Genomic DNA, 72,089 nt, shown 5'->3' on the forward strand with positions numbered 1-72,089 from the left:
TTTCACTATCAATATGATCATTTATATGTTTCAATTATAGCTAAACATTTTACCAAAGTGTACACTTTCATACACAACATATAACCATTCAATTTAAACACCATTTAGGGTCCAAAATCATCATTGTTCAAGATAAACACACACACACACACACACACACACACACACACATGTATATAAATAACAATGCCTATATACATGCCATATAATCGAGTCTAGAATGATTAAAAGACTATTGAATCGAAGGCTGGATAGTGTGAGCTCTTGGGTGATCCGATCGTCACGCTCTGCAAAAGATAACTACAAGATAGGAAAACATAACAGAGTAAGCATTACGAATTCTTAGTAAGTTCATAGGTTTTAAAATAGTAAACACACCTCAAATCACAATTAACATAATGAATTAGATAACTAAAACTTTCATGTTTTCACATTTAACAACAATAAGGTGAGATCATCAAATACAAGTCTTATAGCATTTAAATTCTATTTGTACAATACAATTCAATTCAATGCAATTCTATCAGGATTATCAAACACGTACATTATTTACATTATTCTATTTACATATAGCCATTTCCAATCGTAACACACACCATTATTCAGTTATTTCTTATTAACCGATTAGCCCGATGAACTATAATAAAAAAATAGGGATATGCGAGTAATTACACCACACTAAATAACTCATGGGAGCATTAACTACACCACACCAAGGCACCGAAGTGCAAAGCCCGTAGGTATCATATGTCATAAGACAATACATCCCTGCACCACACCAGGTCTATGTAGAGACATAACTCAATAATTCGCAACAAATGCAGGATTCCGGCATAATCAATGATTTTTCATACATCAGTATAGTTTGTATCATCTCTTTTACATATCTCATACAATGTACAAATAACCCTATTGGAATGCCAATTGTATCTTATCCTTTCTTATGTTCACCTAGGTACATTTAACACATCAGATCAATTCTTTACAATTCAATTCATTTCACCTTTTTGTACCAATTTGTATACATTTCAATATACATTCACATAATATAAATTCATAATTCAAACACACACACACACGCGCGCGCGCGCGCGCGCTTCATTTACATATATAACTATACCATATGAACTTACCAAACCAAAATGATAATAAGTGCAATGTTATGGACTAATCTACAATTTTCTCTTTTCCTAGATTAACTTCTAGTTTATTCAAATCTTGATCTATATGGTAAATCATTTTAATTTATCTCTTTCAAACACCTTATACCATCTTTGTAACACCCCAAATTTTGGGCCTAGAAGAAATAGGTTTTGAACAAGGGAACAGTTAGGAGACTGCACATAAATATTTAGTTGTGCAAGGAAGTGACATAAATGAATGCGTGCTTCAGTGGTTAAGTGATTTAGGAGTGTTGGGAAGTGTCTAAGAAGTCAAAAGTTGAAGCCTTGGCTTATGCAAAATTTTTATTTTAAATGAATAAAATCCTTAAATCTAGATAGTAGGTTCTTAAATTATTGTGGTTAAAATATGATGCAAATGAGTTGTTGGTCTAGTAGTAAGGGATGTGTGGGGTGTACATGGGGTCTAAGGTTCAAGTGGTGGCACATCAAAAAAGGGAGTACTTATTTTTCTACCTAATTCGTGTGGGTGGTAGAGTTGGATTGAAATACTGCTAAATGGAGTTTGAATTGGTCATAGAGAGATTTGAGGAGGGATATTTGGAGAGATTTAATGAGAGAATATTGGGATTTGAGGAGAGAATATTGGGATTTTGGAAGGTTATTGTTGTGGACAGATATATATCATCTCATTTGTTCTTTATTCTCGATGGGGAAATCGGCGAGGTTTTCAAGGTTTTCGTCGCTTTCGCCAACCTGCATTGCTTCCATTCCTAACTGGCGGTGGTTGAGGTTGAATGGCACATTGCATGGGAACCAAGGGTGTGGTGATCATTGATTTTCAGAATAAGAGTGTTCGAAACAAAGGGAATCTGTAAATTGCATCAGGTGTGTAAACATCCCATTGTAACTAATACAGTAAAAGCTAAAAAGCTGAAAACACAGCGTTTGAGACCACACGGGCATGCGATCGCTCATGTGGTAAGTCAAACCTGCGAATCATGGGCGATAGACTGTAGAGGCCTCCATGAGCATTTTCATGGGCTTAGGCCTCAATGGGCCACGTTAGGCCGTGTGAGCTCAATGGGCTCGTGGGCCTCATACGAATGAAATCCACGATTTGTGGCAAATACTGGACTGGGCTATATAGATCTCATAGCCGTGGCAAAATCTGGGCTGAATGGGTCGCACGAGTGTGTGGGCCCACTTGGGCCGAGTAATGATCCTTGGGCCTATTTACACTATTATGACCATCTAGGTTACCTGAGTTGCTTGAGGTGACTGCGGACCTTTCAAGAGGTCGATATTTGCACCGAGACCCTAAAATAGGTAAAATAACTGAAATACCCCCATAGAAGAAAATAATTGAAATACCTCATAGGGTAAAATAACCGAAATACCCCCATAGGATAAATTGACCGAAATACCACCATAGGGTAAAATGACCAAAATACCCCTTAGGGTAAAATAACTGAAATACCCCTATAGGGTAAAATGACTGAAATACCCCCATAGGGTAAAATAACTGAAATACCCCCATAGGGTAAAATGATTATTATACCCCTAGGAGATTAATGACTGTTATAGCCTTATGTTATGTATGACTGATTTGCTCTATGATATGTATGACTATGATTGAGCATGACATTTTGCATACACGTATTATATTATGTCACGATGTATTGCGTGGGGATGGATTGTTATATTTGGAGGAAGTGTATCGTACTAGTAAGGTTGCACTGGTCGCCCAAGACGACTGTGGACCTTCTGATGGCTTTATGTCGTTTATTTTACTAGCAGCTTTACTGCAATACTGTTTAGTGCTGCAACTGGTGCTAATATTGGTGTGTCTGGCTGGGTGGGTCGATTTTATCCTCACATGGTGTGTTTGGCGGGACGGAGTGGTGTGTAGAGGCTGGATTGGGTAGGATTTCTAACTACATATCTGCATTGATTAATGATTTTGTACTGTTACTGCATCGATTAATAATAGTACATACTGTTCACTGCATGACTGATATCTGTTACTGTTATAGGCCAACGCCCCACTGATACTATTACTGAAATTGGACAACGGCACTACTGATTACTGGCGTTGTGATAGGCTCAAGCCCAATCATTTACTGTTACGGGAAAAGGTTTAGGCCCACACTGAACTAGACTGTTACTGTAACGGGCTCAGGCCCAAACTGTATTTATCTACTATTTAATTGATTGTTTGCTTGTTAGGGGATTACACACTGGGTTTTCGTAAACTCACCCCTCTGTTTAACTGTACAGGTAATCCCCAGTTGTAGACGGGTCGGTGCTGCGAGAGACTCGGTGATGGCCACACAACCGCATCGACTTTCGTTTCTAGCCTTTGATTTATAAGTAACTGAATTAGGGTATTTTTATGTAAAAAGATCTCTTTAAAGTTATAAACTTTAAATTGGGGTTTTTATTTATTTAGTTTGATAAAAACTGCAAGTTGTAGAAAAGGACGAGTTTTCAAAAGGTAACTATTTTCAAAGACACCACGTTTTCGCAACATTTTTTAAATAAAAAAAACTTCCGCAATAAATGAGATTTTGGAAAATTTATAACGTTTTAAAAGTGATTAGCGTTTAATCATGCACGCTTGGAAATGAACAACCCGTTATGGAATCACTGTGTAATAAAAAAATGATTAATTGATTTTAAAGATTTCAACGACAACAAGTTTTACACTAAACACCTCAATGTGACACCACCAGATTCGGCCATAACTCCTAGGTCGGGTTTGGGGTGTTACAATCTTATTTCAAGCATATGACAATTTAATCTTTATTTTACAAAATTTCCCTAAATTTCATATTTTATTCAATTTAGTCCCTAAAACTGAAATTGATATAACTTTCAAATTAGAGCTTTGATTTTGAAATCGATATCAATTACATCCTTCTATTACCCTATATTAACAATAATTATAGTAATTTCATGCTAATTCCAAAATATTCACACTTTATTCTCTAAGTTCAAATTTAATAATTTTTACTTTACAAATTAGCCATTTTTCATTTCTAAGCTTAAAATATAACAATTTAGTACCAAAAGCTTCAAGATTCAACAATGAAAAGATTTAAAATCTTTAATATTTTCAAAAATTGACACACGGGTTAGCAAAACAAAGCTCTCGGGATCTTAAAAATACAAAATTTACGAAAACAGGCTCGAATTAGCTTACCATCCATAGCTTTTGGAAAAGTGGATAATTTCTATTTAAAACCTTAATAAATCATTAGATAAGCCTTTTAACTAATTAATAAGAACTAACCACCATTTCTGATACCACTAAAAAACGGGTTGTTACACTTGTGCTTTAAGAAGAGAAGCATCATTCGAGAAAAAATGACTAATAAGAATATCTTCTCTCTGTCTACTAAAGAAACCAAAAGGAAAATACTAGGTTGATTAAGAAATTGAAGTAAAAACATGTTTAACAACCAAACTTTGCGACAACTTTCTAAGGCATAATTGATCAACAACCACTCCACATTGTCTTTCTAGATGTAGAGACACCGTTTAAACTGAAATCAAACTTGATCCATCTACTACCCACTTTTCGTGGTTTGCAAAATGAGAATCCTCACAAGCATCTCAAGGAGTTTTACATCGTTTATTCAAGCATAAAATCGCAGAAAGTAATAGAGGATCAAATAAAACTTCACACTTCTCATTTCTCTTTAGCCAATTCAACTAAAAAAATGGTTATTTATTTACCTTTTGGATAAATTAATAGTTTTGTTGGAAAGACACATTTATTTCTTGACAGTTTTTTTTAGGGAGATATCTGGCATCCGACAGAAGGGAGAATGTTTTAATTACTAGAGTGTTGGGAAATGTATGTACCTATATTGTAGTAAACAAATAATTATTTTCTATGTATATGAACGATGGATAAATAAATAAAGTTAATTTCACATAGTGAAATTGTGACAAGAAAATATCAGTTCATTGATTGTCTAAGTTCAAGCTGATGATAAATGGCACCATAAGAACGTTTATATTGCGAGAAAGATAACTTACTTTAGTAGATAATCTAAACGAGTCTATAATCCCATAAAAGAATCAAAGTGAGCATTTGATTCAAATATGTAGAAAGATTGTTACCTTATCCACAATTCCAATTAGGGAGATGACTAGTCTTGGCTATCATCAACCATTCAGACTTGTGATACTACTCAATTACATCATCCACCTCAACCATTTCACTATCAATATGATCATTTATATGTTTCAATTATAGCTAAACATTTTACCAAAGTTTACACTTCCATACACAACATATAACCATTCAATTTAAACACCATTTAGGGTCCAAGATCATCATTGTTCAAGATAAACACACACACACACACACACACATATGTATAAATAACAATGCCTATATGCATGCCACATAACTGAGTCTAGAACGATTAAAAAACTATTGAATCGAAGGCTGGATAGTGTGAGCTCTAGGGTGATCTGATCGTCACTCTCTGCAAAAGACAACTACAAGACAGGAAAACATAACAGAGTAAACATTACGAATTCTTAGTAAGTTCGTAGGCTTTAAAATAGTAAACACACCTCAAATCATAATTAACATAATGAATTAGATAACTAAAACTTTCATGTTTTCACATTTAACAATAATAAGGTGAGATCATCAAATACAAATCTTATAGCAGTTCAATTCAATTTGTACAATATAATTTAATTCAATGCAATTCTATCAGGAAAAGTAACACCCCAAACCCAGCCTAAACGTTATGGCCGAATTTGACGATGTCACAGGGTAGTGCTTTTCAAAAAATATGTCTTCGCTAAATTCCCTTTTCTATTTAACCAATTTTTTCATTAGCTTATGTTAATTTCAAATCGTGTCATTCGCTTCCAAAACATTAATCATTTACAAATCGTTATTCAATTTCAAAACATTTTTTTATTGCGGAAGCTTTTAAACAGTTTAAGTATTCGTGGTATTTTTTATAAAACATTAAGTTTTTTTTGAAAACCCAAGTTTTACCTAACACTAGCAGATTTAAATCATAAAACCGTATAAAAACTAAATTTAAACCAAAATCTGTAAAGGTCATAATTACAGAAAAATACTCCCAAATAAAAGTAAAATCATAAATAGATAATAAACAATATAAATGAAGTCGTGTGGCCACCAATGAGTCCTCTGCCGCACTGATCTGCCTATATTTCAGGATTACTTGTACAGATTAAACAAAAGGGGTGAGTTTACGTAAACTCAGTGTGTAATCCCCGAAAAAATGAACAGACAGTAAATATATAATCACAGTCTTGGCTTAATCCCTTTTCAATATCAATATCAGTTCAATTTGGGCCTTAGCCCATCTCAGTACAAAAACAGTCATGCAGTAGGGCTTTAGCCCATCACAATATCAGTAGAAATAACAGATATGCAGTCACAAAAATCCTACCCATCCAGACTCTACACACAATCTCCGTCCAACCCTACACTCCATGTGGGGATATAATCAATCCACCCATCCCTACACTCCAAGGTAGTACCAGAATGCGACACTATATAGTATTTTGTAGCTGAGCTACTAGTAAATTAGGCTCAAGGCCCTTTAGTACACATCCTCCGAACATTATAATCCTCCAACCCAATGCAATGCAATATACAGATATGACATGCTATAACATAATATCTTGCATGTAAACAGGGCATACAATATCAAATCAGTGGGACATCATCAGGCTTAATCCTATTAGTCATATAGTCATTTCAGTCAATTAGGGGTCTAGGTAACCTTACCGACCCTACAGTAGGTTTACAGTCGACTTGGGCGACTTGGGCGACCCGTGTAACCTTACAGTCAAATAGTCAAAATGGGACTACAAGCCCATGATGTTCGCCCGTGTGGGCCAACACGCTCGTATGGCCCACATGACCCAAATCGGCCTTGGCCTTGTGATCCATTTTAATGTAACCTGTGCTAGTTAATTATTCATATGTGTTTCCACTATTTACTCATATGATCCTTCAAAGCTATCTACTTGAGTCACTGTTACTAATTTATTTTTATCTTAAGCTACAGAATTGTGAATTAAGATCTGCAAATTTTCCCTAAAACCAGACTCATATATCTACTTACCATAAAATTTTTAGAATTATTGGTTTAGCCAATAAATATAGTTTCTTCTTTAAAGTTTCCACTATTCTACTGCCTGACAGTTTCAACCTTTCTATACTAAAAATTAATTATCTTCTCGTAAAAAATTCGGATGATGTTCCCATTTGTTTCTCTTGAAATTAGACTCATTTAGGATTTTAAAAATATAAACTCTAACCCATAAATATTTTTATAAAATTTTTAATAATTTTCCAAAGTCAGGACAGGGGATTCCAAAATCATTTTGACCCTGTCTCACTTAAATTCAAATATATCATAATATGAAATTATTTTGCTTGCTTAGTTTCTTCTATAAGAAACTAGACTCAAATGTATTTAATCCCATTTTTTTTCATCCTCTAATTCGATTTCTATAATTTATAGTGATTTTTCAAAGTTAGCCTACTACTGTTGTCCAAACAGCAAGCAATTTTGGCTTTTTGTCGAATCCCTTATTTTTGTGTTTCGGGTACACACCTGGTTTTGTTTGATGCTAAAACAGTCCCTGAGCACTCCAAAGCCTATAATTGAACAAATAACACCATAATCAGTCTTACCTCGCAATTAATCAAAATCCTGAAACCAAAATACTTACTCATAAAACGATGAACACTTATCGCCAAAACTTCAAATTGGTACGTTTACGAAAATCATGAGGAGAGCCTTAATCCTCGTGAAATTCTACTGCCAACATCCCAAAATTAGACTATTGAACACAAAATAATCTCTTAAAATGACACCCAACAACTTACTGAATTTGCATAAGTGTTGCTTCACGCTATGAAATCAAGAGGAAAGAATGGTTTAGGGGGAACAAGGGAACTTCGACAGTAGAGGAAAGAAAAGAAAAGATAATCGAGTAAGAAGCAAAGAAGAAAAAATTCGGTGGAGATGGGGGTGAGTAAAATTCAGAAAGATGGAGTGAAAAACGACTCTCTTTTTTTCGAAAAAAAGGAAAAAGTAATCAAATTTTGGATATTCTCCCCCATAATCCCCTAATTCACTTCTAAAATCGCTCCCTCACTTCCCACTACACATCCACCACTCAGAAACCCAGTTTAGCACAACTATTGCTGAAATTAAGACAGCCTTTTCCATCCCAAATATTTGAACCCATGACCTCCCTCACACCAACACTCCACTTATCCACCAGACTACTAGGCCCATTCTGTTAATTATTTGCCAACTTTTACTTAAAAGCCTACTGATCAAAGATAGGGCTTATTCATAAAAATACCAAAATTTTCCCAATTCATGGCTTGAACTTGGGACCTCCCAAACACTCACAGAACACATAACCACTAAATCTGACAGATGTTTGTGTCACACATTCACAATACCCAAAATTAAAATTTTGGGGCGTTACAGTGATTCCTAAGCAACAAACATATAAATAGGAAGTCTAACTAACTACTCGCTAAGTATTATATTATAACAATTCATGATCAAGGGTAAATTACACTAATCGGCTACCTGATGCTAAAAAGGACCAAATTGTAAAAAATAAAAATTAGGAAATTAACAATTCAGTACACATACAACCAGTTGGTTGACTTTCATGTTGTTGATTGGTTTTTGGATTAGGGATCTAAAAGGCTTAAATTCTAATTGGCTTAATTTTACCTATTTGGTTACCACTTTACCAAATTAGATGATTTAGTCTAGTTTATCTCTCGACCTCGCCAAACTAAGCTGGGACAATTAAATTCGTGCTCAATAGAATCTTCTCTTGATCTCACCTATCTAAATGTTCACCTAGAGGCGTCAATTCTAATTTTTGAGGTTTATTTGATTTAGCTCAATTTTTACAATTTAGTCCCTTACCAAAAACTAACCAAACAACATTTTCATCAATCAATCACCATAAATTTAGTTAACAACCCAACACATACTCAAATCATACATAAAAATAAGCACAAGAGTAGGGTTAAGAAAAGCATATAAATTTCTTGGTGGAACCTTAAAGAAGATGATGACAGTAACAATGGAGGTGGCAAATACAAATAAAGTTCAATTTTTTTTAGAAGTTAGAGAGAAAATAAAATTGAAATATATTGAAGGATTTGGATGAAAATAAAAACACAAAGCAAAGTTAAAGTACCAAAGTGCGATTAATACTAGAGCTACAATCAAATCTAACTAAACTACCTACTAAAACTAACTAAACTTAGAAAAGCTATGAATTAAAACCCTAAAAACTGAAAAAGAAATAACTACTAAGCTTAAAATATGAAAACAAGGTGGCTCCTCTAAAGTTACCAGCCAAAAATGCCTTTTAACAACTGAATACAATTCCAAATTTTAGACAAAAATGCCTCTAAAAGTTGTATTTTGGCTTGGGCTGATGTTGGACAAAAGATTACCCCTACAACTATTTTCTCCTTGTTAGGCACCGATGTCACGACACCCTAGACAGAAGCAAACGCATGGTTGTGGGGGGTCTCGATGTCGTAACATCCTACTCACCGGCATCATACATGTGCGATAACAAATGAATTTATAAAAAAACTTTTTAAAGTCCGGTTTTACTACAAGTGTACAAGTCATGTAATATTTATAGTGTTACAATGAAACACTGAAATATTCTAGGGATCGAACCCAAGGGAGATGGCGGTTGAGAGATAACTAGCATACATGATAGAGTTTAAGCGGCTACTCATACAATTTTATAGTACAACAATTCATTAAAAATGTAAGGTTGCAAGAAAATTAAATATGTTATTTTAAGGACTAAATTGCAAAGAATGTAAAAATTAAAAGACTATCCATTAAATAATTAATGGGGGTTAGTTGACTTTGATGTGGTTCATCGATCCTCAAACAAGGGACTTAAATCACGTTAATTACTAAATGGCTCAATTTTATCTTTCGATCTCAATTTTACTAGCTTAGACGAATTAAGTCTGATTTATCTTCCGTTCTCACTGGTTAATCCAGGACTAATTAACGGGTGCACGACAAGATTACCTTCTAGTCTCACTTGCCTAGATATTATCTTAGGGGGTCACTTCATAAGTTCTTAACTCTATTCGATATAGTCATTTGTCCAAGAATTTTATTTTACCCACATCTCCATCAACCAACCTTCTTTCAGGTTTAGCTACTCATGCTCAAAGTGAAAGAAATAAACATGGAAATAGAAAACAAAGCAGCCCATGAAAATAAAGCTTAAGAAAAATATCAAAGTTAGGATTTTTATGCAAGAAAACTTAAATAACATGAAACGAAAAGTATTTAACAAGAAAATCTAAAGCAAGAAACATAAAAGGAACAAGCTTTAACAAATTTAAAGTAAAATAAACTGAAATACATTAAACTAAAGCTCAAAGAGTCTTGAAAGTAAGGTACATAGACTAAAAATGTAAATAAACCTTAGGCATAGTAATAACTAACTTACTAATTCTAAGAACATCAAGAACAAGAAGTAAATGTAGAAAAATAAACTCTAAGCAAGGTAGAAGGAGAGAAAATAACCCTAAAAAGTGCAGAGAAAACTAAGAGAAACCTAGAGAAAACTAAACCTAAAGCTAAGCTAATGTGTGTCTCTATCCTCCTTGCCAATTTTTGGTTGTTTTAAGGTGCCTTTTGATAACTTTTCATTACCAAAAATGCCCCTACATGGGCCTTGGGTGATTAGTGGACCGAGTAGACAAAGACTACCCTTTTTGTCTAAGTTTTTCCCCTTGACGAAGGTGATATTGTAATACCTAGAAGTGGATTTCGTGATACCTCAGGTAGTGTTGAGCCTTGCGGTCTTCCTTAGAAGGTGGATATCACGATACCCAAAAAGGATATCACGATACAACTAAAGGGAGCCTTCACTCTTTTATACTATTGGAGGTATTGCGATTCCAAGGTGTGGATATCGTAATACCCTTTGTTTTGGTGTCATTCTCACTTGTTTTTGACCTCCAACACATTCCTACATCACTCAATCACACGTTCGACCTCACAATGGCGCTATTTTCCAATTTTGGTCTCAAAATGGGTAAAAATGAGATATTTCTACTTATTAACTGAAAATATAAAAATAATGAAAAACTATGCTAAAGACGCTAATTTGCTTTAGCAAAATCTCCTTAAGTACGTCAGAAGAGCCTAATTTGCAGCATCAATTTATGGCAGATCACATACCCCTAATGTCACGACATCACTGGTGTTCGCTCTAATTTCTTCATTTGAACACCTCAAGGGATATCACGACTTTAGAGGTTCGGTAATGCAATGTTGGCTCAGTGTCGTGACATCCTACCTTCAGTGTTGCAACTCTCTTGACAATAGGCTCCATTTTAATTTTGTGTTGAAGTTTTGCATCCTCAAGGTGAAAGGGTTTGGTGTCACGACATCACTATTATTAGTGTCATGACACCCACTCTGAATGATGTTTTCCTTAAGATTGGGTCATTTTTGTCTTTCTACAACAACTTAAACACCTCGTTAGGTCCCTTATGGCACCATGTTGCCAATTTGGGTCATAAAAAGGAGCAAAACTCATCCAAAAACATTTATTAATTGTGAAAGCTAAATTTCAACAAAATCATATAAAAGACACTTAATTTGCTTGAGAATAAGCTCATCAAGTGTATTGCTAAGTCTAATTTAACATATCAAATTATGATAGTTCACCTAAATCAAAATGAAAAAAATGATAATTTTGCTAAGTCAAATGCCAATTTGGTTTAAGCAAATGACATAATTATTGCATTCATTTCTCAAGAAAATATTGTGACTAATATAAAATAGTGAGTGATAAACTCTGGTGCCATTAGATATATTTATGGTAATAGAAATGTCTTTGTATCCTACTCTTAAGTGGAAAAATAAAAAGAAACCATCCATCTTGAAGCCATTCATAAATATATATTTCAAAGTTAACCTACTATTTTGATAGTGTTGAAATATTAAAAAAATTTCTTATGGATTGTTTTAAGGCAATGTTTGTGTAACACCCAATACCCGACCCAATTATTGAGTCTAAACAAAATGCCACATTCATTGCCAGAGCAACTATAATCTCATTTGCGATTCAATTCAACAATTAATACATGCTATTAAGTTCAATATATTATTACATGTTATACAATCATGTTTGAGACTTAAACGACCTTACAAGAGCTCTTTCAATAAAACGAGGTTGATTGAAGACTAAAATCTAACATTTTCAAAACTATCGCATCAACGTCGCGACGTTAAGGGTACCACGTCGCGATTCGAAACAAATAGTGAGTGTCGACATGACGTCGGGGGTCTATGGTCGCGACGTCACCTACTATTTCCAAATTATCCTTATGGCAATGTTTCATATTAGCCTAACAAAATAAGCAATTACATATTTAATCCATTTAAGCATAATATATACTTCAAACACTTCATATACTACCATTGAAACAACATTACTATCCAAAATCACCTAATTGACAATTCAAACTTAAAACCCAATTAAACATAGGTTAACATTTGCACATTTTAGTCATTTCAACTACTTATACCAATCTCATGTATGCATTTAACAATTTATGTACAATAGACTCAAACTAACCTTACCAATTCAGGATTTTAAATGATCATTACATTACATAACCGACTCAATCCTTAGATGTATGCCATATATTTAAAACATAAAGAACTATACAAACATTGTTAAGTTGAGAGTTGCAATTTGGATTAGCTTCACTTCGTGGAACCTCAAAATCTATGAGAATCAAACTTTTTCGTCACTTGTCTATGATTCTTGTCTTTCCCTTCTCTCGAGATGGCTCGATGTCTTTTTTAGCTTGGTAATTTGGACCAAATTGGGAAAGAGAAAAACCTTCTCCTTTCTTCAACCATGCATGGCAATGCTTGGGGAAAATAAGATTCTTTCATCTTTTTCTACTAACAATTGTTTATATATACTTAATTAAGGTGTCATTAACTTTAATTCACTTAGTTTATTATTTATTAATCTTATTTACTTAACTAATTAAAATTACTAATCATAAGCAAGTAGATTACATTCAACATTCAACATTGTTTTCAATAATTATTATCTAGGTCCCCAAACATTTTCTAAATTAAAACTCAATAACGATTAGGCTTTTACAATTTAGTCCCTGAGCTTTAATTAATGATTTTATCGATTAAATTACTTAATCAATCTTCAATACATTTTCATACCAACTTTATACATTTCCCTATTTTATTCTTACGAAATTGATTTATAGAAATGAGTTTTTGAAATCGCATTTTCTGACGCTACCCAAAATTGGGTCATTACAGTTTGAGCTATTTTGATTCAAATTTTACTCATCGAGTCATGTTGCATAACAATTGTTTCTTGGTATTTTGTAAAGATGCTTTTGGCTTGTTTTAATGTGTTAAATTTGATGGTTTAAGTGTCATAGCATGTTACGTACGTTTGGTATAGGTAATTAAAGGTGTTGGAATGTGTTAAAAAATGCAAATTGCATTTCCAGGCATAGGTATTGGAACCTCAAGCCTAGGAATCAGTACCTCTTAGGTTGGTTTTTAATACATAGGCTCAAAGTATTGATACTTTCGAAGTTATTAGGCGAAGACTTCAAAAAAAAAAAAAGGGAGCCAAGTACTGGTACCTAACCTTGAGTATCGGTACTCGATGTTAAGCATCAATACATAGTTCCCCTAGCACCGATATGCGTGCTCAAGCATCAATAAAAGCCCTTGGAGTATCAATACTTCAAACCATCAAAGCTTATTTTTTTAAAATTTAGCCAAGGTTCGTAATTACTTACAAATGCTTGGTATTTTAAGGTTTTGTAAAGGATGAGAGGAAGGAATAAAAAAAACATTGATAATTGGCTCTATATATACAAGTAGAAAACTAATTAAGATAAGATTAGTTATTCAAATAACAACAAAAGATAATGAAATTAAAAAATAAATTCAAATTTTATAAAGAGATAAAAAAAATAATGAAAGACTTAGAAAGTTTGGGGTTTGTGGAACAACACCTAACTTGGAAAGTTGAATAACAAAGGAAAGTTCGGGTAAGGTCCTTGTGAGAGTATCATCTAACTGAATGGTTGCATGAATGTGATTGACATTGAATTTTTTTCCATTCAACGTGATCTTGGATAAAGTGAAGACCGATTACGAGGTGCTTCATATTTCTAGCATAACAGGATTTTGAAAACAATATGTGGCCCCAAGATTATCAGAAAAAAATTAAGGAATACGAGAAAGAGGGGATTAAAGTTCTTGCAAGAGATGAAACACCTAAAGTGTTTTAGTAGTAGTGGTAGCAACAACCCTATATTCAACTTCAATAGAGGACCTGACTATAGTTAGTTGTTTTTTCGATGATCACCTAATAAGAGTGTGCCCGAAGAATAGAATATATCCAATTGTAGAAGCACGATCTGTTGGGTCCCTAGCACAATCCACATCTGTATATATGCTAAGAATATTTTCAAACTGACAAATGATTCATAAGCCTTAATTTATAGTGTTTTTCAAGTATCGGAAGATTCATTTGACTGCTTTCCAGTGAGTTTTTGTAAGAGACTGCATAAACTGAGAAAACTTTAATTGTTGTAGTGAAGCAATTGGAGAGAGCACACATTTACTGCCTTGCATATTTGTTTCAATTAACAAATCAAGTACATACTTGGATTGGGTTAAGAACAAACTGTTAGTTTTCTTAAGCACTTTAATTCCCACAAAAAAAAAACTTGAGTGTACCAAGATCATTAAGAGGAAAATATTTTTAGAGGGAAGAGATAACTTGTTGAACGACTATAGGGTTGCTACCGCTGATTATGAAATCATCAACATATACCAGAATATATAGTATTGTTGTTGAAGCCGACAGAAAAAATAATGAGGCGCCACACTTGGATCTTTTGAATCCAAGAGATAGAAAAACAATTGGTCAGTTCCTTTTACCATTTTTGGGATGCCTACTTAACTCCATATATCATTTTTTAAACAAAAAAATGCGTTGTTCGTTCTAAATCCTTAAAGCCCAAAGGTTTCCTCATAAAAACTTGTTCATCCAAATGACCTTGCAAGAATGCATTATAAACGTCAAGTTGATGTAGAAAGCAATTATTTTGAACAAAAATAGAGAGGATCAAACATATCGTTGAGGGTTTGACTACCAAACTAAAGGTCGAATGATAATCTACACCAGTTGTTTGGGTAAACCCTTTTTTCTACAAGACGTGCTTTGTAACGATCAAAAGTACCAATCGATTTGTGCTTGATTTGAAAAGCCCATTTGCAATCAACAACATACAAGTGTTATTTCTGTGCAAAGCATCATATTCTTCCTTTTAGCAACTTCTTGATAAGGGTAATTAAAAGCCTATTTAAAGGTTGATGGAACAATTTATTGCGAAAGAGTGACAATATAATCACTATTTTTCTTTAGGCTTATAAATATTGTTTTATAATCATGTAACCATATGGTTGGGTGGTGAATAAGAGTGAACATGTTGATTTGGGAGCCTAGGGTGGTGGAAGTGTTTTGGGTTGGTGAAGGGATCAATGTTTTAAAGATTATTTGGTTTTTCAGTTGGATTGGAGGTATAGTAAGAGAAGGTAGCGTATGAGAATTAGGTTGAGATGAATTGGCATGTCTAGATCACCGACTATAAATGAGAAGAGGTTAAGTTAGGTTAGGTGGATGTGACTGGTTAGAGCAAGAAGGAGAAGATATACTTGAAGTCAATTGACTCGGTTGTCATTCTGTGAGTAAGAAGAATCTTGTGCAATGGGTGTTAAGGAAGCTGATGGTTTGGGGTTGTCAACGATAATTGGCATTGGATATGTAAAGACTCTAGCGAGATATGAGGATGATTTGGTGTGCTTTCAGTATCTAAAGTGTGCACCAGTCAATGCTTGAAACAATTTCTTTAAAGTTGAAGAAAATGGTTGCAAAAGGAAACATAAATTCAAAAATTTGACATCACAAGAGAAATTTTTTGGAGGTTACTAGGTCAAAGCGTTGATGGCAATGGTGGGTTAAGGAGAAACTTAAGCATATGCAAGGATTTGAGCGTGATTGTAATTTATTTTGTGCGTATGGTTTTAACCATGGATAATAGAGACACCAAAAAATGTTGTTGAAGAACTAATATGTATTAGAAAAAAAATTATCATTCAATAAAATTCAATAACAAACTAAAAACAAAACAAAACAAAAAAAAATGTTAAATCATTATACGCTTCCTCAATGTTTCTTGAAACCAAATTAGTAATATCTTTAAGTCAAGTTCTATGCCTCTGAAGATCATCCTAAACTAATATTATAAAGGCTTGTGAAATCGACTCTAATGCCATTTTTTTTTAGAAAAAAACATAACATATATAACAAAATATTGTTTTTTTAAAATCAATTAAAATTTTCAATTCATTTAATTTTTTTTCAAAACCCAAATTGCAAAAACCAATTATATTATGTTCTTTCTTTTCTTTTCTTTAAGGAAAAAGCCATGTTAAGAAACAAAAGAGGGAAAAAAACAAAAAAAACCAATAATTTTGCTTAATGTTTTTCTTTATTATGTTTTTTTAAAGTATGGGTATTGGATATTTTTATACAAATAATGCAGAGAGAAAAATTAGAGGGTTTAGAAACAATTTTCCCTCATTTTCTCTCACTTTATATATTTTTGAAATTTTTATTCCCTTTTATTTTTTATAATTTTCTAAAATTGTTGAAAAAATCTCAATTATTATCAATTTTATCATTTTACTTATAAGTCTTACGTTTATGTTTCAGGTAATTTGGTGAGAGAGCAGGCCAGGAGGGACAATACCAGGATTACACCAAGACAGCAGCGAACCGGGTTTACAGAAATGATGTTTCAAAACCGCTTTTTTTGACAGTTCCCAAAACTAGTTCATTACAGTTTGAGCTATTTTGATTCAAATTTTACTTAAGGAGTCATTTTGCATAACAATTATTTCTTGGTATTTTGTAAAGGTGCTTTTGGCTTGTTTTAATATGTTAAATTTGATGGTTTAAGTGTTATAGCATGTTATGTAAGTTTGGTATAGGTAACTAAAGGTGTTGGAATGTGTTAACAATTGAAAATTGCATTTTCGAACATAGGTATTGAAACCTCAAGCCTAGGAATCAATACCTCTTAGGTTGGGTATTAATACATAGACTCAAAGTACTGATACTTTCGAAGTTATTAGCGAAGCTTTTAAAAGAAGGGGAGGCAAGTATGGTACCTAACCCCGAGTATCGGTACTCGATGTCAAGCATCAATACCTGGCTCCCCTAGCACCGATATGTGTGCTCAAGTATCAATACAAGCCCTTGGAGTATCAATACTTCAAACCATCAAAGCTTATTTTTTTGAAATATAACCAATGTATCGATACCCACAACCTGTGCATTGATACTTGGGCTGCATGTTACGTAATTGAGCCTCAAATGATATTTTAAAACCTTTTTTAACCTCATTTTCATTCGTAATTACTTACGAATACTTGGAATTATAAGGTTTTGTAAAGGATGATAGGAAGGAATAAATAATTCATTAATAATAGGCCCTATTTATGCAAGTAAAAAACTAACTAAATATAATATCAGTTATTCAAATAAAAACAAAAGATAAAAAAATTAAAAAAATTCAAATTTTAAAAAGAGATAAAAACAACAAAGGAAGGCCTGGTCAAGCTCTATCATTAATAGGCCTCCTCAAGTTTGGGGTTGTAGAACAACACCTAACTTGGAAAGTTGATGAACAAAAGCAAGTTCGGATAAAGTTGATTGACATTGAAAGTTTTCCAGTCGATGTGATCTTGGATAAAGTGGAGATCGATTGTGAGGTGCTTCATATTTTTATGCATAATAAGACGTTGACAACAATATGTGGCCCTAAGATTATCAGAAAAAAATTGAGCAGTACGAAAAAAAGGGACTTGAAGTTCTTGCAAAAGATGAAACACCCAAAGTGTTTTTGTAGTAGTGGTAGCCACAACCCTATATTGAACTTCAATAGAAGATCTGGCTATAGTTGGTTGTTTTTTTGACGATCAACTAATAAGAGTGTGCCCAAATAAGAGAATATATCCAATGGTGGAAACACGATCTGTTGGGTCTCTAGCCCAATCCGCATTTGCATATATGCTTAGAATGTTTTAAAATTGGCAATTGATTCATAGGTCATAATTTATAGTGTTTTTCAAGTATCAAAGGATTTGTTTGATTGCTTTCCAGTGAGTTTCTGTAGGAAAGTGCATAAACTGATAAAATTTTAATTGCTGCGGTGAGGCAATTGGAGAGAGCACACATTTACTATCTTGCATATTTGTTTCAGTTAACAAATTAAGTATATCCTTGGATTGGGTTAAGAACAAACTATTACTTGTCTGAAGAACTTGAATTCCAAAAAAAAAGAAAAAGACTTACCCATAATCGGGTGCCAATTAACTTTTTTTTTCATGACAACAACTCAATTACAAATATATATATATATAACTTCAAAGTGAGAAGTTTGACGGCAAAGGAGAAATATAGATTATCTTTTAAATCAAAAAATAACTTTTAAAATAAATTTATAAGTTTTTAAAATATATAATATTAAAGTAAGAACAGATGATTCACAGTAGCATGGGTGGTGATTGATTATGTTACTAATTTTGGAAAAATAATAAATTTGTTAATTTTCGTAAATTCCCATGTATGTAAAATATTGTTAATTTTTTGTTTTCCTTTAGTATTGGGTTAGGTCAGTTTTGATATTGGGTCGAGTTGGGTTTCAAATTAAACCATAAAAATATGTGAGAAACGCTAGAAGGAGGGCTTGAACCTCCGACCTTGTGGTTAACAGCCACACGCTCTAACCAACTGAGCTATTCCAGCACCTTGGGATGATTTTCATGTGTAACCTATTTATTGGTTCTTCTTGTTTTATAATTCTGTGCAAGTTTAAATTATTTAATAACAATACTAGTTGTATATATAGTAAACAATATTATTGCAATAATTAGTATATGTTTGCTAGCAATGTTTTTTGAAATTTTTTTAATTATATTACTAAATTATTTTTTTATATATTAATTTCATCTTAATATTTAAATTACGGTTATCATTTTAGATTAATTGTCACTTAACTAGTGCTACAGTTATATGCCAATTAAAAGTAAATTGAGCTTTATAAACATTCTAACACTTTCAAGTAGAATTTAAAACAAGCTAGGAAAACAAAATCATTTTTGGTATTATTTATTAGGTTCCCTTGTTAATGTTAATAAGGTACTAGAATGTGATGGAAAATCAATTTAATCGAACATGAGGTTGATTTGTGATATTTATATTTTATTTTTATTAAATTTTTATTATTTTAATTTTTAATTATCATGGAACTAAAATTCAAGTTTTGATGTTTAATGATGTTGTGCTAAAATTCAAGAACCAATTTTGATTGAAAATGGCGGCGAAGATAATAGATTGAAGAAAACATCAAGAAAGAGGATGACGACAATGAGGATAGATTGAAGAAGAAGATCAAGATTGAGAACATTTAAATATATTTATTAGATTTCATTTTAAATTTTTTAGGAAGTTGAATTTCAGTTTGGTGACATATAATTTAATTTTAGTTATTTTTAATTGTTTTTTATTTACAACATATTATTTTTTAATAATACAATTAAATGATTTAATTTCAATAATTATTTCACTTGCAAAAAGAAATTACTATAAATTTTTTTAAAAAATTATTATGACAAGCTCATCCCAATTAAATAAAATCAATTTTGAACATGAATTATGAAATTTGATTGTACTTGATTCAATTTTATTTTACCTTTAAATTAAAAAAAATTATTCTGAATTAAAAAATATATTTTAAATATAAAATGTTAAAAATTAATTTTTTGAAGTGAATTTCAAAAATTAAAACTAATTTTTTTACATTAAATTTAAATTTAATATTTAATTTGATAACTATTAATACATTAAAATCACAATGTTGAATTATACTTTTATATTCATCTCGAATTACATTTCATTTGTAATTCAAATTATTCAAATATCTTTTATTATTTTATATTATTTCTTCCTTAAACATGGAAAATGTTTTTATTATTACATTAAAACTAAACTTGAATAGATAAAATTCAATAAATATTAAATTATATTTTTAATTAGTGTTGAATTATACATTAATTGTGATTTAAACTATTGTTTATAGTATTATATTGAAACTAAATGATAAAATTAAAAGAAAAGTCTAATAATATTGAATTACACTTCATATTTAACTTGAATTACATTTTATTCTAATTTAAACTATTCAAATTTATAGTTAAAGAAATATCATTTTCAATTTATTTTACTTAAACATAAGAAATTATTATTATCATTACATTAAAATTGTTTAAAAGTTTAAATAGATGAAATCAAATAAATATTTATGTGTTTAAATTTTGTTTTATTTAATTTATTTTTTTATTTTAATATTATACATATTTCATATGTATTATTATTAATTAGTTTCAAAACATATGTTTCATTATTTGTTATATGTTATTTTCAAAAATACTTTTATGTTCTAAATAAATGGTTTTCGCACACATAAGCATGTGATTGAATTTTTAATAGATATATAAGTACTTTACTGAGTTGGTGTCACCCTTAATCAGGTCAGCAACTCGATTATGAAATTACAGGAATATCTCTTCCTTTAAATTATAATTTAATATTATTAACGTAATATTTCAGTTTTTTTCTACTTTTATATTATTTTAAAATAGAAGAATTAAAAATTACTAAACTAAAAATTTAATATGTGTTTAATAGCATTAAAAATACAAATTTGTTACCACTCTAGCTATATACATTATTATTGAATAAATTTTAAAATCTAATGCTTATATTTAAGCACTTTAGTGAGTTAGTGTCACCTTTAATCGAGTTACCAATTTAATTATGAAATTATATAAATATCCTTCTTTTAAATTATAATTAATATTATTATGTTTACATTTTTATTGTTTCATACTTTTATATCATCTTTAAATAAAATAATTATAAATTTAAAGATCAAACACTTGTTTAATAGTATTAAAATACAAATTTATTACTATTTCATTCATTTTTATTACTGAATAAATTTTTAAAAAATATTTTTAACCTAAAGTAATTTTGTTATAGACAATAGAAGTATGACCAAATTTAGTATGTATAAAATTGTTGATGCATATGAACAATTATGATGAATTGTGTCCGAAGCTGTGTTTTCAAGTCAATGTTGAGACCAATCACTTGACTGCCTATAAAATATATAGTGAAAATAACATTAAAAAAAAAAAGAAGAAGCAATTTTCATTATACTCTCTTGAAAATTGTACTGATAAAACGTTTGACTTTTACAATTTATAATTATATTGTTAATTATTATAATTAATTATTTTAAATATTTAATTTAATTCAAATTAATTCTCCTACACATAATTTATACCGATAAAATACGAACCTAGATGATAAAAGTCATAAGACTTTAATCTTTGCGATTTAAACCAATGCTTAGTTGGCTTTAAGACTATACCTTTTAATGTAAATTTACATTTACTATTAAAAAATATTTAATATTCAACAGAATTAATATTTTTAAAGTTTTTATAGTTCAAAAAGGAATATTTTATTTAAAATTAAACTAAAATTAAAAAAAAATTCAAGATATTTTTTATACAACAAATATTAAATCTGTTACAATTTGGACTTGTATAGTAGCTAAATTGATCCATTTAATAATAGATAGGCTAATTTAATCCATTCTCTATAATATAAGAACTCTCAAATATTTTAACCCTTATTATACTTTTCTCTTATGGATCTTACATATATATATATATATATTTACTATACTTTTTATACAATTAATATTTTAACAATTAAGCTGTTAAATTTATTAATATAATTGTATTTGTTATACATGTAAATTATTGAATGAATATGATATTTCTGTCATATCGATCTAAAATATTGTATATATTAATATATGTTGAACGGATGAAAGTTTTTTTTACATAAAATAAATTGTTGTAAATTTTTAATTTACGTCAAACCTGACATGCACGACCTACATAAATAAAACATAAAATATGATGGTTGTATTGTTAAAATATTAATTATAGAAAAATTATAAAAGTGAGTAAAACCTTGTTAGTTTTACATTGGTGTAAGTGGAGGGATATATATTATCCTATCCCACACATATGCGTGTGGAAACAACATATGTGTGTTTAAAAATAACATATAATAAATAATTAATGAAATGTATGGTTTGAAAACTAATTAATCATAATAATGCATCCATATTTGTATTTTTATTGGTTTTTATTTAAAAAAAAACTAAAGTACTCTCAAAGTACTTAGGTGATTCGTGACACCAGTTAAATTAGAAGTTTAATAGAAGTATAGAAACAATTGATGGAGATAATAAATTGTGCACATTAAAATAAAAATGTATAAATATATATTAAAATAAAGTTTTAGTTGAGTGGTAAATATAAGATTTTACTAATCCAATTGGTGAGGATTCAAATCTTACTAAATGTATATTTTTATTTTTATTAGTTTTTGATATAGTAAAAAAAACTAATGTGTCCTTAAATAATATAACTTATTTTACTATCCAATTGGTGTGAATTTAAACCTCACTAAAAAGGTCATTAGAAAAAATATCTGCAAAATATTATTCATTCAAAACCAAGGAAAATTTAAAAATTTCAAATTAAAATCTTAAATCTTTTGACTTAAAAAAATTAAGATTCCGTTTGATTTCAAGAATCGAAAGTCATTTTTATTTCCATTTTATTAAGAAAGGGAAAACATTGACAAAACATGTTTGATAGAAATTTTTAAAAAAAATAATTTTTAAAAAATGAAAATGAGTGAAACTTAAAAAACATGTTTTCACTAAAAAAAATTATAAAAGTGAAAAAATGAAAAGAAGGGTTTTTAAATCAAAATATAATATGTATTTCTCATGTTTTTATTGTAGAAAAATAATTACTAAACATAATTTCATTATTAAAAACAAATTTTTAATGGTGTTTTTCAATTTTTAAAAGATAAAAATTGAAATATTTTCATAACCAAATCCTTTATGCTAGAATTGTAGTCTATTTAAAAATGGATAACTTGAGGCGTTCCATTCGAGTGGTAAATAAGGTTGTTTTAAATTGAAGCTACTTGGATTTGTTCTAAATTACTATTTAATAATAAATAATATATTTAAATCTAATAGTAAAATATATAAATTTTAATATAAACAACCAATTAGGATTTAGATAACTTGAAAAACTTTCAGATCATAGCTTAATTCGTGAACAACATTATTCGGAAATAGACGATCTAATTAAACCCTAAACTTGGATTATATGATTTGAATATGAGAATATAGGGATGGAAAGGAAAGGTAAGGAGTTTTATTAATAATTTGACCAAGAAGGAATGCAATTGAAGCAACTTGATGTGGCATACTCTAATTGGGAATCCAATAAAGTCCCAAATATGCCCAATTGAAGAACATTTCACCCCCAAAAGAAATTGTCAAAAAAAGATGTCACTATCTCCTTCCTTAATCTTATACCATACTCTGTTGTATATATTTGATATATACATTTTAATGAATCAGATCATATCATATAATCATTAAAAAATAAAGATTTTAATTAAATAATATTACTCATGCATCAAATTTGAACTATTACTTGAATAGCAAATGAAACCACCAAAAGTTTTGCAAAAAAAAAAAAGGCAAAAGGCAAAGCTCAAAAGGAAGGCTGAAAAGTGAAAAGGGATAGGAATGAAAGCCAAATTTTCCAAAGTCACCAAAGCACATTGGGGGCAGTGAACGGTTGAGAAAAAAGAATGATAGTTAAAATTTGGAGGGTGATGGGATATATGGGAGAGTGGGTGACAGACCCACGTGAATGACCCACCACCACCGGCCACCACCACCACTTCCACCACCACCAATATCACCACTACCCCCATTGGATTTCCTTCATTGGCTTCATTCCAACGCTAACAGCCAAAATAACCCAACCACAGCAATAAAACCTACCTGCCCTCAAGTAAGATACCACCTCTCCTTCAATTTATCTACACATCAAATTTATTAGTGATTGCAACCTTATGTTATAATTAGATCAATTAATTAGGAAGGTGTTCAACACTTTATCCTTTTTTTTATTCATGTCCATTTCAAATTAAATTTGGGTTACCCAAATTTTTATATCAATATTTACATATTTTTATAATTAATTATAACAATAATTAATACAAAATTTAGATAAAATTAATACATAAATTAAAGTGAAAGAAGAGAGAAAGTTAAGAGGTTACTATCATTAACTCCATTTGACAAAGCTACCATCTTTTGTAGTTGCCCACTATCTCTAACCCTATAAGCCTTTCCCCTTTATTTCTTTTTGTTTCTTGGCCTATTCTCTCCCCCTCTTCTTCTAATGCTAGTGGTTCTCTTCCTTTCATGGTGTTTAATTCATGTTGACTACTAAAAAACCAGTGTAAAAGTTGTGTTTATGGTTTAGTATGGGGAGAGATGGACAAAGAAACTAATAACCAAGAAAACCCATCTCTCCTCTCTAACAATAACACCAACAAAGAAGACTGTTCCCCTAAGAAACACCCTGGAAGCTCCACTGTGACTGGCGGCGGAGGCGGGAGTAATGATAGGCTGAAACGCGATGAATGGAGTGAAGGGGCTGTTTCGAGCTTACTCGAGGCCTATGAAAACAAATGGGTGCTTAGAAACAGAGCCAAGCTTAAAGGCCATGATTGGGAAGACGTTGCACGTTATGTTTCGGCTCGAGCCAATTGTACCAAGTCGCCCAAGACTCAAACGCAGTGTAAGAACAAGATCGAGTCCATGAAAAAACGGTATCGGTCGGAATCGGCCACGGCGGAGGGATCGTCTTGGCCTTTATATCCACGGCTTGATCTTTTATTACGTGGAAATGCTGCCGCTGCCGCTGCTGCTGCTGCACCGTCTCCTCCACCATCACTGCCGCTGCCTCCGCCACCGCAGCAGCTACATCTGTCAGCAGTGGTTCAACCACAACCACCTGGCCCTCTTTTCACTAACCTTCCCTTGACGTTACCAGAAGCGTCCACGCTGGTGGTGCTGCAACAACAACAACAACCACCACCACCGCCACTACCACCAGCTGCTCCGCCGCCTGCTTTGGCTCCTCAGGGTCTGGGAACTGCACAGAATTCACACGGTTCCAATGGTTTTGAAAAGATACCCAAGGTCAGTAAGAATTATGTGTGCAAGTATGTATATATATATATACTCGAATTCAAGATTTTAAGTTTTAGCTGGACCAGATTATGTGCGGAAAATTCAAAAATTATTTACATGGTAGTATTAACTTTTGAATAAATTCATGAAGTTACTTTTTTATATAAAAAAAAAGTGTATTTATTAGGTCGATACTATTATTTCTTTTACTAGAATTTAAATAAAAAATAAAAATATGAGAGAAATTATATTATATTTATCCTATTTTAAATTAAAAACCAGAATAAAACATTTAAATTTCAAAATTTTAATTAATTACCACCAAAATAACTTCTTCCTCTTTTATATATTTATACTATCATAGCGTAAGTTTGACGACACTCCACTGATACTGACTATTAAAATTTGACAAAACCAACTGAAAAAGCACCTTAAGATTTTAAAATTAATATTAATTTTTAAAAAAATCATTGATATTTGTTTTATATTTTAAAAAAAATAAAAAATTCCACCTAATTTATTTTAACCACGGTGTCCCATAATCTCATTAATGGAGTCGACGACACCCGAGTAAACTATAAATTAACAACACAAATTAAAAGTATATCGATTTTAAAAAATGGAATTAATAAATAAATAAAATTATCTGTTTTACCGTACTTCTAATTTTTATTATAAAGTACGACTGCAAAGGAGGTTGATATTATATTCCTTTTTACACCACAAACCAATCATATTTGTAGAAAAGTAAATGGTAGTCAAAATTAGAAAGTTAAATGTCCATATTCCACTTCCAAAATTCATTTCGCACCCCAAACATTCAATTCACTCACTAATACAAGTCGTGTTGATGAGACCCATCATGGCAGTTGGTAGTTTACTTTTTTGGTATGCTGTGCCCATCCTTACCCATTTAAGGTTCGCCAAAAATTAATTATAAATCTTTGAAAGTTTACTATGGTAGGGATTAAAAATGGAATCTTTTTTAAATGTAAATTGCAGTGTTATCATATATTAATTTGTAATTTTATTATTTATATTATTTTGGGGGTGCCTCCTAAATTCACCAGGATTCATAGATGCATGTTCTGTTTGTGATGACAGGATGACGGAGCCGGAACGAAAGTATCGGACCATCTATCGGACAAGGTAGCCATAGAGACAGATAGTAGTACACCGGGTCTTTACAGTGACAAGGAAAAGCTAAGATCGAAGAAATTGAAGATGAAAACAATGGAGAATAAGAAGAAGAAAAGGAGGAAAAAGGAAGAGTATAGAGAAATAGGGGAGAGTATCCGAATACTAGCTGAAGTAGTATTAAAATCAGAAGAATCAAGGATGGAAACACTAAGGGAAATAGAGAAAATGAGGATTGAAGCTGAGACTAAAAGGAGGGAAATGGAGCTTAAAAGAACAGAGATCATAGCCAATACGCAATTGGAAATTGCTAAGCTCTTTGCTGGATCAAGTAATAAAGGGATCGATCCTTCGTTGAGGATAGGAAGAAGTTGACATACATATGCGCGAATGTGTATGTATGTGTAGGTTTAGGGTATTGACAATGAAACAATGTGGGAAGGTAATTTAACTTGTAATAATAGGGTAGTGAGTTGTTGATCTAAATTATGTAACCGGTACAATGCAGTGTGAAGATGACTTTCATGTTGCGTAATGACCCCTTTTTCTTACAACTATGAGACTAATTAATTAGCTAATGATAATTTGGGTGGGGGAAGTTTGGTAATTCCTAGCTTCTGTGAAAAGAAATGAAATTTTATCTTTTTTTACTTTTACACAACATTTTTAGAATTGGATTGGTGGTTGAATCGACTAGATCATCAATTCAATTGGTTCGATTAATCCAAATAATTTAATTAAATAATTTATTAAAAATATTAAAAATCAGTTCAACTATTTTTAATCGATTCAATTGGTCCATACTTATTCGCAACTCAACCAATTTAAAATGTTTTATCAAATCAACATCTCTATAAATTTTTAATTCAACCAATCCAACCAATTAAACTTGCCAAGGTAACTATGCTTCTAAACTTCACAAAGCTAGATTAATTAACGGAGTGACATATTTTTTTCATAATAATCTAAAAAATAAATGGTACTTTTATGATATTTTTTCTTACTTTTTTGTTGGAGTTAATGTTCACGGCTCAACGTGCGGCTTTGCAAAGTTCTTTTCTACGTGCGAAATAAATTCTAGTTTTTAAATAGATATAATTGTAAAAAAATACCCTTAATGTTTATGGGTTTTTGGGTTTGAACTCTTAATCTTTTTTTTTTTGGACTGACACCCTCAACATTACAATTTTTTCAAAAATCAGCCCAAATTTAATGGGAAATGTGAGTTGACCATCAGTCAACCGTAGATAGATGGCGTGTCAAAGATGCTCAACCAATTTCAAAAATGCCAACCCCTTCTCTCATTTCTTTCTTTGTTTCTTTTCCTTTACTCTCGCAGTCTGCCCATCTCTAACTCCAAGAAGCCCTCTCCTCTTCCCTTTCTCTCCAAACGTCCCAACCCTCACCACTACTCCTTTCCCTCTCACTTCTCATCATCGATCTCACCACAAAAGTCCTAAAACCTTCTCCATATCCATCTCCATCCTCATCCTTCTCCTTGTCATCATCATCATCAACATCCGGTCCATTTCTCCTAGCCTTCATTGGGCTCTCCACAGCCGCAGCTGAAGGCTTAAACCAATACAAAGATTGACCGCGAGCGTTACGTCCACAATTGAATTTCACGATCATGGTCCTAAAATCTTTGGCATCATCATCATTGTCAAAGTTTGTAGGATCGCCGTCGAAGTCTTTAGGAAGATGTTCGAGGAGAGGAGGGAGTGAGGAGTCATCTTCATCTTCTTCGTTGTCATCATCCTTGTAAATCATTGTGGCATAAAGGTCCAATATATTTTCAACAATTATGCCTATTTACAAAAGACAACTTCATCAAACACCGAAAATTTTATGCAAAAAAATAAAGAAAAAGCAAAAAAGAGGACTCACTATTGTAACCCATTTTCGATTATAGCTTGCTCTTCTACAGTCCAATCCATGGAAATACCAAAGCCAAATCAAACTCAGCCGACATAAATCCACTAATCAACCTCCCTTAGCTCTTTCAAAACATAACTGAAATTTCCAACAAATAGAAAACAATGTTCAACAAAGCCTCCTCTCAATCGTTTTGCCTTATCAAGAGAACCCAAAACAAAAACAAAATAAGATCGACTTAGATACGGCTAGATTTAGCAGAAAAAAGAGAGGGAAAAAAGGATTAGAAATCTATAGCTCTGATTTTTCCTTCTCAAACACTATAATAAATAAGCCGATGTGAAATTCTAACTGATCGATGGTTGGACACAACAACGACAACAGCTAGAGGGGAAGAGAGAAAAATGAGAAGAACAAAAAAGATGGAAACAAAATAATAATAAAAAGAATTTGTTTTTATAGATGACGCCATCTATGACCTTGTGCTTATATGGCATGCCACATAGGCTACTTCGTTGACTTGCAGTTTGATTGACGGTCAACTCACGTTTACTATTAAAATTAGGTTGATTTCTGAAAAAATTATAACGTTGAGGGTGTCAATACAAAAAAAAGTAATGGCTCAAACCCTAAAACCCATAAACATCGAGGGTTTTTTTTACAATTATGCCTTTTAAATATATTAAAGTTCACGTACTTGCATTGGTATATAAAGAAGATAATTTTAATTTAGATAAATACTTTTAAAAAAATAGATTTTAAATAAATCAAAATAACGGAATCTTTTTTCAAATAAAAAATTTCCAACTAGAACAACATTGATCATATTTGTCAAAATAGAACACATTTTAGTTTTGGCAGCAAAAATTGGTCTGTTGGAATCAATTTCAACCTAAAAAAGGAGCAATTTGTGTCAACCGGGTTGAAAAGGAGAAAGAAAAAGAATGTTGTAATAATAAGTTCTCGGTTGACACAAAAAAAAAACGCTAACAATAAACTAGTCACATCATATTAGGTTTGTCAAAATCCAATCGCCTTTTTAGGTCGGTCCAAATCACCCAGTCGTAATTGCAGGTCTAAGGCTTCCTTTGGTTTGGATTTTACAGCCAGTGAGGTGCAGTTGGGGAGAAAAAATGGTACCAATCTCACTGCTATGCTGTTTGGTTCAACAAGTCAGTGCAGTGAGTTTGCATCTCCACCACACTGGTCAGCTGAAAATCAACTGGAGATTTCAGCAACAATGGAGGTGCAGTGAGCTGTTGGTACTTTAACTCTCCAAAAATACCCTTACTTTTATTTATTATTTTACCAGAAAGTTAAACTAATTTTGTTTGGCAAAAAACGTTTGAGATCAAGCAGCCATTGAAAGGAAAAAAAAAGTAAAGCAACAAAACAGATAGAAAGAAGAAAAGAATATCAAGGTGACAAGAGATGGAAATGATGATGGTTAACAAAGCACAATGCCTAGGAAGCCACCGTCGCCGGTTGTGCTCAGTTGTCGATGATGAGGTTCAAGCCCTAAGGTGTGTGAAGAGACGACGAAGAACTCCAGGTTCGGTTGCGGTCGGATTTGATGGGAACCAAGGACTGGTTCAAGTTCAACCCCAGCAACAAAATGAACAAGGACCCATTACTGCTACTACTGTAAAAAGAAGTTCAAGGTTTTGAGGTGTCAGCAGGTACGAACTAGGCCATTCTAAAGTCGAAACTGTAAAATAACGATTGTAACATTACGTTTTTAAGGTTGTTTGACTGCAATTAATAATGGAAAATTGTAGACATAGATGGACTGGACGGTATGAAGCTCACTTGTGGGATAAACTCTCTTGGAATGTTACGCAGAAGAAGAAAGGGAAACAAGGTAATCTTTTTTCTTTCTTTGTTATAAAAAAATATTTAACTATAAAAAATTAAAAATATTTATCATTTTATCTAATAAATAATTTAAATTAATTATATAATTCATTAAATTATTGGAAGATACATTTTAATATTTTATTAAATGAATTTATAAATTCACATATTTTAATAATTTTAAAAAAGTAAAATAATTTAAAAAACTTCTATTATATATCAATTCTAATCTGATGTCCTTAATAGTCATTTTTTATCCTCACCTCACCGCTACTGCGTTTGAATCCAAATACACACTCCACCATTGTTTCTAATCTCACCGCTAAAGTATCCAATCTCACCGCTACAGTAACTAATCTCACCGCCACCGCTGTTTTTAACCTCACCAGAGGTAAACACACCGCCCATCCAAACTAGCCCTAAATCAGACCATGCAAACCGATTTTCAAGCCCTTGGAAACCTAAATTGGCCAGGTCAAATTAGTGCAATCCAAAAAATATGAAACATGTTCAAGCAGATTGATTTTTGGACCTTTTCAGGCCCACTGAACCTAAGAAAAAATCGATTGATTTGAAAATAGGTTAGGAATCAGATTCTCTCGCCCAAAAAACAAAACATAAAAAAAAATTTAAAGGTAATACAAAGATTTTAATTAAGGTAACGAAAACTTTGTTTTTTAATTTATTATATGAATATGATGAATTCTTAACTAATAATTTAGTATGTTTTGCTAATAAATTGTGAAAAGATGGAGAATCAATATGCATTTTTGGTTTATTACTACGGACAAATTCGGGAAACCAATGAAATTGGAGTTGTGTTCGAATCAAGGCATAAGATTAATGCAAGATTGAAATAGAATATTAATCTTGAAGGGTTGAAATCGAAGATTTGTAGTAGAATTGCAGCACATTATAGGAGGACACTATTTACGATCTTCTATAGATTTTCAACGTCATTAAATTCGGTTATATTTAGCCACCTTCAGCTTTTTAATGATGAGGATGTAGAGGTAATGTTAACAATTCATTGCAAATCCCGAAATCATGCAATTGAATTACATGCGAAGTTGAATGATGATGAGCGAGTGAATGCAGTTGTTGAAAATCCTAATTCACCCAGTCAAACTGTGAATATTTCCATCAACTTCGTAGTCAACAAAATGAATTGCAAGAGCCATACGTAGAGGTGCCATGAGTGTCTCAAGGAGGCGATCTTCAGTTTGCTGGTTGGATTTTGATCTAAATGTCCCATTAGAGGATCAATATGACTCTGCACGACCATCTATATCTTGGGGCGTTCAAAATACAACATTCAACCTTAATGGAAATGTTGTTGACCCGGATACGGAAGAAGTGCAGGTTGATGTTGCATCCATTGATGGAAATAATTCTGAATTTAGTGGTCCTTATATAGACAATGTACTGGAGGAAGCGAATGCTAGAGAAGTGATGATGATTCTAATTCAAACCAAGGCCTCCCACTGAATAGTATTGAAACCCAAGCTTAGTCCAACAGACTCAGTTTGGTTCTTCCACCGCATGAACCTCGATCTTATATGCTTAGCATCAACTTAAATGCAATGCATGCCACAGGATTTCTCGAATATCCTCATGCATTATTGGCCCAATTGATGCGTTATGATGCGCATCTTGGAGATTTACGCATGGGTTTACAATTCCCAACAAAGGAGGCTATCGTAGGAGCCATTAAGGAGCACGACTTTAAACTTCATGTAGATTACAAAGTAGCTATTTCTACAACAACCAAATATGTTGGTGAGTGTTGGAAAGGTAATTAATGATGCAAATGGAGGATCAGAGTAGCACTAATGAAAAAGAAACAAATATGCGAAATTCGAAAATATGAGGGTCCTCGTACATGCACAACTGCAAGGCTAAGGAGGGATTCAATGTTTATTTGCAAATGCATAATCATGTTGGTTAGCGAAAATATTATAATGTTGGTGTCAGTACTAATAGTTGATATATGTAGTCTTTATTCGGATACTCCATCACATACTAGAAAGCATGGAAAGAAAAACTAAAGGCCATGAGGGAATTGTACGGTGATTGGGACAATTCCTACAATGAGCCACAAAGATGGATAGTTGTGTTGTGAGAGTTTGTTCCAAGTTTCATAATGTCACCCGAGGTGCAAAGACCTAAGTAAGGCTAAACATGAGACAAAATCCTAAAAATCAAATCAAAATAGAGTCGCTACAAACCAGTTTGAACTAGATCGGTTAACCACCTATCATATAAGGTTTTAAGACTAAACTTAAAGAGAAACCTTAAAATCTAGGCTTGATCTCAATATCAAAAATGGGTTTGGGAGTACATTTACGCATAAAGAAGGCTATAGCACCTCTATAACCCTTATCCAAAAACAGACCTATTAGGTTCAAGAATTAGGATTTCCTATCTAGAAATCTAAATATGACTCCAACTTGATCTTAAAAAAAAAATCCTAACTTAAAACAAATTAAAAATTTAAAATGTATTTGAAAACTTGAAAATCCAATCCTAAAAACCTAAAATCTAATTTACTTAAATTTAATTTAAAATCTAATCTTAATAAAAACTTAAAAATCTAATGGAAAAGAAATATAACCTAAGACTAACATTAATTAAAAATAATCTAAATTAAATTTAAATCTAATCAAACTCAAAATTTAAAATCTATTAATATTTACAAAATCAATACCTAATCAAACTTAAAAATCTAAATCTAAATCTAAATTTAAACTTAATCAAAAGAAAACTTAAAGTCTAATCCTAATTAAATCTAATCGAACTTACCATCTAGTCATAATAAAACTTAAGATGTAATTGAAATTGACAAGATTTAAATCTAACTTAAAATAAAATCTTAAAATTTAATAAAAATATAAAATTCTAAAATATTTAAAATATTAGACAAAAATCTTAAAATCTAATATAAATATATATAACCCTAAAATCTAATATTTAAAATCTTAAATAAAAACTTAAAATCTAACCTAATATGAAAGATGCTAAAAAAATCTAATATCTAATATTTAATAAAAAACCTAAAAATCCAAAATTTAAAATCTGTGAGAACTAAATTAAAAATCTAATCCAAAACCTATATTAAAAATAATTAAAACATAATCTAAAATAAAATGTCCTAAATTCAACACACAAATCTACCAACAATAAACAATTCAAAATATCCCAAATTAATTCAAATAATTAAACTGAATAAAATAAAAGGATTTAAATAAAAATTGAAAATAAAAAGATTTGGTTTCGAAATTAGAAAAATATAAGAAGCAGAGAGACTTAAACAGCAATTAAGTTGCCCTAAATTTCAAATTTGAAAAGAAATCGAAAATGTTAGGGAACAATGTTGGAATTAGCCCCTGCGGCGCCCCCTATTAGCAACATCAGAAGGCTGAGGTTCACGGCACCCATGGTGGCTGAGGACTGCTGATCCGATTTATATCCTTGTAAATGGGCTGCAAACTTTAAAATTACTTTCAAATTTAAAGAAGAAAAAAAAGAACAATTAGGTTGCAAGTTAACTTGGGCTACATAAAATTTCAGAGCAAATTCGAGCTTCAAAATGCAATTGGGCTTTAAAACCATTTCCGGCCTTAACAGATTATCTAACATTTAATTTTGGTTTTAAAAGAAAAAGAAAACCTGATTTGGGCTTTAAGCCCAAAATATAATTGTATTCAGAATTATCTTCTTCTTTCTTTAATTTCTAAAAACAAATTTTCTTTTTATTTCAAACAAACTTTTAATTTTTATTATGATTTCTATATATATAATTCATAAAATTTAATATAAATCAAATTCGAAATAATTAAAATTAATTTCATTTTAATTGAATCTAACTTAATTCGAAATTCAAATTTTAAAAAATAAGGCAAAAGAAATTATTTTAGCCTTGAAATAATCTTGCTTGAAAATTGAATTTCCAAAAATTTGATTCAATTAAATTATCTTAGAATTGAAATAATCTTGCTTGAAAAAGAAATTCATGTCCCTTTGAAAACTTTGAAACCCAAGTCGTAAATTGCGAATCTTGGACAAAATTAGATGTCTACACCAAGTAAGGCGGTTGAACTGTAGACTTTCAATGCACACAATTCATTTCGTCAAATAGTGGAAGGTAAAAAAATATTTCACCTAATATTTTGGACATTTGATAGTGGTGTTTGTGCATTTCCATATTGCAAGCCCATTGTATAAATAGATGAGACTTGGATGTATATACCCAAATACTGTTGATTGTCGTTGCGCAAAACTGGGATCAAAGAATCTTACTAATAGCATTTTCCATCATTGAGAAAGATGACATGGGATATTGGTAATTTTTCCTAATAAACTTGCAGTTGTCTATAGTTAAACCCTCTCATGTGTTGACACCATTTTTTGGATGAAAAACGGGGTCGACTTGGGTTTTGACGAAAAACGAAAAAAAACAGGAGTCGCCACCAATCCCTTTTTAATAGGTGTGATTGGATCACCTCGAAAGTGGTTGTTTTTAATAAACAATTTGATTTTATTAAAACAACAAGTTTGGTCCACGAAATTCAGAAAAATGGGTTCGGGAGTCGGTTACGCACGAGGAAGGATTAGCACCCTCGATACGCCCAAAATTGGTACCTAGTTGATTACTTAATGTCTTAATGTTGAAAATTGAGAACTTTGAAGAATTTCAAAAAATACGATCCATGTATTAAAACGTTGAAAATTTTCAGGAAAAGAAGCATATTTTGCGTTAATCGAGAAAAAGAATCATATCCAATAAGTTAGGACACAATGTCTCGAACTCCCGAAACGCGACCGAATGCTAAAATTTGCTTATTTAAAAGATATTTAGCTATTTGGTTGAACGAGAAAAAGTGACACCCAGCACCTTAGGGCATGTTTTCTCGAATTTCCAAACGTAAAACATTGCCTTATTTTAAAAAATTTTTAGAAAAAATTCTCATATCAGGAAAACAGCGTGTCATATCCAATGCGTTAGGACACAACATATTGAATTCTCGATAATGTGCTTTTTATTATTTTTAAAAGAGTAATCTCGATTATTTAGATTCGACGAAGAAAATCGAAACCCAATACGTTAGGGCTCGATTCTTTCGAATACCGAATATTCCTTATATTTTTAAATTTTCTCTTTTTGAAATCTAAAAAAATAGGTGTAATGGAATGATGATGGTATAAGCAAAATAATACTAGCAACAATAAAAAGACACATAAAAAATTTATACATGAAATAATGAGTAAATAAAAGAACTAAAGCATTTCATAATGATAAGCAAATAAATAAATATCAAATAAAACCATCGATAACAACACGAATTAAAAAAATGAAATATTTATGTATGTGCATTTATATTTAAATTATAAATTATAAATTATATGAATGTATATGCATATAAAAAAAACAAATATGCATATCTATGTATATATATAAAAATTATAAAGCATAAAAAACATAAGTATGTATATATATAGATATAAATTAAAAATATATACATATGCGTACATATATATGAACTGTAAAGTTTATATATATCATATAAGTATTTATCTATATAAAATAAAAAAGAGGTTATGTACGTATATATATTATAAATATGAATGTATGCGCAATTGCGCACATATATATATATAGATGTAAAAATAAAGCTAAAAATATATATATATTACTAATTAATGTATTGAATATAATAGTAACAAATAGGTAAAAGGAAAATAATAATAATAATAATAATAATAATAATAATAATAAAGTTAACAAAAATTGACTAAATAATAAAATATGCTAAAAAAGGGCCTTAAATCGAAATGAAATAAAACATATAGGGCCAATTCGAAATAAAGGAAAACGAAAAGGATCCAATTGCGACGCGCGTAAAAAAGGGAAGGATCGAAACAGAAAATAAACCCAAAATCCCAAAACGCAGCACCTCAATGGACTAAAATAAAACAAAAGTAAAATGTTAGGGCTAAATCAAAATAAAATAAAACAACAAAATAGGACCAAATTGAAACACGCCGCGAATCAGAGGGACTGCGCGCATAAATTGCCCAAAAAACTAAAACACGCGGATCCTTCGGGTCGGGTCGGGTCGACGCGCGGATCCCCCTTTGCTAAAACGGCGCCGTTTTGTGTTTAATATAAATATAAAAAAGGGCTAAAAATAAAACTGTTTCATCATTTTGTTGAAAAACAGAGAGAAAACTCTCTCTTTTTTCATTTTCTCAGGCTCCGATTCCGGAGATGGCCCGGCCAAGGCTTCCGGCGAGTCTCCGCCGTAGAGCCACCGTGTGTGGCGGCCGGAGGTCCAAAATCGGACCTTTTCGGTCCCTTTTTGAAGCCTAGCGTCCCTAGGGTACGGATCTAGGGCCAAATCCCCGAAAAAGGAGCCGGAGACCCGAAGATCGAGGGGAAACCGCTCGTCTTCTCTCCTCCGGTGCGGCGCAGGTAAGGTTTTTTTTTGGTTTTTCGTTTGTTATTTAGTGTAGAAGATAAAAAATAAACAATAAAAATAAACAGAGAAGAGATTCGGACACCAAAAGGGTCACCTTTTTTATTTCTTTGTTTTTTTTCTTTTCAAAAGGGCTCCCCCCCTCTTACAACTGATTTTGCTTGGCTTTTTATAGCCATTTTACATGAGTTCTTTATCTATTTTTGTCTCTGCTTTGCGTGTTTGGTTTCATCTTGCAGGGAGTCAGAGGAGTTGGTGGAGGGGACGTGCGGCGCGGCAGTGGCAGAGGGCAGGTGGTTGAGGTGATTGACGGCGGCAGTAGATGGGAGCGGGGCACTAGGGTTTCAGTCTCTGAAACCCTAGTCTGATGTGGGCTTGTCTATTGGGTTATTTTGGGTTTGTTTGCCTGGGCCGGGCGAAATTGGGTTGCTACAGCTGCCCCTCTTTGCTCGTTGTCGTGTAACGAGAATAGAGCAAAGACCAAGAAAGGCCAATTTTGCCCGGGCTCGCCTGTTTTGGACTTGTCGTGGTGCTTTTCTTCTAGTAGCTTCACTCCAGTCCACTGTGTCTTGTTGCTTTAATCCATTCCACTGCATTTCAAGAAGAGATATGACCTGTGGCTTCAATCCATTCTGTTATAACTTCAGGGGGTAAGGTCCATCATTTTGACCCGCTCCACTGCAACTTCAGGGAGATCGGACTCATATCTTCAACTTGCCCCACTTCACTTCAAGGGGATAAGATTCGTGACTTCAACCTGCTTTACTGTAACTTCAGAGAGACAAGGTTTGTGACTTCGCTTCCATCTATTCTACTACAACTTTAGGGGAATAAGATTAGACATGATAAGAATCACTATCTTCTGTCCGCTCCGCTACAACTTTAAGGAGACACGCCTTATTGTTTTCAGTCTGTTCCACTGCATCTTCAGGGAAATAAGACCTGATGCGATCTACTCTGCTGTAACCTCAGAGAGATAAGATCCTTTATTTTAATCCGCTCCACTGTAACTTCAGGGAGATAGGATAGTGTTTTCGATCTGCTCCGCTGTAATCTCAGGGAGATAAGATCTCTGGCTTCAATCTGCTCCACTGTAACCTCAGGGAGATAAGATCCAAAATTCTTTGGTCTATTCCACTGTAATCTCAGGGAGATAAGACCTGATGTGATCTTCTCTACTGTAACTTCAGAGAGATAAGATCCTTTAATCCGCTCCATTGTAATCTCAAGGAGATAGGATTACTATCTTTGATCTGCTCCGCTGTAATCTCAGGGAGATAAGATCTAAAATTCTTTGGTCTGTTCCACTGTAATCTCAGAGAGATAAGACCTGATGTGATCTTCTCTACTGTAACTTCAGAGAGATAAGATCCTTTAATCCGCTCCATTGTAATCTCAAGGAGATAGGATTACTATCCTTGATCTGCTCCGCTGTAATCTCAGGGAGATAAGATCTGCTTCTTTAACCAGCTCCACTGTAACCAATGAAGGCAAAGCTTGTTTTCGATCTGCTTCGCTGTTAACGCAGGAAGGCAAGATCTGCTGTCTTCACTGATCTGTTCTCTAGGGAACGTGACCTGTATAATGAACCTAATTATGCCTAATGATTAGGATGGCATGATCAAAATGAATCAAATACTCCCAACTAGATGTGAAGGAATAACATTCAAAATGTCATGAAAATGATTCCTTAATGCTTAGTTTATCATCACACAAAAGCTTATTAAGGCTTTATTCACTGACGTGCTGCACCGCCTTCTTGCTCGGCTAGCATATCCAAAGAAACACTTAATCTGATTGCCCCCCACTGTACACGTCAAAGTTTAATCCACTGGGACATAAAATTTGTACCATCAATCTCCCATTGTAACCCAATGGTAGAAAGGTATTGCTTTTCTCAATCTTCTCCTATCGCAATTCAATGATATTGAATGTGAAACTCTTTGGTCATTTACCTCATTCCCAAGGTGTCATACCAAATGCTCATGCACAATTGCAAAATTTTCTTCTCCCAGAAGACCTTTTCCTTTTGCCTGGTAAACATCGCTTGTTGGCTCATTGAAGCTTTGCCACCAACACGACATCTTGTCATTTTGCTCAATCAATATTTGGACAACAAAATCTGAAAAGATAGCCTTTAACTTAAACTATTCCCTCTTAGATATTTCACCCTTTAAACTTGGTGCGTTCGAAACGATAGTCCTGTTTCAGGTTCCTATATTATTTAGAAACTTCTAGAGTAATATGCAAAACTTTCATTGTGAAAGTATCATCATTCTAATGCAACATACTTGCAAAAAAGAATATAACAATGGATGAAATAGAATTGATTTGAGAGCAAGCTCGAAATGAATGAATTATCAAGGGTAATAAAAGAGGAATTGATTGGAACACGTATCTTGAAAAAGAATGAAGTATTCCAAGAACAACAATAAATTCAATATATAAATAGTATGAAGGTTAGGTGCCCCAGATATCGCAGCTTGAACTTCTCTGTACAAACTTTCTGAAGACTTTCCTGAGTTTGACATGTGTTTAGGAGATCTATAGGACTTTGTCGATGCCCCAAGATGTCGCCCTACTCTTTCAGGTATAGCAGGATCACCACATGCCCCAATCTGATCACTTCATGCCCTATTCTGATCAATATTTGAGCCGCCCCTTTCGGGTTTTCAACTCAAATCCCCTTTGGCCTAAGGTGCCCTTTGCGGGTTTTCCCCTTAGCCTCTCCATTTTTACTTTTCATTTTTCATTTTTTTCATCTTCTTCTTCTTCTCTTTTTTTTTGAATCAAAGTGCCCTTTTGCAGGTTTTCACCTAGGTCCTTCCTTCTTCTTTAAACGAAGTGTTTCTAGACTGGATCCGAGTTCATAGGATTAGCAATCTCACTCAGGATCAGTGCTCTTCTAAAAATGGTCTTCTTTACAACATAGGGACTTTCCTAGTTTGGCATTCATTTCCCTTTAGAATCCTTTCGTTAAGGAAGAATCTTTTTCAACATCCAGCCCTTTTGTGGAATTCTCTGAGACGAGCATGTTTATTATGGGCTCATATTATTTATTTATGGTACATCTGACCCTGATGAATAGCTTTTAACCCTTTTCCTAGGGCCAACTGATCACATTGCGATTGGATCCCTTCAACAAGCAATGAGGGGATTCTAATAGGTAGAACTACCTCAATCCTGTAAACCAAAAAGAGAAGTGTTGCCCCAGTACCGATGTTCGACAAACAATGAGGGTAAATGGTAATTTCTCACGTCAATCCTCGTAAGTCTCAGTCATTTTCCTTCAATTTTTGATGTTCAACTCTAGGAACTTCAGTGACGAATCGTGGTGTCCACCTCTGAGCTAATTTGAGACTTCAGCTATCGTGCTATTGTTTAACCTCAATGCATTCTCCAATACTCTCTTCTCTAAAATTCTGTATCGGTATACGATGACTTTAGCTCATGAAGTAGCCTCTCAAAATGAAACAATGCCCATTAGAAGTCTTCGATAATGGTGATGTCCATGCCCCATTGTGCTCAAAATTTGAGTCGTCCTTTTTCGGGTTTTCAACTCAGATCCACCTTTGGTCAAAGCGCCCTTTGCGGGTTTTCACCTTGGCCTCTCCTTTTTTATTTTTTCCTATTTTGACTTTGATTTTTTTGATTTTTTGATTTTTTGAATTCATGAGATTAGGCAAGTTCTGGTCATGCTTTTCGACCAGAATCAATGTTATTCTAAAGTCTTCCACATAAGATCTTCCACTTTCATCTTGTATGTGAGAAACCTTCTTTGGTACCCGATTTCTTTCATAGAGCCCTTTTGGGACGCAACTACGACAGAAAAATTTGGATCTTCCTCTTTAATCAGGATAAAATCCAACAACATCTTGAAGGGATGGAAACTCAACTTCAAATGGGTAAAGCTATGCTGACTCAACGAGAGAGGCATTGCCCCGGCAAAGAATTGCATCGTTCGCATTGTAAATTTCTGACATCGTGCTGTTGTGCAGGTTTTATTATAAGAATCGAGGCATACCCTGGTATGATCATACAAAGACATCTTTGAATTTTTCGTCTCTGTAGGCAGGTCAATTCTAGTCTTCATCAAGCTCACAATTTCTAATGATTCACTGAGAGGTAGGATCTGTTTATCCTTTTGTTCTACCATCCTCAACAAGTTTGGAGATAAGCTACGATCTGTGTCATCTTCAAAGTCGTGAGATCCCTCTAAACACATGTCTCGCTCAAAAGGAGATTCTAAGTCTGTAGCAGTGTCATTCATGTCGTTGATATCCAGGGACCTATTGTAGGTACAAAATAATATATAAAGAATGTATGAATTTAAGAATAATTATCTGCACAGTATGATTATGAATGAATGAAAGAATGATTTGGATGGAAGAATAAAATAATAATCAATGAAAAAATATTAGTTCAAAAGATCGCAGAGATGCATTCCATTAAAATAATGACGTTCAGACATAAGCCTTTTTCACAAAAGACTTCTTGTTGCTCTAGGCTGAAAGCAACAAGTGTGTTTTGAATATTACTCTGAGTAAGCTCTAAATACTACAAAGGTTTCTTTAGAACACTCCCAGGTTTATAAGGGCGAACATCTAATAAGATCCCTTCTTCAGTTGCTTGTGCATTGCTTTCACTCCACTCGTCAATTATGATTGGGTAATGGATTTTCCGCAGTGGAGGAATCATCAAATTTAACGATGCCCATACTGATAAGCCTTTCAACCAGTTTCTTAAAGGCAATGCAGTTTTCTATGGAATGCCCCGTATTTCTCGCATGATACTCGCATTGTGCATTCGCATCGTGCCATTTGGGGTACGGAGGCTGTGGAGGTTTCGTGTAGAGAGGGGCGACAATACGTGCGTTGAATAAGCTTTGATACAACTCCTTATATGACATCGGAATTGGCGTGAATTGAAGGTTCTCAGTGCCTTGCTTCACATACGATTCTTGTCTAGATGAACCTTGCTGACTAGTAATCACCTTTCTTGGCTGTGTAATCGATTTGTTGTAGGTGTTCACATTGCTCACCTCATTTTCCTTCTTCTTTAAGTCTGACCTCCTATTATTTTCTCCAGCATCAATCTTTCCACTTCTCACGGCACTTTCAATCATTTCACCGCTCATGACTATATCTGAAAAACTCTTCGAAGCACTTCCTAACATGTGGGTGATGAACGGGGCCTTCAATGTGTTGATGAAGAGCATCGTCATTTCTTTCTCTAGGAGTGGCGGCTGAACTTGGATAGCGACCTCCCTCCACCTTTGTGCGTATTGCCTAAAACTTTCATTAGGCTTTTTCTCCATATTTTGAAGGGTAATTCTGTCAAGGACCATATCAGCTACATGACTGTATTGTTTCATAAAGGCTTGTGCTAAATCCCTCCAAGAACTAATCTGGATACGCGTCAATTGATTGTACCACTTAGACGCTGCCCCTGTGAGGCTATCTTGAAAGCAGTGTATGAGCAGTTGGTCGTTGTTGACGTATCCGGCCATACGCCTACAAAACATAGTAATATGAGCTTCTGGGCAGCTAGTCCCATTATATTTCTCGAATTCCGGCATCTTAAATTTGTAAGGAAGCACCAAATCCGGAACTAAACTCAGATCTTTCGCATCTATTCCACGATAGCCGTCGATACTTTCTATCGCCCTAAACTTCTCTTCAATCCATTTCCATTTCTCCTCAAACTACTTTGGTAACTCCTCCTTCATCTTGTCTTTCTCCGCTACTTCATCGAAGTCCGGGACAACCAGATTATCGTCAGGACTAGAACCAGATCTGCCCTGAAGGTTCTTCGGTATTGAAGCGTCACCTTGAAAGTGCTGAGGCCTAATCGAAACAGAAGATCTTCGTGGATGTGGTTCAATCTGAATTTGCGCTTGTGGAGGCGTGTATCCTGGAGAAAAAAGTGGCTCATCATTGTTTCCTTCTTCATCGCAAACCACAGGATTTTTCCCTTTATCCACTCCCTTGGTTATTAATTGCGTCAATTTAGTCATTAGTTCATCCTGAGACTCCTTCATCTTTTGTGCCATGTCTTTCTGGATCTTTTCCATATGTTCTTTCATTTGCACCTGTAACTGGTCTTGCATCTCTTTTTGCGTTTGCTCCAGTTTCTCTAATCTTTGATCCATTTCTTTGGCTTTGCGACGAGTACCGTAAGGATGTTTGGTTGATTGGTTTTCCAGATTAGCTGAAATAATTTTACATAATTAGGGTCACTTCGTGAAAATCTAATGCATATGATGCAATGTAATGCAGATGCATGAAATGAATGCCTAAAGAGACGTTGATTCTGATTCAATTACATTTAGGAAACTTTTCTAGAAAGCAAATTCCCTTACATAAAACGGATACATGTACGACCTTACCCTCATATTCCAAGAAACAACATCGATTTTTTCTTCATCCTCATGTTTGAGGTAATCTCACCAATAGATGTCATTGCTAGCTCATTTTCTTGATCTTGGTCGCGATCCATCATCTGCCCATCTTCATAAGGCTCGTCAGCTTGTTGAAGGCTTTTGGACAATCGTCTCGAATCCCCAGGCCACCAAGCAAGGTCACGAACTCTTCCATCGCCATTCTTGTGTTTCTCAGAATATGTTTGGGAAGTCGTATTGTTTTCCACTTTATCAAGGAATTCGTATTCCATGACAAGCTTTCTAATTTAGTAATTGGATTTGAATCCATATCTCTTTCCTAGGATGCAAATGCAATGTAATGCAATCATAATCAAAACACAACAAGAAGGGTTAGTACAAAACATAAGCAAGCACAGAAAACAAAAAGTACCTAATCGGGTAGATACTAGGGGTTTGGAGTGGCTCTTCCTAGGTTAAGTTCCTAAGTCTACTATATGAGGGTTGGTTCTAAAGTAAGGGTACCCGAACCAGCAGATTCCTCGATCCTCACCCATTATAGGCTCATACGGACTGAGTTCAGTTCAGGGGAATACATTTCCCTATGGCCATGCGGTGATGAAAATCTCACGAAGACATAGGTACGGATGTATCCCGAAAGCGATTCACTATCCCATGCGGAGGTGAAAACCTCACGAAGGCGTAGCTTCTCACTCCCACTTAAAAGGGTATGACCAACGGTCATGCAATGCAATGTGCAAAAATAAATCTGAACTTAAACACAGCAATTATGAATCACAATGACGAAGATCATAATAAAGATAAATAAAAATACAATGAAATGATCGTATATTTAAACTAAGTTTTTGATTTTTGACAAAAAGACAAAAAGTAATCAACTCATGGCTTGACTCTCGTGTTTGTTCCCCAGCGGAGTCGCCAAGCTGTTGACACCATTTTTTGGATGAAAAACGGGGTCGACTTGGGTTTTGACGAAAAACGAAAAAAAACAGGAGTCGCCACCAATCCCTTTTTAATAGGTGTGATTGGATCACCTCGAAAGTGGTTGTTTTTAATAAACAATTTGATTTTATTAAAACAACAAGTTTGGTCCACGAAATTCAGAAAAATGGGTTCGGGAGTCGGTTACACACGAGGAAGGATTAGCACCCTCGATACGCCCAAAATTGGTACCTAGTTGATTACTTAATGTCTTAATGTTGAAAATTGAGAACTTTGAAGAATTTCAAAAAATACGATCCATGTATTAAAACGTTGAAAATTTTCAGGAAAAGAAGCATATTTTACGTTAATCGAGAAAAAGAATCATATCCAATAAGTTAGGACACAATGTCTCGGACTCCCGAAACGCGACCGAATGCTAAAATTTGCTTATTTAAAAGATATTTAGCTATTTGGTTGAACGAGAAAAAGTGACACCCAGCACCTTAGGGCATGTTTTCTCGAATTTCCAAACGTAAAACATTGCCTTATTTTAAAAAATTTTTAGAAAAAATTCTCATATCAGGAAAACAGCGTGTCATATCCAATGCGTTAGGACACAACATATTGAATTCTCGATAATGTGCTTTTTATTATTTTTAAAAGAGTAATCTCGATTATTTAGATTCGACGAAGAAAATCGAAACCCAATACGTTAGGGCTCGATTCTTTCGAATACCGAATATTCCTTATATTTTTAAATTTTCTCTTTTTGAAATCTAAAAAAATAGGTGTAATGGAATGATGATGGTATAAGCAAAATAATACTAGCAACAATAAAAAAGACACATAAAAAATTTATACATGAAATAATGAGTAAATAAAAGAACTAAAGCATTTCATAATGATAAGCAAATAAATAAATATCAAATAAAACCATCGATAACAACACGAATTAAAAAAATGAAATATTTATGTATGTGCATTTATATTTAAATTATAAATTATAAATTATATGAATGTATATGCATATAAAAAAAACAAATATGCATATCTATGTATATATATAAAAATTATAAAGCATAAAAAACATAAGTATGTATATATATAGATATAAATTAAAAATATATACATATGCGTACATATATATGAACTGTAAAGTTTATATATATCATATAAGTATTTATCTATATAAAATAAAAAAGAGGTTATGTACGTATATATATTATAAATATGAATGTATGCGCAATTGCGCACATATATATATATAGATGTAAAAATAAAGCTAAAAATATATATATATATTACTAATTAATGTATTGAATATAATAGTAACAAATAGGTAAAAGGAAAATAATAATAATAATAATAATGATAATAATAATAAAGTTAACAAAAATTGACTAAATAATAAAATATGCTAAAAAAGGGCCTTAAATCGAAATGAAATAAAACATATAGGGCCAATTCGAAATAAAGGAAAACGAAAAGGATCCAATTGCGACGCGCGTAAAAAAGGGAAGGACCGAAACAGAAAATAAACCCAAAATCCCAAAACGCAGCACCTCAATGGACTAAAATAAAACAAAAGTAAAATGTTAGGGCTAAATCAAAATAAAATAAAACAACAAAATAGGACCAAATTGAAACACGCCGCGAATCAGAGGGACTGCGCGCATAAATTGCCCAAAAAACTAAAACACGCGGATCCTTCGGGTCGGGTCGGGTCGACGCGCGGATCCCCCTTTGCTAAAACGGCGCCGTTTTGTGTTTAATATAAATATAAAAAAGGGCTAAAAATAAAACTGTTTCATCATTTTGTTGAAAAACAGAGAGAAAACTCTCTCTTTTTTCATTTTCTCAGGCTCCGATTCCAGAGATGGCCCGGCCAAGGCTTCCGGCGAGTCTCCGCCGTAGAGCCACCGTGTGTGGCGGCCGGAGGTCCAAAATCGGACCTTTTCGGTCCCTTTTTGAAGCCTAGCGTCCCTAGGGTACGGATCTAGGGCCAAATCCCCGAAAAAGGAGCCGGAGACCCGAAGATCGAGGGGAAACCGCTCGTCTTCTCTCCTCCGGTGCGGCGCAGGTAAGGTTTTTTTTTGGTTTTTCGTTTGTTATTTAGTGTAGAAGATAAAAAATAAACAATAAAAATAAACAGAGAAGAGATTCGGACACCAAAAGGGTCACCTTTTTTATTTCTTTGTTTTTTTTCTTTTCAAAAGGGCTCCCCCTCTCTTACAACTGATTTTGCTTGGCTTTTTATAGCCATTTTACATGAGTTCTTTATCTATTTTTGTCTCTGCTTTGCGTGTTTGGTTTCATCTTGCAGGGAGTCAAAGGAGTTGGTGGAGGGGACGTGCGGCGCGGCAGTGGCAGAGGGCAGGTGGTTGAGGTGATTGACGGCGGCGGTAGATGGGAGCGGGGCACTAGGGTTTCAGTCTCTGAAACCCTAGTCTGATGTGGGCTTGTCTATTGGGTTATTTTGGGTTTGTTTGCCTGGGCCGGGCGAAATTGGGTTGCTACATCATGTATGTTTGATGTACTATTATGGTAAAGGCATTCTATTGGTAGTAAGGTGATGTTGTAACTCCCTTAACCCCTATCCGTCGTCAGAACAGGGTCACAGAGTATTATTGGAGTTTACAGATAAATTACAGAAAATTTCATATCATTTACTATTCATATTCGAAATCAATCATATCATCCCTTAAATGGGTCCTCAAGGCCCAAAATACACGTTAGAATCAATTCAGGACTAAACCGGAAACTCAGAAAATTTTTTGTGAAAATTTTAAACTTTTTCTTATGTGCAGGGGACACATGCCCGTGTCTTAGGCCGTGTGGGCATTCGATGTGAGACACACAGCCGTGTCCCAGCCCGTGTTCAAATTAGGGTAGCTACTGACTTGGGTCACACGGCCAGCCACACGCCTGTATGCCAGGCCGTGTGGACAACTTAATTTTCAAAAATAGGTGCATGATTCTAGGGTTGAGCATTCAATCTAATCGAATCGAATCAAATCAAAAATTTTCGAGTTAATCGAGTTTTCAAATCTCATTTTATCATCCTAACTTTATTTGAAGTTTTCTCGAATCGAGTCGAGTGAGATGGAATTTGAATCGAATATATTTGTTCGAGTTAAATTTTAAAAAATAATTTTGGGTCCTTGTACCCATCATAATAAAATTTGTCCACCTTAATCAAATTTTTTATTAACTTTCATTATCTCATAATTTATTTATTAATTTTTTATATATTGGTTAGCTTCTTTGCTTACTTAGTTGTTTTAATTATCTTCAGATTCTTGTCACTATGTATTTTGGAATTAAAAAAATATATTAAATGTAAAAATATAATTTTTTAATAAAAATTATTTTAAAAATAAAATGTGAAATTGATACCATATAAAATTTTAACACGAATATTTTATGGCATAATTAATAATTCAATTTTAATATAAATATTCAATATGACTAAACAATTCAATAATATAAATAATATAAAATGTGAATTTTAATTTAATAATATAAATAGTAGATATAAATAAAATTATTACTATTTATGTTTAGTGATTTTTTTGGATAATTTTGATTTTTTATTTGAGAGTAAAAGGTAAGAAGTAAAAGTTTAGGGGGAAAATAAAAAGTTTTGGGGAATAAAAGTTTGAGGGAAAGTAAATAGGGGAGTAAAATTTTGGAGGGAAAATATTTAAAAAAATTGGATGGGGAGGGTTTGGGGTAGATGAGAGGTGGGATGGGAAGGGGATAAAAGTTTTAGGGGAAAAGTGGGAGGGAGTAAAAATTTTGAGGGAAAATAAAAGGTTTTGAGGGTTTTTGGGAGTAAAATTTTGGTGGGAAATGGATTTTGGGTAGATTGGGGGGTTGGGAGGGGAGAGGAGTAAAAGTTTTGAGGGAAAAGTAAAAAGGTTTGGGAGTTTGGGGTAAAAATGTAAAATATTATAGTTTGATATTCAAATTATTCGAGTTATTCGAATTCGAAAACTCAACTCGATTCTAACTCGAAATTTGAAAAAAAATTCGAGTTGATTCGAATAACTCGATTCGTTTAACTTGAAATTCGAATTTTTTCGATTTTTTTCGAGTCAAATCGAGTTTTGCTCACCCCTACATGATTCACACGGCTGAGACACACGCCCGTGTCTCTATCCGTGTGACCAATTCTGAGCATTCTATTTTTCAAATTTTAAGGTGTAGGGGACACACGACCAAACCACACGCACATGCACATGGCCATGTGCCACACACGGTTGAAACACACGCCCGTGTATCTACCCGTGTGGACAAAATAAGGCCATTTCCAAGCCTTATTTCTCACCCAAATTTTGCCTTGTACCTACATTAATACTTGCATACATATACCAACCAATTCAAGACATTAAAACCAAGCCAACATTAACATTATACATGATATATCATCACATGTAGTCAAACTCACCTTTTGTAAAACATATATTTTTACCATAATTCAATCTAACCATATCAAGAACACATATATTATCCATATTATAACCTCAAATATATATTCACTAAATATACTAATACTAGCCATTCCAATGGCTAGATTACAAACAACCATTTAATTGCCAACATTGGCCAAGTTAGCCTATACATGCCCTTATACCAAAATAAGTTTACTATTTATACCAAAACGTGCTGAAGGATAGTGTGATGATGCTCCAACCGATTCTAACCTTTACGAGCTTCCGAGCACTATAAAACAGAGAAAAGAAAATCGAATAAGTATTTCAAATGCTTATTAAGTTCGTATAATAAGAATTTAACTTACCAATCATGTACATTCAAAATAAGTATACAAACATGCATCCAAATCATTGTGTTCATTTGCCTAAACACATATGATCTCAAGAAACCTGTTAGTCATGTATATCATGTAAACATCAAAAATCAAAGATGAGCTCATCATGTAATAATTTTCATAAACATGTGCTTTTCATATCATATTTCCATATAACATGTGCATTTTTATAATCAATCATATTAAGTTCAATTCAACCATGTCAAAACTATTCTCGTTGAATTTATTTGAAATATCGATAGATGCATATGTAGTACACTCAAAGTGTACAAAACTGTAAACCGTCAACTTATATTCAAGAGTACCAAATTAGGGCACATAATTAGAAAGCACTGTCTCGAGCCATATAACAGGATACTCATGTGAGCTATGTAACAGGAAGCTTATCCGGGCTAAATCAAGAAACTCATAAGAGTTTAGAACAAGAAGTTCATTGAGCTAAACAGGTAACTCCGAAGAGCTATTATTAAGGAGCTCCGAATAGCAATATAACAAGATGTTCAAGCGAGCTATATTAGGAAGCTCAAAAAGAGCATACATCAGGACGCTCATAAAGAGCTACATTTGTGTCTGCAATATATGCAGGATCATAACCAATCATATAACAAGACGCTTACAAAGAGTTGCGGTAGTCCGCAACACATGTAGGATCACTACCGATCAAGATACTCGCAGGAACCATATAACGGGAAGCTCGAGAGGGATTATAACAGGATGCTCTTAGGAGCTGTGGTGTGTCCACAACATATGCAGGACCACAACCAATCAGAAAATCCTGTATCCATCGAATTCTATCTATTCAAACGAGACTTATACTTATCAAGCAATATCAGACATGTAATTAATTTTATACATTAAACATTTATACAATTCACACATATTCAACGTTCAATTCCAGACATATTAATATACATATTCTAGTTACACGAACTTACTTCGATAAACGTTCATATACAATGATCTACTAATCCAATACTTTTTTGTTTTCCTCGATCTAACTTAGTGTTAGGCCTTTTCGAATCTATATAAATGAATTTAATGTCAATTTAATCCATTTCATACTCAATTTAATTCAATTCACATCCTAGGAAAAATTACCATTTTGTCCTATACTTTCCATAAATAACGATTTCATCCCTAGGCTCAGAGAATGAAATTCGTGCAATTTAATCCTTATTCCAAGCCTAACTGATTTTTACATATAACATTTACAGCACATATATTTCATAAAACTCATAAATTTACATGAATTTTACATCTTTACAATTTAGTCCCTAAATCACAATTTCATTAAAATTCACTTTACAAAAGTTGTTTATATATCAACAACCTTTCAATTTCTATCATAAATTTCAAAATTTCAGCATATTCATCCATGGAAAAATTTTAATACTTTAATATCTTTACAAATTGATCCCCAAAATAGATAGTTTAAGTTATTACGATCTCGGAAATATGAAAATTACTAAAAGCAGGACATGATTACTTACCTAATTAAGCTTGCTTGATTTCATTTCTCTTTCCTAGGGTTTCCATAGAATTTTGGGAAGAAGATGATATAAAATGATGATATTTTTAATTAATTAAGATATCATATTTTTTTCTTTTTTCAATTTAGTCCTTTTCTTTTACTAATTTTCCATAGATGATTCATCAAAAATATCTACTAACTTTTCTTAATGGTTTAATTACCATATAAGGACTTGAATTTTTGAATTCCATAGCTATTTGATCCTTTTAGCTATTAGAATTCAACTTTTGCATTTCATTCAACTTGGTCCTTTCTATAATTAAACACAAAATCGGTAAAATTTTCTTATCAAAATTTTCATATATCTTTCCTATCATAATGAAAACCATGCAATAATATTAAAATAAATTTTCCTTCTGACTCGGATTTGTGGTCCCGAAACTATTATTCCGATTTCACTGAAAACGGGCTGCTACAAATGTGATGGTATGTGAAGCCCACCAAATACTTATCATGTGCACTACTTTTGACACATTGCTTGCAATTTTATGAGAGAGTTCCACAATGCTGACGAGGATGAAGTTGTTAAAATGGCTACATGCTTGATTCTTAAATCTATAGCTGGTATTTAATGTTTTTCTCCGTACTAATAATTAATTATAACCAAAATTTGTTCCAAAGGTACAAGCTTCAAAGATTTCAATTTCATCAAAGGATGAAGAAGTTACGAGTGAAACATTTACGAGCTAGTGGCTCAATAACATCCCCCTTAAGGTTTGGGCTCAGTCAAATGATGAAGGGCACTAATACGGGCATATAACTACCAACTAGAGGTGCTCATGGGCCGGGCGGCTCGGCCCGGCCCAAAGGTCCGCTCGAAATTTGGGAGGGCTTGAGTAGAAAAATAGACCCGTTTAAAAAACGGGCCCGTTTAAAAAACGGGCCGAGCCTCGGGTGAAATTTTTTGGCCCGGGCCCGGCCCGAATCTAAATAATTTTTTTTTATTTTTAAAATTTTTTATTAGAATAACTTTGCCAATTCTCCTCCCCATTTCCCCAACAGTCCTTCCCTTCCCTTTTTTATCTTTAGAGAGAAACCCCTAGCACATTTCCTTCCCTTTTTTTTCCCCCAAATCAGAAACCCACCTCGCCCGACCCACCATTCCACCTCCGGTGACCGGTCCTCCACGACTTCACCTCCGCTCTAACGGTGCTTCCATCGAATCTAGCCTTCAACGTCTTCAAAGGTGAGTTATCTGTTAGCAAATTAACCTTATTTCCTGTTAAGGGTTTCCTAATTTTTTAACGTCTTCTCCCTTTTTTGCTTTTTGATGTTGGTTGTGATTTTGATTTTTGCTGTTAATGGTGTTCTGATTTGGATTTTGCTGTTAATGTTGTTAATGGTTGTGTTTTTTTATTTTTGCTGTTAATGGTGTTCTGTTAATGTTCCCATATTTTTGCTGTTAATGGTCTTCTCCCTTTCTTTTACGGTTGTTTTAATTAGTTTGATAAAGTGGGTTATTTATACATGTTGTAGTGGGTCTGTAATTTATAGTTATACATGCTGTAATGGGTCTGTAATTTGTTTTCATTAGTTTGATCATGTCTAATACCGACAAATGCATATGTCTCGAACCTATTACTGGTTATACTAATTTTTTTTTATTTTTTTAAAACTAATTTGTCATCCCTATTCCCTACTACCAAGTACCAACTACCAACCTATTGCCTATGCATGCATTTCTGCTCCAATTCTTACATTTCCCCATGTTTTCCATTATTTTGGGACCAATGATATAAGATGGTAGCCTTTCCACCAAATATATTCCTTCATTCTTACTATTGTCAGAAAACCACAAGTCTATTTCAGTGTGGAAATAAATATAGCAAAGAGTGCAACTCAATTATTTTTGAGCTTGTGGACTATTAGGTAGAGGTCCGAAATTGAGGGTCTGTAATTTATACATGCTGTAGTGGGTCTGTAATTTGTTTTCATTAGTTTGATATAGTAGTTGTATTAGTTTGACCATGTCTAAGAAGTTGAGGGTCTGTAATTTATACATGCTGTGCTGTAGTGGGTCTATAATTTGTTTTCATTAGTTTGATATAGTAGTTGTGTTTGCTTTGTTTCTTCATTTAATCTCTCTTTTTTTTTTGGTGTTTGCTTTGTTTTATTGCAGAAACAAGCTATTTAGTGAGGCAGAAAAAACAGCAAGCCCAAGCAGGTTGCTACTATCACTATCTCACACCCTTTCCTTCAAAACAGTCAACCTTAGCGACTTTTCATTTGAATTTTGTGTGTTCTTTTAGTATTACTTAAAGACATGTGACAAGTTTGATCTTGTATCACAGGGCTAGCATAGTTAAATAACTAGTTTATTATCTCGTGCAATATATGAGTTCGGTATTATACTATTATGTAATATGTATTTATTTTTATATGAAAATGGTCGAATATCATTTTATCCCTCTATTATGCTTACAAGTTACAACTAAACTTTAATCTTTATATCCTTTTAACAAAATGATTAAACTTTAGTTTCTATACTTTATTTTTAACATAAATTGGTGCTTATATTTTATAATGTTATTAACTAAATAATTAATATTGTTAATTTTTTGATTAAAACAATAATTTTTAATGTAATATACTGTTTTAATATACTGTTATAAATTTGTAATATACTGTTTTAATATACTATTATAAATATACTTTTTTAATATATTGTTTTAATATACTATTATAATTATATTGTTTTAATATAATGTTTTAACTTTTAACTTTTAGTATACCGTTATAAATATACATTTAATTTGTAACACATTAATTTGTAACACATTAAATTTTAGTTTCTATACTTTATTTTCTATACTTTATTTTTTAACATAAAATGGTGCTTATATTTTTATAATGTTATTAACTAAATAATTAATATTGTTAATTTTTTGATTAAAACAATAATTTTAATGTAATATACTATTTTAATATACTGTTTTAAAATTTATAATATATTGTTTTAATATACTATTATAAATATACTTTTTTAATATATTGTTTTAATATACTGTTATAATTATATTGTTTTAATATAATATTTTAAATTTTAAATTTGAATATACTGTTATAAATATACATTTAATTTGTAACACATTAAATGTTGATGTCCTAATGTATTATAGTGTTACTTGTCATTTGTCAAACATTAAAAATATTTAATTTTAATACATTTACTTACCGTTTTTAATAAAATACTAGAAAACTATGTCATTAATTGTCTAAAATGAAATTTAAGATCCGATATTTTTATGATTAGATGTCGTAAATCGTAATTTACCCACAAATGTAGTGCCATTTTGAAGGTGCATGGCATTGATTAAATTTAAGATTATTTAATTTTAATACATGTTTATATATAATTATATATTCAATAACCGAGTTATAAATAAGATTATTTTTGGATTGCAGGACTTGAGTTTTATGACTATGGCTAGTTCAAACACTCCTATACCTGTTGACGATGGGTTTAATGAGTATGAAAGTTCTCTCAAACGTCAAAAGTCTACCACTTCAAAGGTGTGAGATGAAATGACAAAGCTTGAATGCGAGAACAAAAATGAATTGAAGGCACAATGTAATCACTGTAAGACTATCTTCTCTGCTAAATCTTCTAGTGGAACCTCTCATTTAAGACGTCATCTAAATAGCTGTTTGAAAAAAAGTTAATAAGGACATCACTCAATACACCATAGCCACTCAACCATCACCCGAAGGTGTTCCATCTATAAAAAACTACAAGTTTGATGCTGATGAGTGTCGTAAAGCTATTTCTACTTTTCTTGTGTGTGGCAAGCATTCATTTAGAACAGTTGAAGAACCGGGCTTTAGATACATGATGAGAATTGTTAGTCCTAATTTTAAGAATATAAGTAAACATACAGCTGCTAGGGATGTCCTAATGTATTATGCAAAAGAGAGAGATCGTGTTAAAGAAGAGTTGGCTAAAGCACCTGGTTTAATTTGTCTAACTTCCGATAATTGGAACTCAGAGCATACTAATGATGAATATATTTGCATTACTGCTCATTGGGTTGACAAAGATTGGAAGCTACAAAAGAGAATCATAAGGTTTAGAGCTTTATTTCCTCCGTATGATGGTTTGAACATAGGGGATGAACTTGTTTTATGTTTATCTCAATGGGGTATAGATAAGAAAATTTTTAGCATCACTTTGGATAATGCTTCTTATAATGATGTTATGGTTTCTTGTCTTAAAAATCGTTTCCGTGCAAACCGAGCTATTTTGTGTGATGGTGCTTTTTTTCAAGTTAGATGTTGTGCACATATATTGAATCTTATAGTTAAAGCTGGTTTGGAACTTGCTGATGATGTTGTTTGTAAGATTCGAAATGGAATTAGGTACATAAGAAAGTCGGGAATTCGTAGGAAAAGATTTTATGATGTGGCCGACAAAAGTTTTCATTTGAATGTGACAAAAAAGTTGCGTCAAGATGTGTGTGTGAGATGGAATTCTACTTATTTGATGCTTGAATCTTCTCTTTACTATAAAGATGTGCTAGATTATTGGGGCCAACGGGATAAGGATTATCAAATGTTTGCACTTTCTAATGAAGAGTGGAGTACTGTCGCTATTCTTTGCAAATTTTTGAAAGTCTTTTATGATGTGACTTGTGTTTTTTCTGGTTCTAATTATCCAACGGCTAATCTTTATTTTAGAGGAGTTTGGAAGGTTCACAAGGTCTTGCTTAATACAGTTAAAGGTCCTCATTCGTTTTTAACTCCAATGGTTAAGCAAATGCAAGAGAAATTTAATAAGTATTGGGCTGAGTATTCGTTGATATTGTCATGTGTTGCAATTTTAGATCCTCATTACAAGTTGAATTATGTGCAGTATTGCTTTAATACAATCTATGGTATTCATGCTTTAGGTTTTGTTGAGACCATTCTTAGCAATCTTAGACTCTTGTTTGATGAGTATGTTAAGAAATCCAAATCCACGTCTTCCTATTTGGCTGGGAGTTCTAATGTTTCGGATAAAATTCCTGTTGATTCTGGTTTGGATGAACACAATCATAGTAGTGCTGATTTTGGGGGATATTTTGATGAGAGTGATGATTATAAACGGTATTTAAATGAATCTAGCACTAGGAGTGAGAAGTCACAGTTGGACATTTATTTGGAAGAACCGGAGCTTGAGTTGAATAGTCAAATAGATGTTTTAGATTATTGGAGCAAAAGTTCAGTTCGATACAATGAGCTTTCATTATTGGCTCGTGATCTTTTGGCAATTCCAATATCGACTGTAGCTTCCAAGTCGGCTTTTAGCATGGGTAAGAAAGTTATCACACCTTTGAGGAGTTCACTTAAGCCAAAAACGGTTCAAGCCGTTGTTTGCTTGGATGATTGGATGCGAGCTAAGGGATTTTCAGCAGGTAATTATTATTCTCGTTTTATTGTTCGAATTTTATATTATTTTTTCATCAATTTGATTATCTAATTATTTATTCTTATTTCATGTTAGAAATTGGTTGCAAAAAGGACGATGAGGACGATGACGACGATGACGACGATGAGGATGATGATGTTTCTTCGGTAGCTTTTTAAGATACTTTCCTTCTAAATATGTTGATGGACAATTTATATTTTGTTATGAAATTAAATATGTTGATGGATTAATGTATGAATATTATGGTTTGTTGCTTAATTTTCCAAAGTCATTTTGGACTTTGGAGGTATGTGTACTTGTGGGGTTTAACTTATGTTTTCTTATCTCAAAGATAGTTTGAAGCAAAATTAGAGATTTAGTAAATGATAAAACTCAAATTGATTTAATATGATTTAAAAGCAATGATATTATGCATAGATAATATTTAAATTAATTATGTTATTATGTTATTAATTTAAATTAATTAAATTTGACAGTTTTTTGCAGCTTAAAACTTAAAAGCAATAACATAATATTTAAATTGACAGTTTTGGTATTATTTGACAGTTTTTTTGCAGTTTTTTTACAGTTTTGGTATTATTTAACAGTTTTTTTGGTATTACTTGTATAATCATTTTTATTTTTATTCTCTTTTTTTAAGAATTGATTGTTTCCTAAATATCACAAATGTGTAATTATATACAATTAAATAACATTTAAATTCAATTAGTTGGTAAATTTTTAAACTTAAGAGTGTATTACTGACTTACTGTAATACTACATCAATTCTAACATAAAGTTTATAGATAACATGAAGAAAGCTATTATTTTAATTTTTTTCATTATATACAAAAAAAGTATAATTTGATATTTGATATAACTTTAATAACAATTAATTTTAACTTTTAAGCAAAAAAAAAATCGGGCTGGGCCGGGCCCGGGCTTCATATTTTTTCTACGGGCCGGGCCTGGGCTACATCTCTGGCCCATATTTCGGGTCGGGCCGGGCCCGGGCCTAGTAAGCGGGCCGAAATTTTTTTTCGGCCCGGCCCATGAGCACCTCTACTACCAACCTGATGGAGGCCATGAATTCCGTTATAAAGGGGATGCGTCATTTGCCATCACTTCTATGTTTACTTTGACTTTTTGGAGATTTATTCAATTGTTTGCGACAATGAAAGAGAAATATCAAACATTGATGAATGTAGATCACACCTTCGACAAGCAACTATTACGAACCATGGAGGACAATCGTAGAAAAGCACGCTTGATGTTGGATAAATGTGTATTGTGTGAATATGAAACTTTTAACATGTATGAATTTATAAGGCAACAAACAACTTTTCTAAATATGTTATATGGGGTAGACCTTAGGCAAAGGTGGTTTGATTGTTGGAGGTTTCAAGCACTCTAATATTCGTGTTCTCATGCGGTTATAGCATGTACCATTTTTTATGTCAACTATATGCAAAAACGTGGACGATGTGTATAGATTTGAGCAACTTTTCAATGTTTAGAGATATGAGTTCCTTCGGATGAAGAATGAAGCATATTGGGATATTTTGCCAAAACTTATGTTTGTTTTCCTATGGAATCCAAGATTGCGTCACAAATCACAAGGTTGACCGTAGTAAAGTCAAATTTAAAATGAGATGGATTTAAGAAAAACATACAAACCAAAAAGATGTGGCCTCTGTAGAAACGTTGGGCACAACTACAATAAATGTCCCAATTGACATATCTATGTTAGAAAACCATCAACTTCAAGATCTAAATCGTAATTACATTGTTTGTAAAGTTGAGAATTTGAAATATGACTAGATTGATATTATTGAAAATAGTATTGTATATGTTAATCCTATATTTTTATTTCTATCTATACGATTTAGTAAAAAAAATGTTCAAACATCGAAACTACTAAAAACAAAAAATAAGATACAACTAAAATAATAATAAACAACTAAAAACCAAAAACATACAATTAAATGATAAAAAAGTACAACTAAAAAAAAAGTTACAACTAAATGATTAAAAGTACAAGTAAAAACAAAAAAGTTACAACTAAATGACTAAAAAAGTACAAATAAAAACAAAAAAGTTATAACTAAATGTTGAAAAAAAATGCAACTCATCTTCTAAAAATTCTGAAAAGTATATGATTTGACAATGTCGTACGAGGAGTGTATCATTGGGGTAGTTGACGTTGTCAAGCAAGATGCGAGTTTGTATCGTCAAAGGGGTGTCAGGGTCATCATCTTTTGTCGGAGGCATCATTGTAATCAGTGGGGTAGGGATTGTATTAATAGGATCAGAAACCTCCAATTTTAGAGTGGATGGGCTTGACAGACTTAAGAGGGAGGGTTTCTTATTGCCAAACAACCTCTCCCCAACATTGGGTCATCTCTTGGTACCAAAGATGTCGAATTGTTGCCAAAAAGTTTGATCATCAAATGTTGCATTATTTGACATATTCTGGTTCGAGACTGTAACACCTTAAACCCCGCCTAGACATTATGGCCAAATCTAGCGATGTCACATGATAGGGTGTTTGAAAATCGTGTCATTGTGTTAAAACCATTTCCATTGAATTCCTTATCTTAATATCTTATTAGTTCCAAAATTGTGTTGCTCATTTAATCGATAGTTTCAAAACGTTATTCATTTGCAGAAGCTTTTAAAACAGATTAAACAATCGTGCGTTTAGGAAAAACATTTGCTTCTTTTGAAACCAATGTTTCCTACTACTAACAGTTGTAATCCATAAGGTAAATACAATTAAAACCCAAAACCAATGTCCAAAAGTCGAATTACAACCCAAAAACTTAGCCAATAAAAATAAAATAGAAATAAAACCAATTATCATAAATATAGGTTAAAAACCATGAAAGTCCAAAACCGTGGTCATCGTCAAGTCCTCCACCGCACTGATCCATCTAGATCTGGGGATTACCTATGCACATTTAAACAAAAGGGGTGAGTTTACAAAAACTCAGTGTGTAATCTCACAAAAAACAAACAATAGCAAATCACAGTGCACAGTTAAAGCAGTCCTAGGCCTAAGCCCTTTTTCAGTATCAGTAACAGTTTGGGCCTTAGCCCATCTCAGTACAGTATCAAATATACAGTAGGGCCTTAGCCTATCACAATATCAGTAGCAGTCATGCAGTATTCAGTAACAAAGTCCTACCCAACCAGCCTCTACACACTATCTCTGTCCAACCTTACACTCCATATGGGGATCAAATCAACCCACCCATCCCTACACTCTAGGTAGTACCAAATGCAACACAAAATAGTAATTTACAACTGAGCTGCCAGTATGTTAGGTTTAAGAGCCTTTCTGTACACTTCCTCCAAATATAATTAACCCAACCCCATGCAATGCAACATACAAGTCATGACATGCTATCTCAGGACATCAGAACATATAACCAATTCAGTATACAAGCATAATATCATCATGCTCAACACATATATAAATCAAACAGTCAGTTCTTACAATTAGGGGTCTAAGTGATGCTTACCGACCCTACAGTAGGTTCACAAAGGACTTGGGCGACCCGTGCAACCTTAACAATAAATTCAGTGATAATGGGCTCACACGCCCATGTTGTCTACTTGTGTGGGCCCACACGCCCTTGTGGCCCACTCGACCCAAATTGGCATTGGACGCGTGGTCTATTTTTAATGTAACCCATGCTAGCTAAATATTCATATATGTTTTCACTATTTACTTATATGTTCCTTCAGAGCTGTCTACTTGAGTCACTGTTACTAAATTATTTATATCTTGAGCTACAGAATTCCAAATTAAGGTCCACTTGATGTCTTTGAAACTAGACTCAAATACCTTTCTACCATAAAATTTTTATAATTTTTGGTTCAGCCAATAAGTACAGTAAAATCTTCAATCTTACCCCTATTTTGCTATCTGACAGTTTCGACCTTTCTTTGCTAAAAATTAATTATCTCGTAGTAAAAAATTTGGATGGTGTTGTAATTTATTTATATTGAAAGTAGACTCATTAATAATTTAAACATGTAAATTTTAAATTCTAATTATTTTTCTCCAATTTTTGATGATTTTCCAAAGTCAGAATAGGGAAACCCGAATTCATTCTGACATTGTCTCACAAAACTTATTATATCTCACTATTTACAATTTCATTACTTACACCGTTTCTTCTATGAGAAACTAGACTCAATAAAATTTAATTCAATATTATTTTTCATCCTCTAATTCGATTTTCACAATTTATGGTGATTTTTTCAAAGTTAGCCTACTACTGCTGTCTAAACAACAAGCAATTCTGACTTTTCACTGAATCTCATTTTCTACGTTTCGGGTACACACATGGTTTTGTTTGATGCTAAAACAGTCCCCAAACACTCCAAATCCTATAATTGAACAAATAAAACTAATTTAATCTCACATAACGTGATCCCAAATCGAACTCGTATCGAGGTTTTAATCCATAAGTGACTAAACCTTACCTTCAACCGATGAACTGTAATTCCCACATAAACTAAGACTCCAGTTGGTGATTACGAGTCCTTGAATCCTCCTCAAATAATCACAAACAAATGTGGAGTGACACGAGGCAAAATGAAAAAAGAAAAATCAAGAAGATGAAGGGTGAAAGAAAGCAGAAATTCGACGGCAATAAAGAGAAAAACGGCAAGAGGGTGGAGGGATTTTGGGGAAAGTAAAAAAAGAAAAAAAAAAGATAAACAAAATATTTGATAACCACCCCAATCCCTCATTTCTCTCTATCAAACTCCCCACTAAATCCACTAGTCAGATTTTTCGTCCATCTCAAACTCTCCTGGACGTACGAGCAAAAATAATGCCCACGCCAAGATTCAAACACAAGACCTCCTTCACGCCAACACTCCATTTATCCACCAAACCAACAGGCCCATTCTGTTAATTATTTGCCAACTTTTACTTAAAAGCCTACTGATCAAAGATAAGGCTTATTCATAAAAATACCAAAATTTGCCCAAGTCCTGGCTTGAACTTGGGACCTCCCAAACACACCCAGAACATATAACCACTAAAGCAAACAAATATTTTGTGTCACACATTCACAATACCCAAAATTAAAATTTTAGGGTGTTACAGTGACATTTTCTATAGGATTTAGAACCTCTCTCGAGCTTGCTCCAAATCAACAAAGCACATTATGTCCACCTGGTAATCTTTCATTCAAAGTGGAGCTTTTGGATTATTAGCAAATTCAGCAGTAGGGGACGATGAAGGTGCATACATTGGAACTGATCCATGATTAGGGTTGGCTGCACTGGTTGCGTATCAACAAGGTGCAAGCCTGACAACGCCCTGTCTCGATCGAACACAAATATGAACCCATCAATATCAACATATAAAAATGTTTTCCCATTTTCCAAGAGCCACATTTGATACTGCTTGAACATTGAAAAATCCATGTTTAGTATGCTAACCCCGTCAGCAACTCATCATAATTGGTTGTCCCAGAGGCAGATCCACTGATAATGCTCCCGGGGCCAAAACTTTTTTGTGTTTCCCCGAAGGTCCTCGTCATGATACTTGCCTAGCTCAACTGGTTCAGCCGGAAGACGCTGATACGTTTCGAACTGACGCAACATGCGATTTGCGTGATGCTACTTGACAATTGCAAAATTTATATTTGCCAAGTTAATGTGCCATATGCTCGACCAACTGATACATGCACGGATGGGGTGAAATTTATTAAATTTCATTCACTAAAGCTGTCAATTTTCAAGCTTGGGAAATCAGCAGAAGTGCGATGACTTTTTGGATGGGATCCTGGCATTTCTGGGTTGAGATGTCTTCATGGCATTCGAAGATCTATCCCTTAACTTCGAAACACACTTTGAATCACTCAATTTTGAGTTCGGGAGCTCAAGTTATGACTATGTTACTGAAGACTGCGCGAGCAGAAGTTTTGGACGGGATTATGACGGAAATTACAAGTTTTGTGCTTTTAATTTGAGTTTAAATCATATTAGATTAGAGTTTTAAGCTTAATTTTTATTATATATGTGCCCAATATTATATTTTATTTTAAAAGATTACAGCCTTGTATTTGTTTCCACTCGTATCATACTAATATATTTTACACGAGTATTTAAAAAAATTTGGCTTGGGGCTCCTGATGGCCGGCACCAACTGATGGCTGGCACCCACTTTTTTAGAAAAAAATTTAGGGTTGGGTGTAACGCCCCAAAAATGTATATTTTTGTTTGTAAAAATATGACACAAATATCTTTCTACTTTAGTGGTTAAGTGTTTTAGGTGTGTGCATGAGGTCCCAAGTTCAAGCCATGCCTTTGGTGAAATTTTGAAATTTTTTCTGATTAAAGTCTTATTCTTGTTCAGTGGGCTTAAGTTTAATTATTTGTAAAACTATATTAGAATGAGCTTGTTGGTTTAAGAGGTAAGGGAGTTGGAGTATTGGAGGTTTTGTGTTCGAATCTCTGTGCTAGCAAGAATGCTAATCTTTTTACTCTCTTTCCTGAAAGAGTTGTGCAGAAGATGGATTCTGTGTAGTGGATTGTTAGTGGATAGTTAATTCAGAGAAGATTGGGGAGTTATCAGGATTATTTTTGTTTTTTATTTTATTCTTTTCAAAATTTGTCTCTCACTTTCTCTCCAAAATTCTGACGTTGACATTCTTCTTCACTTTTCTTCTTCGATTTTTCGCGGCTTCCTATTGGATTTTTTGCAGTCAATCATTGCTCTTGCGTTCGTGGCCCTTTTTCATTTGATCAAGGTGTTGGGTTTTCCCAGTCAACACTTTAAATGTGTAGATTAACATTGCTCGACCTAAGGTATTGGAGTGCTCAGGAGTGTTTTTGCAACGAAACAAAACCAGGTGTGTACCCGAAACACAAAAATAAGGGATTTGGCGAAAAGTCGAAATTGCTTGCTGTTTGGACAGCAGCAGTAGGCTAACTTTGAAAAATTGCCATAAATTGTGGAAATCAAATTAGAGGATGCTGGGACATTGATGGCTAGCATCCTTGTACTAGATTTGAGAAAAAAAAATTTGGGTGCTGAGACTTTGGTGGCCTGTATCCTTATACCAGATTTGAATTTTTTTTTGGTGTTGGGACACCGATGGTTGACACCCACTTAATCTATATATATGGAAGGTCTTGGGGTGTGATATTGTAATTGGTTAGAAAAAAATTGTTGATTGTACCGCAAAATGGGAGTGTCTGAGAGTGTACTATCAAATGCGGATATTGATTTTGGTAGTGTATCATCAAATAAGTGTGATGTAGTAGGCTGCACATGGGAGTGTACAATCGAATTTTAGGGTTGAATTATATATTGTCACGTGAATCGCAAAGGTTATGCCGTTAAGGGTCAAATGACTTCTTCCACCATAGATAGTGAACTGTGTAGACCGGTTATGGTTAAAGAATATGACGGGTGAACAATAACTGATTCAAGCAGAATACGACTAACTGTGGAGAAACTATTATTCAAAATGTTTGTATTATTTTTGTATCCGTAAATCAATTTTAGTCTGCATTATTTGTTGGTTGAATTTTATATTTTCGTATAAAAATTGGTCTAAAATGTTTGTTTTATTTTCGGATGCTGTAAAAATATTTTAATCCGTATTTGTTGGTCAAATTTTATATTTTCGTATATAAATTATAAATATTTCGTAAATTAGTTTTGTAGAATGTTCGTGTTTTCTTATATTATTATTTGCGTAATATTATTTTCTGAAATTATATATTTTTAACTTAATATTTTTTATTATGCCAACTTGATAATTATGATAAAAATTCCAACTTGACTTGATATTTTGTACTAGCCAACTTGATATTTTCAATTATGGGGATTGCCTCCGAAATGCTGGATCAACTACTCAAACTATTGGGAATCTACTTTACTTGCGCACGGAGAAAACAAACCATACGCTAACCAAATACGCTCAGTAGAATTTCTATGATTCAAGCCAAAGTAAGCAAATGCAAGCCAATGCATATATTTCATACAATCTCAATTTATAACCTAATCTCATGCCATTTCATACCAAAACACTTTCATTGATGTATAGACAAGTATATAATCAACTTGCAACCAAATCATACACATATTCATACTAAATTTCATGAATACATAACTTGTATATAGCCATCTTACATAACAATTCACCATATGTATACCTAATTTACCTTATCACATTCATTCCACATAATACCAATGCATTTCATATTGTTTTTTGTAGGCACATGTATATTCAATTTCATAACAACAATTAACCATTTTCGAGCCTATTATTTCATTCGTAATCAATCCACCCTTATGGCTCGTTCTTGATTTGTTTTGTAAAATCATTTGTATCTTACCGTACTTCACAATTCAATATCATTTCATTTCATACATTATTTAACCAATTCAAGTATTTATAACCCTATTAACTAGACACGAATTCAGAATGGATACGCGGATCTGTCACCTCGGGTTGCCCGACGATGATGGCTTTCACAATTTGATTATTTTGTCACCCCGAGTTGTCCGACAACGATGACTTTATATGTACAATATACGAATCTGGGTTGTCCAGAAATGATGGCTTTCAATCAAATAATCTAACCATATGGCATGCTAGCTATATCCAACTCGGCCCTAACAGCTAATATGGTAACCAAATTTTTGATTCATTATATATAGTTAAAATCACACTTTATCATATCCAGTTAACCATCAATTCATCATATAATAGAACAGGTTTCAACTCAATTTCATACAAATTCTCATATGTCAATCAAATCATATATTTTTCTATTCTATTCAATTTAGTCTCTATCTTGATAATCACTTCCAACCGAAGCAGTTCAATTCAAAAATCCAATAACAATTCAGCTCTATATTATATGATGCAAAATAACATGAATATACAGTAATTAAATTGGTCCTGAATCATAGAAATACAAATTGAATTTTCGAGCTACTCATCGACGACTTTTAATTTTCATTTCCCTTTCGGTAGTTCCGTGTCAGCGTTATCTCAATAAAATCATAAACATATAATACTGTAAAAGTCAGTTCAAATTGAAATCAATTACAAAGTCAAGCATATTTTCCAATTTATCGAATTTAGCCCCTAAACCCAAGACAAACATAACTTTCAATTTAAAACTTTGAATTGAAATCCAATTTCACAAATTTTTATTAGGGACCTCCTACTTGCTATTCCTACCAACATTCTTCAATTTTTTTCATTTTATTCAATTTGGTCCCTAATGTACGGAACTAACAACTAAGCTTTACAATTTAGTCCTTTTCTTAATCTAAGTTTTATTTCTAACAATTTCACGCCAATTTCATCTAATTCTTAATAATGGTAACTTTCTGAACTTTAACAGTTCTAAAAATTAGTACATGAGTTAGCTCAAGCTCCCATAATTCAATTTTCGTAAAAATCAAAGCAAAATTAGTTAGGGACTTACTTTAATTAAGGGTCAAATACTTAAAAACCTAGCTATGGCATCGTTCTCCTTGGTTTCTTTTTTTTGGCTAGTTGGAGAAGATTATTTTTCATCCCTCCTTCCACTAATTTTCCGTTTATATTAAAGTCAATTTTGTTAATTAACTTAATTAATCATGTTTTCACCTTAATTAATCACAATTTGCTTAATTAATTAACTATCATTATCGTCTACTAATTCTTACTTAAGCATGGTCTAATTGTTGTTTTGACTCTTTGGTTAATTACAATTTAAGTCCCCAAGTCTTTTCCTAATTAAAAATCTATAGTGATTGAACTTTATAATTTAGTCTCTCGACCCTAGTTAACTATAAATTCAGCTAAATTGACCATCTAAATTTTAATTCACCTATATAATAACTCCGTAAATATCCTTATTAATATTTACAGACTCAATTTATGAAAATGAGATCTTGAAATTACAATTTTCGGTACCACTCAAAACCAGGTTGTTACAAGTAGTGATAAATTGTAGAGATTTTTTATTTAATTAATATTAAATATGTATAGAGGGTAATTTCATAAATATCTCGGGGCAAGGTGGGTGACTTCATTCTAAACCGACTTGATCCAATTATTTTTAAAAATTTACCTGCCTCGACCCCCAACTTTTATAAAAAAACCTGACCCTATCAAGTTGGATTAGCTCAAAACCCATCAGAATCAGGTTTTTTTGCCATCCCTAGAAGTAACCTATATGAGATATTAAAATAAATACCCTCTTTCAAGTCACTTGCAAAAGAAATCTAAAAAGTTAGAATAAAAAAAATAAGATCCAAAAGAAAATAAAGGCATTAAAAACATTATCTGTTCGGGTGGTAATGTAGCTAATTATTCCAGATAGATTCCAAATCAATTGGTTTGGTCTAGTGTGAAACCTACATTGTAGTTAAAAAAATTGTAACAATTGTAGTTAAAAAAATTGTTACAAGTGACCTAAAAGAGGGTATTGTTTGTCTTATTTTAATATCTCACATGGGTTAGCCAATGAGTTATAAAAGGCTAAAAATATTTTTTCTAATATTTTTTAATTTTTAGAGTTAGGACTAAATTGATAGATTTTGTAAATGTTGAAGGCCAAATTTATTAATTTTTTTAAAACTAGAACTAAAATGACAAATTTTGTAAACATTGGAAGCTAAATTTGTTGAATTTTGTATATTTAAGATCAAATTTATAAAATGTATTAACATTAGAGGTGAAATATATTACTAGATTAATATAAAAAAAACTCACATCGACTAAGAGTGATTAAAATATTTAATTTTGAAAATTTTAGTAACCAAATTAAAAATAATAATAATTGAATAACAAAACAGAACGAAAGGCACCATCTTTATAGTTTACCCATAAAAAGTAATTTTCAGCATTTTTCAGATTATTATTTAACAAAAAAAATTTAAGATAAGCTAATTTGCACATTTCGAAATGCACATGAACCAATTTACCCATTTTTCAATAAAACAATCCATCTTGAGTATAAAAGGCTTCCCTCATACTTTTACAATATCTATTCTTTACATTGCTTGGAGGAGAGGTCCAGTAGGAATGGGATTTGAATTCTTACTCTTGAAACCATGGAAACAAAATATGCAAAGCATAGGAAGGAAGTGGTCAAAAGGGCATCAACACCAACAGCTTCATCACCTTGTCACTTACTGCTTTTCTTCTAATCCTCTTAAGGTTAGTTACATATATAGTCTAAAGGTTTTCTTTTTTAATCTTTTAAGCTTGCTATATACCATAAAAAATTATCTTTGATTAAGAAAATAATAGTGATAACGAAATAATCAAATTACATTAGTGATAACGAAATCTCAACGAAATTCCCTCAATTAAACTAGTTGATAATCCTTTGACAAAGAAGAGATAGTTGACATGCCATCTATACAATAACTAGATCATAAATTTGTTTAAACTCCATCCCAAGTTTGCTACAACATCATACAGTTTCCCTACTACATTGTGCATCAAATCAGCATCAGAAAATATATATTAACACTTTGAAGCAAAATCTGGTACATTCATTCGGTTATGCAGTAAATAATCAGTCTTCTTCTTCTCACATTTCGTTGTCTAGTATATCGCATATCATTTGTATTGGAATAAGACGTTCATTTCGGATTGCCTCTTTGTTTGGATCAGGACTGATGAAGAATAAAGTAGGCAACCCTCTAACCTGGTACAACAGAATTTCCAATTCCATTCACTCATTACTTTAATTAGGTGAATGGTTGCTTGGATTTGGACGTGTCAGATACGGGTATGCATCCAACGAATATGTTCATTTTTTAAAAAGTTCTTTTCCCCTATACTTGAAGGGTTCTGGGAGGGTAATGTCCCCATACCTTGTTTGAATGATTCGGACATGGATACTTTTAAGAAAAATGTAGTGTCGAAGCACCACAACTAGAGAAACAAATTGTGAAAGAGAAGTTGAGGAATAAATATTACTTGAAACTTACCTGCATATCTTGCGCAAATTGATGCTCTTCATTTGTATCAACTTTGACAATAATTGCATTTTTCTCATACTCCACTGCTAGCTGTGATTAAAAAGAGAAAGAAAAAACTAAACGGTTATACTTGAGTTAATCTCCAAACCGGATCAAACAAATCTTTTTTTAGTATGATAGAAATTTTAATAATTATTAAGTAGTTTAAGTTATTTAGGAGATTTATGTTAATAAGAAAGTTTAGTTTAAACTACTTATTGTTTAGATTAATTAGAATTCTAGTATACTTAAGAGTTTTATTTAGATTTATTTAGTTAGTTGCATTGTACACAAATCAATAAATTCATTATTATTCAACTTTTATTTTGAATTAATAAATTCTTTTTGAGTTTTCTTTTTTCAATAATTTCTCTTGAGTTTCTTTTTGAAGACTTTTAACAATCTTTACAGATTATAGGGATCAATTTCAAACTTTTTCTTGCCAATTTCTCTTTCTTGGAGGAAAAATTAGAGCCGTTTGAAGGGGGTTGTGGATTCTTCGTGTTTCTAAGGTTTCTTAGAACTTTTACATACCACGTTCTATATTTATCTTCTTTATTAATTCTAATCTTAGATTTCATTATTCTATTTTATTCACCTTAGTTATTTATTTTTAATTGTTTTCTTTATTTTTATCTGACTTGAATTCATTTGCGTTTCAGGTTGTGTCAGAATTCAAGTTTCTTTTTGAATTCTAGAATCCTAAGTCAAATCTGCAACTTTGACAAACTTTACGATCCGCTTCTGCATTCAACCGCCTCATTCATTATCACCAATAATATAGGTATTTTGGTATGACGACATTGGCTATCTTGGGGTCAACGTTTGACAGGCATCGAAACTGTAAAAAATATAAAAAATGTTAACTTGCATTTCATTTTACTTTTCATAAACTGAAGTCTTAAAGTCTTAAAGCATAAGTATAATATATAATAACATATAAATTCTGTGATTATCCTAGATCCAATAGAAGAATCTATCAATTTGTTTAAAAATGAGTAGATTCGTCCCTTGAACTGAACCTGTGTCAGGTTTCCCCCATTTGTTGAAAATAGTTTAACACGGTTATTGACAACAAAAAATAATTCAAGCATTACTATACAAAATAAAAAAAAATTATGGGTTACCTATTAACCAAAGGGAATAAATTGAATCAAGCTACTAGGGCCAAAAAAAGGCATTCTATACCAAGCCCACGATCAAAGTAAAAGTAGGCATTCTCCAATATTTTGTGGCTTTTGATTCATCGTACGACACATTTCCTAATACAAGAATGCTAAGATAGAGCCTCTAACTATAATGCGCAACCAATTGGAAATCTCAAAGTAACTCTAGGTACATCAAGTGTACCCAATTTGTCGAATTTCCCAGCATCAACACTCCACTTAACAAATGTAAAATGTAGGTTGTTCTAGGACAATTTCAAAATTTTTCCTCAACCATGTCATATTCACTTTGGCTCTTTCCATATCTCCTTTATCTGGTATCTTGCCAAGCAGTTTTCTGCAGGTTTCATCAATATTGATTGCGTTTACACTGGTAAATGGGAAGCCATCTATGGGAAGCCCCAATCGAAATGCTACATGTTGCAGTGTGATTGTGCACTCCCTGCATGGCAAGTGGAAGGTATGTGTCTCAACTCTCCACCGTTCCACCCATGTAAATATCAATTCCCAGTTCAGATTAAAACTCTCAATCTTAAATGCATGACCAAATCTAACTACATCTAGGTACACATGCAAGCGGTCATCTCGATGATCCCAATTGTTGTGCCTCTTTGTTTTAATAACATGATTGTAGAATTGCGAAAAGTTTGATTATATAAAAAAATTTAATTAGTAATGAGCATTTAGATTATTATTATCAACATTTTCGTAATGTTATAAAAATTATTTTACCATTTGAGCAATATAAAAAAGTGTAGTTCGAAGTAGTTCGAGAACATGATGACGATGATGCCATTTTTATAATTTGTAATAATGTATTAAATTTATAATATTTATATATAAATATCTATATCTCAATATTAATAAATAAATAAAATTTTGAATTTAATATCAATTAAATTAAATTTAATTCTAATTTAACATTTTAAACTAAAGAAAACCTTGTAAAACAACTTATGAATATGAGTTTGAGTAAAATAAAATTTGACAACTCTTTTTTTACCATGGATATATTGTAGGATTGGGGGATTTTAAAAGGTTTAGTGGTGTGGGAATCCGGGTAAACAGGCCTGGAAAAGGTTGCTCCAATTTGACCTTTTTATGTCAGGCCTGTACGTTGATTTCCATGGCTTGGAAATCGATCTTTGCGGCCCATTTTCAGCCTTCTCAGTTTGCCAGGATTTGACTCAATAGGCCACGGCTCCAAGCCTCAAAATTGATTTCACTAGACCCATTTTGCTTTGCTCAAGGTTACAAAAAAGCTGTCTTATTTTGATCAACTGTGCTGATATGACCGCTCTCATTTCACTGGTTTTTGGGTAAAAAGGTCCTAATTATTATATTATTATTTTTCACCTATTTTTCAATCTAGATGAAAAAAAGGGATAAATTACACCAATAGTCACTCAACTTTAGGGTAGTTGACTAAACAATCACCTAGGTTTCATTTCAGTCACTCAACTTTTAAAAAGTTACAAAATAGTCATTTTTGTCGTTTTCCGTCACAGACGTCATGACAAAGTGACATGGCAGGTGACGGCATCGTTGGTGTCAAAAAATTGTCCAGCTGGCTGATTACTCTCATTTTAATAGCCCTACCAACAACATTTTAGGGTTAGAAAAAAAGAAAAAAAAGAAGAGGTGGAGAAGAAGAAGGAGAAGAAGAAAAAGAAGGAGAAGAGGAAAAATAGAGATGCTTGAAGTGATTCCGGTGTGCTATTGTGGAAACGCAGCCAAATTAAACACGTCTTGGTCCAATGACAACCCAGGTAGGAGGTTTTTTGGGTGTAAGAAATTTGGCAGTGGATTTAAAAAACAATGTCTATTTTTCAGCTGGTTTGATCTACCATTGACGCCCCGTTCACGAATTGTGTTGTTGGGTCTTCTAAGAAAAGTGAGGACATTGGAGGATGCAAGGAGGAGGGAGAGAAGAACCTGGTTTTTGGTGCTTGTATTTGTAATTGTATTGTTTTTTTTTAACCTTAAAAATCAGCTCATGTTGTTGTTGTTAGCATTGAAAACCAGCTTATGTTTTGTAATATTGTTGCTGGTATATTGTTACTTATGTTGGTATACATGGCTGCTGGTATACATGGCTAACCAGCTCATGTTGTTGTTTACAAAGACTTGAAATGGGATATTTTTGTTGATTACAAATTGTTTTGTAATATTTTTGTTGCTTACAACAGTTAGAAAGAATGTTTAATCTTCATTTCATTTGTATTTCTCAATACTCATATATTAGAAAAAAGATAACAGATGGAAAAAAAAATTTGTATTTCTCAATTTTCAAACATTTTTTTTCAATACTCATATCTTAAAAGAGAAGAGATAACACAAATAGCATGGATCAATGCTCATATATTAAGGCCAAAACGACAAACTGTTTACAAAAGGAATAAGGGGCAAAATATTGCCAAATTTTCCTACAATTCAACATAATTGAGCAAATGTGAATTGTAGGAAATTTTACAAAAAAATTTCAGTGACTATATGCCTAAGTTTATCAACAGTAGCAATCATAGGCAAATTAACAAAAATTTATCTGCCTAACTTAATAAATCAGTAGCAGGCAAATTTACACAATTTCAAAAAGTTAACAAAATAAGTTTTGTTCACATCATCATCAATGGTTTGTCATAGATGACTCTTGAGTAGGAGGCATCCATCTAACAGCGGTTGGTTTTCTCTTGAATGGGAGTTTTTTTCTTAGGGCAGCTTGTTAATGAGTTGGGGCAGCCTGTTGAGTTGGGGTACTCTCTTGCTGATTTGGGGTAGCCTACTGCTGAGTTGGGACACCAACTTTATGTCTTTTAACCTACAGAAACAAGTGAAATCTGTCAAACAAATTCATAAACAGAAGTATACTATAACTTAACTTAAGGCAAGTGACTTACTGGACTGCTTTGGCCAACTTCCTCTTTGCAACTCCTCTTATTGTGGCCTATTCTTTTGCATTTACTGCACCTCAT

General features: G+C 32.8%; 1 protein-coding gene and 1 non-coding gene across 2 annotated transcripts; one reads left to right on the top strand and one right to left on the bottom strand.

Moving 5' to 3' along the window:
• Positions 1-19,041: 19,041 nt before the first annotated feature.
• Positions 19,042-19,115, bottom strand: TRNAN-GUU (transfer RNA asparagine (anticodon GUU)). Its single transcript has one exon. It is a non-coding gene; the product is annotated as a tRNA-Asn (tRNA).
• Positions 19,116-24,013: 4,898 nt separating this feature from the next.
• On the top strand, positions 24,014-27,274 carry LOC107915123 (trihelix transcription factor ASIL2). The gene is made up of 2 exons (XM_016844261.2): positions 24,014-25,539; positions 26,635-27,274. The coding sequence occupies exons 1-2, from the start codon at positions 24,829-24,831 to the stop codon at positions 27,040-27,042; spliced, it is 1,119 nt and encodes a 372-aa protein (XP_016699750.1). The 5' UTR covers positions 24,014-24,828; the 3' UTR covers positions 27,043-27,274.
• Positions 27,275-72,089: the final 44,815 nt, after the last annotated feature.

This window comes from Gossypium hirsutum, chromosome D10 (genome assembly GCF_007990345.1).
Source record: "Gossypium hirsutum isolate 1008001.06 chromosome D10, Gossypium_hirsutum_v2.1, whole genome shotgun sequence".
NCBI classification, from domain to species: Eukaryota; Viridiplantae; Streptophyta; class Magnoliopsida; order Malvales; family Malvaceae; genus Gossypium; species Gossypium hirsutum.

What these genes read in the sequence shown, in the direction of transcription:
- LOC107915123 (XM_016844261.2), top strand. Translation starts at nt 24,829, where the DNA reads ATGGACAAAGAAACTAATAACCAAGAAAACCCATCTCTCCTCTCTAAC. An exon ending in GTTTTGAAAAGATACCCAAG is followed by an intron (nt 25,540 to 26,634) that starts GTCAGTAAGAAT and finishes TTGTGATGACAG; the next exon opens with GATGACGGAGCCGGAACGAA.